This window comes from Macrobrachium rosenbergii, chromosome 59 (genome assembly GCF_040412425.1).
Source record: "Macrobrachium rosenbergii isolate ZJJX-2024 chromosome 59, ASM4041242v1, whole genome shotgun sequence".
In the NCBI taxonomy this organism is placed as follows: domain Eukaryota; kingdom Metazoa; phylum Arthropoda; class Malacostraca; order Decapoda; family Palaemonidae; genus Macrobrachium; species Macrobrachium rosenbergii.
The window spans coordinates 8,149,099-8,221,187 of NC_089799.1; the positions used below are offsets into that span (position 1 = coordinate 8,149,099).

The following is a 72,089-nucleotide window of genomic DNA, read 5'->3' on the forward strand; positions in this document are numbered from 1 at the left end:
TAATGATGAAAAGAAGAAAATTTATATTGATTATATCAGTGACAATTCAGACACTTTACTGAAAATGTTGCTCAGAATTCTGCAGGTAGCCTCCTTTTTGTTTCTTCTAAAGGGGAAAAATCCAAGGCTGCAAATAGCTCTGGGCCATCTGTCTCCAATATGGTTGCTGGTCGTGACAAGAAATTACCCAGTTTCTGGATCCCTTCACTTACACCCGGTAATAAAGAAACTAAGCTAAAGAAACCAGTAAGTTTTTCTTCATTTCATGTTTTTATTAAACTGTATACAAGACATCATCTTTTTATTTTTACTGGTGCCATAATGTTCAAGTATGGCAAACAGACTAAGACTTTATAATAGGAAGAACAGTTATTAGATTGGCAAGAGCTCACCTAGTCTCATCTGTTCAAAGATTTAAACTAAATAACTCAGTTGAGTTTAAAAGCCAGTGTGTAGTCTGGTTTCAGAGCAGATAGTGTGTCTTTCCACCGGTAATTGTTTCATGATTTTGTAGTATGCTGTTGGTCCTATTATATTATTTCTGTTATGAACCAATTTCATCCAAATGTTATGCGTGTATTTTGTGTTATTGTAGAGTTAGAAAGCTTGTAGCATGTGATGGTGTGCTTTAGTGGCATTTATACAAATTTGATATTTTAGGCTCCTGCACAGAATATAAATACTGTAATTGGTAAGGATGAGGTGCTCCTTTTACTTTTTCTATTTTCATGACATTAAAGTTTGTACTGTATTGAAATAGTGATCATTTGCCTTTGTTATTCTGTGCAAAGTTGGGGAGACCTTACTTTTAGTATGTTAGCATAAAGAGATACCCTGAAACAATGAAAGGAGTCTCTCTAGATGTACAGATGCAGAAGATGACTTAATATCATCCACCCCAATCTCTTTTATTTAGTGGTCATATACATTACAAAACTTATTAATGCATTGTCTAGAATTCTCATTTCCTAATTACAGCAATCATTCCAGTAGTAGAGAAACTAAATGCACAGTGTTATAAATGTAGGGTTAACCAGTGGACCAATGGAATGTTTACTTCAAGGGGGAATGCACTTTCAGTAAATCAAGTATGAGCATATGCCTTTCATGCGAACAGATTGTGAAATTAGAAGAGTTAGTAAAAATAATGAGATCTAGAAAGTGAATGATCTTACAGATGAAGAAAATGAAGGTTCCTAGAGACGAACTAGAGGAGAAGCAAATGGAGAAGTAGATCTGGGAAAAAACGGAATAAAAAGCTAGTTGCAGTAGGGATATTAGTAATACATCAGACAATGTTGAAGTTTCAGAAGAGGGTAGTGGTAAAAATAGCACACTGTTCTTCAAGCAATCTTGAAATCTGGAAGAAAAAGTTGAGATAAGAAAGGAGATTGCTACAATGAAAAGAAATCTTAAAACAGTTCCAGGTAGCAAAATGGGAGACAGAAGTTAGGGGGTTTAAAGGGGAAAATGAAAAAGGCATTACACTTAGTAATAGTTTTGTAGTGATATCACAGGAAGTCACCTATTTTGTTGGGGACTCAGTGGTCAGGAACAAACTGAAAGTGTTTCTTGTGGATGAAAGTAGATAACTTGAGCTACAAACTGAGAAAGGTTCTGTCATAGCCAAAGCAGATAGTAATGATTTATTATTATATTTGTCTTTTCAGGTTCAAGTTATTTACTGTCCCTAATACTGTATTATTGTATCTTTCATTTTCTCTGTATTTCAGGACAAGACTGTGTTTTGTCCAATTAGTGGAAAGCCACTGAAAGCCAAGGATCTTATTCCCGTAAAGTTCACACTTGCAGATGCTAGTGGTAGTAGTACTTCTCTAGAAGGCAAGAGGGAGCGCTACAAGTGTCCTGTTACGGGCGATATCCTACGTAACAATATTCCATGTGCAGTCCTAAAACCAACGTAAGTAGACAGTTTAATATTTATATCAGTAATAAATACATAACATGATGGCTTGTGTCTTTTAACCATCAAATAACCAAGTTCTGAACATTGAATAACTGTTTAAATTAGCAATACAGGGGATTTACATTGGTGAGGTGGCCCTTGCATGAAGGAAGTTGGTAACTGGCACAGAGTAAGATCTATGGCAATGTGTTACATAATTTCTCATGTAATTAATGTAAGGTACACACACACATTCACATTCATTTTCTTGGGAATGTCTTCCTTACAGACTTAGATAATTCATCTTTTCCTGTGGTACCTGTCTCTGTGGTACTATGGTAACCTCATTTTATGTTCAATCCTTCTAGTCATTTCTTAATCCATTAAAAACAGCTACCCAGCATATTCTGAGATTTTTGCGGTGAGTAGTCTGCAAAGTCAGTAGTGCTCAGCACACATCATTTAGCTATCCTACCTCCTTGAGTGAGTTGATGTCATCCTGGTTGGAGAGTTGCTTCAACTTTCATCTTTCACCTAAGAGAATCCTTGATTATAGTAGAGCAATAACTTAAACTATGCATAATTGCACAATAATTTTGAAAAACAAATTGTATGATTCATATGAATGGGAGTTGATGATAGATATGGAGGTCACCCCATGTAACAAAGAAATCCCTCTTTTCCTTGAGGAACAAGATCATTATTTTCATTAATGCCAACCAGTCATCCACTTCATGCAATGATAGGCTCTGGCAAGGCAATATTTTAAACAGAATATATTTTTATCAATAAGATTTTGTATTTTTATGTTGTGCTCACTAATTCCTTCATATTTAAGACTCATAACTTGATGTTTTCAGTGGTGATGTTGTGACTATGGAATGCGTCAAATTGATTCAGAAGGATATGATTCACCCATTAACTGGAAACCAGCTTAAGGAAAGTGACATCATAGAACTTCAGAAGGTGAGTTAATATTGTATAATTATCAACTTGTAATTATTTAATAAGATGCTTTGGTAAAAGTCAACCCTCCAGAGATCATTTAGTGTATAATTTTTTCGTCTGTGATAATTTTTCTTTTTGAACTTTTAGGTCAGAACTTATTTGGGGTATTATGGTGACCATCAATGAAACAAAACTTAACCTACTGGTACTATTCAAATAAAAATAAATATAAAAAAATATATTATACGGAAAAATTTAAACTGGTTATCAGTTACTTTGTCTCACTTGGTGATATCTATTTCCTATCTTTTTGTATACAGGGAGGAACTGGATTTGCTTCTGCCAATGATCAACTCACTGGAAAAAAGGCCCGACCTGTTCTTCAGGCTTAATTCTGAAGAAGTTTGTAAAAGTTTTTTAAAAGGTCATACTGGCTTGTATTACATTTTGAAAGACAAGTATTTTGTTATGTCTGCAGATGTTACAGTGAATAATTCCATCTTACATAATTTAGATTGAATGCATTTTTAAAACTGTAGCTGTTGTTGTCTTAGGACTTTCAGTGCATACATATGAAATACTTATAGCATAAACAGTTGCTATACAGATACTTTTATATATTTTGGTTCCTGTATGATCCACAAGGATAAATGCTATGCTTTTTTTAACCTCCAGTTTTTTGGATACCAAGACAAAATTTTCATGTATATGGTCCAAACAAAAGATATTTACTGTCCCGTGAAAAAGTGTATAGACAAGTTATGAATTTGTTTTGGGGGGCGAAGGGGTGGCTTTTCAGATATGGCATCTGATTGACTCAGAAAATTAGTATTATAAGGCACAATTGTGTAACCAGAAATAAATACAAATTTCTGTACTTCTGTAATTAACAAATTTTGCCTTTTATTTCTTATGGTACTCACAACCTTTTATGGGGTTTGTTCCAGATGATCCTCTTGGTGTCAAAGAGGTACAATATTCTTGTATATGCAAGGGGTAAGGAGGAGATTTTAACAGAAACATTTTTCTGAACTTCTTGCTCTGAAAGTAATGACTGCGTGTTCATCTTGAATTCTATATAAATGTTATGTGGTATACACTTGTTAAGGATGAGACTTATGCTGCTTTCACTTGTCTGTGCTAGATTCAGGCTCACTTCCCTCAGACAAGCTGTCATTAGTCTACTAAGAGTCCTCTACCTTTAGCGGCTTCACTTTGCTGAAGGGAACAACAATTCTCATTCCACATAGCAGCAGGAGTCTTTAAATTACTTGAACCATTGAGTGTTATAATATACTTCAGAGGGCTTCCCAGATCTTTAGGGGCAGATTCCAATGATCAGAGAAGTCGCTTCAGTTTGTCTCCATTCCCTTTCTCTTGAAGCAGCCTTCTGAGAAAAGTGCGTCTTCCTGCTTGCAGTCTTGCATATGTGGGAAAGGACTGGCATCATCAGACACAAGTTCTGGTTAAATGTCAATAATCAGCTAGTAGTCTTTTTGTAACTGGTGTTTGGGAATGCAGTGTTCATAAATTCTGTATTTTCTTAAATAAATGGTAACTGTTCCTTGGAAACAAGTACAGGTACTTTATGTAGAAGCTTTAAGCTATACTATGTTCAGCATCCAGGTCTTATACCCTTTATAAGCACATTGTAGTGTAAAAGAGGAATTCCAGTACAAAGCAATTTCTTGACAAAAAATTCATGGTCAAATCCTTCCATACCAACATCAACAGGGATTTAGAGTAGTAAGCAGATAATATTAAAGTTATTATTACAGTAGTTAGCATAATAAAGGGGAAAAGTTGAAAGGCCTAGCGCATCAAATTTAAGATCTCCTTTTCATCATTTATTTATTGTTCTTGACTTGAATATCAATGCCTAAAAGTAAACAGTATATGTGGGTCCTTACCAGTGTTAAGAAACCTCATGAACTCCCTAGATATATCACATGGACATCATATAGAATATCCATTATTCAGAGATAGTGGAACATTAAATGTATAGATACGATCATATCTCAGAAATCAAGAAATAGTTATAAGAAATTCAGTAGGCTACATAGTAACAATGCAGTGATTTATTACAATATATATCATAACAGGTGAAATGAATCTAGTTAAAAATTTATTTTATTTAATAGCCAAACATCTACATGACAACAGATTGGAAAACAAAAAAAATTCTCCAATAACAAAGTGGCAATGCTTAAAGATGGAAAATATTTGGACATTTAAGTAGAGACATAATTTTGCAAACTTTTATATTTCTAAGAATTATAACATTGCATCACAAACTTTTATATGAAATTACATTATACAGTAAATGTTTTCCCTCTGCTAAATTGATATGAGTTTCAATGGCATGAAAAGAAGCAATAAAATATGCATTAGCATGCATATTTCTTATATTCAGCAAAATGTGATATAAATTTTTTAAAGTTATTTATTCATCTTTATAATCAATATTTGTATATATTAAAAACACCAAAAAATGTAATTATTACAATTAACTTTGTAAAACCTGAGGTAGGCTTAAGAAGCTGCATTAAAATGCAAAATACAGTTGACTATATACTGAATTTCATGAGTATCTTATTATCTGGAACATTAGGTAATCCTTTTCACTTCATATTCAAAATACCTATCACATCATTACACAATATTGCGTAACAAACATATTGTACTTTCACCAGGCAAGTTTAAAGTTGTAGGACAGTGTAAGAGAAGTTTAATTAAGGACATTCTTTTCAAGAGCAGTGCAAGATATACAGTTGTAAGTAAATTTGAGCCTGTATAGACATAAAAACTTAAGACCTCAAATATAGCCAACTTCATAAGCCATAAAGCATAAGTTTGTTGATTCTCTTAAGCCTGGTCCATATTCATCAGACAAAGTCCAACTTTTTCAACAGTAATCTACATCAACTGCAGTATTATTCACCATTTTAATCATACCACTGATATAATATTCTTTTGTCCCCATAGAGCTGATCTAGGATTTCTTTATGACAACTCACCATTATAATCAAACAAATCACCTCTGTTCAGATAACTAATTTGCTTCAGAATTCCTATACAAAGGATTTGTGTTAACAATATACCTAGTAAAAATTTAATCAGTGGTAAGACTACTTTAAATATACTGAACTTTTCCAACTGTCAGCTTTATGGTATATGTTAGACATACAATGTCAACACACAGTATCTCATTTCATTATAACTGCAATGATACTGATAGAAATATTATAAGATGTTCCTAAAATGACAAATTACATTGGTTTTAATCTCAATTTAAGTACTTTACCAGGACCTAACTACATACTATTATTATTAATAACATTAGCTGCTGTGCATAATAAGATTATACCATGGTTTATGACAATAAATAATTGTCTGGTGTAATTCTAATCTTTTCATACAAAAAACCAGAGCATTCCAAAACTTGGAACATACTGAGTTGTGTCTGTGGTGCGACACTCAAGTCCTGTTGAAATATTTGAACAAACCAAGCAGCTTAAAAGAATCAGCCATGACACTAATTGCACACAAAATTAATAGAACCTCATGGGAAGACAAAGTGCATTTAGTCAGCAATCATATTTCCTTCACTATGGAAAATATGGAGCTTAGGAAGCAATGTAAAAATAGAAAAAAAAAAAAAAAAAAATTAGTTGCATTTCTCAAGTTACGAATCCAATCGGAAGTTTTAACCTTTACAGTGTATACAGTTATTCAAAACTTTATGGGACAGGAACAATTAGCAATTATTTTAGATGTTGAAAAACAAAAAATTCAGAATAACCATGAACAGGCCACATTAGTTGAAAAAAGCGCACCATAAAAAAAATTGCGCATCATAAAAACATTGCAAATCAAAATTCACAGTAAAAACATTCACGGTGAATTTTGATTTGCAATATTTTTATGATGCGCAATTTTGATTTGCAATAAAATTCACAGTAAAAACATTCAAAATACAACCATTCAATAAAATCCAGAATTTAAAATCTCAACAATAGCCAGAGTGACTTGTAACAAGAGCATAAATCAAAATATTGCTATAACAGCACAATAGCATATTAGTGTAACATCTTTGTTTCAACATTGTTCGCTAGTATGATAGATGACATGTTCTACTGACAACAAAAAAATAGGCATTTAAAAACATGTAAATCAGGAAGCCATTCAGTACAACGAAATTATTTGTCACTAAACACGAAGCATTCACAAAGGTCATTTTATTCCCATCACCTATAGCATACATCATCATAATACAGACCCTATCCTACTTGAATAACAAGCTGCATCAATATATGGAGAACCATAACATCTAATTCCAGACTAGTTGCATATTCTATCTGATCTAAGGTTAATCTTATGAACTATAATTGCATTGAATATTATCACTGACTAATAATACTTATGAGCTAACTACTGAACTGCCTGTCCAGTAACTTGACTACCCTGCAACAAGCTAGAAGCACCTTATAGCACACTATTAAGGAGATTCAGTGCTGAGAAATAGATTTAAAGTGTGTATTTCATAAGTAACTACTTGCAGTCACTGCACTTCAGACATGCATCTAATAAAATGAACCGACAATGGGAAACAAAATTCTAGCCAGAGGATTTAAGGAAAAATAATGTTGACATAACAAAAACCTGTTCAATGTTTCATTTGGGAAAACAAGACCAGTAAAATATTTTCAATAAATGCATCCATGTTGAATCCTTTTTGCATTTTTACATACAGTTAGCTTGGAGTTTCCCAAGGCAATCTTGACAAAATATGCAATGATGCTTTTTGAGAACACTACTTATTATGAAGAGTATACTTTTACTCCAAACTTTTCATACATTAATGGTAAAAAGAATCAGTCCGCAGTAGATCAACTGTGTTTTGTACATAATGATACATTATATAAAGTACCTTCAATAGTATTCCACAATATAATCGCATGATGGTGGGTGTTTACCTGACAGCCTTTTACTCTACATATGAGTAAACAAAAGTGATAATCCAACAATGAATCACTTACAGGAAAACACTAATATCTCCTTAAAGGAATTTTGCAAACGTTATAAAATTTACAATGGGGTGACCCAAACTTTTATCTACAGTTCAGTACCAAATTAAATGTCGAGATGTTCTTAGAAAATACATTTTCACACAGAGGACTTGATACCAATATGTTAATTAGCTTTGTATAACCAAAAAACCATTAATTCTTTATCTCTTACAAGATGAGAAATGGCACTGCATATACACAAGACAATTGAAACATAGTACTGTACAAAGTAAATCAAACTATTAACATGTGAAAGATGCAGTTCAGTGATTTTATATACTGTATATTAAAATATTTCATGAAAGATGGGAGTTTTAAGGCTGTAAATGCAAGATTGTGAAAGATGAAAGTGTAGTTCATTCATCAAATGTGCTACCTGTCACTGATTTTCAAGGCACTAAGAAGCATAATGCAGTACCTTTCCCAAACAGTCCTAATCATAAAACAGAATGCCAATCTTACAATAATTTGTACCTAATGACACTTGAAGCTACAACAATGATAGCTTGTAAGCTCTAGAAACCTGGTTACAATTTCTATAACTAGTGAACTAGGTGACTTGGAACCTGGTTACAATTTCTATAACTAGTGAACTAGGTGACTTGGAAAGCTGACGGTGGGTGGTGAAATGTTCATCAAAGTTTTATCTTCAAATCCGCACTTTCTTGAGCACTGGACTTTTATCATTGGTTCAAGTAGATTTCATTTTTATATTATAAAAGTGCAGGTGTAACAGATGCACTGTATGACTGATTCAAATTCACAAATGTAATTAATCATGCATAACACCCGATTCCATTTCGGTAATGAAGTTTCTATGCTGAGCAAAATGTCTCCTCAGAGTAGTATTAGATGGAAAAATTACTTAAGAATACTATTCTGTTTACCAAAAAATCAGTATTAAAAATGTATGCTCTTTTTCATGGTGTTTATATTATCAAACCTGTTGCACTTTTTTTTTTATTTCTTTGGGAAGTAAATTTTAGAATACAGTATGATAGAAAGCATACAGACTGCTTAAAATACCCCTAAGTTCAAGGCAATTAATAGACAAGGTTTCGGAAATAACAAGGCATTCATGGCAGTCTTTAAAGACAAACACTAAACACATGACACCACTTGCAGAATGAGTAGGAAGGAAATTCTGATACAACTCTGTTGTATTAAAAGTCATTAACATGTGCCATTAATAAATGCAGAAAAATATGTACTACAATGGTCTACAGTTAACATGCCATGAATATATGGTAGTGCTACACTGTATATAGAGGAAAAATCTACAGATCTATAAATCACATGGATATATTTTTCATGACTAACATTCCCTCCCACAAAATTATGACTTCCTTCATGCAAAATACTTATTAAGGAGAAAATCTGGTGAGGTGAAGAATATTATAAGTTTTTGTTGCAAGGAAATATTTTTGAAGGAAAAATGGGAATACAACACAAAGAAGACAGGTTCAAACACAATCTTTACATATAAAATTTACATCAGATATCACACAGAGTCTCAGGAATATACCTTTCACCATAATCAAAATTAGTGTAACAACAAGTAAGTACTGTACAATAAACCCCGTAGGGAGGTAGTGCCGTCAGTGCACCTCACACGAGGCGCTTAAGGTTCATTGCAGCATTCCTTCGGTCCTTAGCTGCAACTCCTTTCATTCCTTTTACTGTACTTCAATTCATATTCTCTTTCTTCCATCTTGCTACCCAACCTCTCTTAACATTTGTTTCATAGTGCAACTGCAAGGTTTTCCTCCTGTTACATCTTTCAAACCTTTCTACTCCTAATTTCCGTTGCAGCACTGAATGACTTCATAGGTCCCCATAGGTCCCAGCGCTTGTCCTTTGGCCTAAATTCTATTGTCCATTCCATTCCATTCCATGTACAGTAAAATGCATTACAACATTACAAAAAAAACTTTGACCTGACAAACAGGTGCCAAAATTATTTACGACTTACTTGCTAAGTGTGGAAGTTTGTTAGATTATCTCATTATCTCTATGATACATGTTACTCTTATAGAGCCATCAATTTGTCTTAATTGTTTATCACTTGTACAGTACATTGACGACAGTGCAAGTACAATAAAAGTCTGAGTACAGTAAACAAAATTAGAGGAAAGTTTGTCAAGGTGATAAACAACTTACTTTTTAGTTGAAAACGGGTGTGTATTACTAAAGATCCTGAAAATATGCAACAAAAGTTGCATTATGAGCTCCATTAAAAATAAAGCAAAATATTTTCAATTCATAGTCACTAACTAGCAATAAACTTTCCCACCAAGCAACCAGTCATTTCTTCATCCAATTATTTTTCATAAAAGTAAAGAATACCATCCTCCTCCGAGCATACTTCTTCCTCAGAAATTAATTGAGTTAGAGAAGGCACCTTAACCAGTGCTGTGGCAATGTTGTAACAAAATACAGCCACAATCTCAAGGTAAATTATGATAAAACTATTGACCACATGCAGGAAGTTTAAATTACAAAATATTTGTTAAGATTTAGTGCTGAACAAATAAAGGACATTTTAAAACAATAGATAGTATTTATGACATGATGTAGGATTATTGAGTATTATTTGTAATATGTAAATCATCCAGGAGTAGTTCTTTTATGACCCAAAGGGATTACACTAAAATGACTTACTTTTTCAGTAAATTAAAATAACAAAGGAAAAATATTACCAGCTTCAATCATGAGAAGGAAGAAATATACTTTTCAATTAATTTTGACTAAGAAGTTATAAATATTACACTACAAGAGAATGCAAAAATATTATTGTGCAAGCAATTTTGATATGAATTCAAGGAAAACAAAACTAAATGATAGCATGGGAGAGATGATACGTTTAAGAACGAAGGTTTCTTTACAACTGATTACAACTAGTTTGCAGCATTAAGCCATAAGAAGTCTCATGATAAGTGCACAAGTAGCATAAAACAACAATAAAGTAAATTGTTGAGACATTATTAGTGAAATTAGCAAAATTCATACACTGTATTACAACCCTTTGTAGCAGATCAAGACTTTCAATAAGGTTTCATAATTTCTGCATATGTAAAGCATAAGCAGTTGCACCATTTCAAAACATACAAAGTGAAACACATAATACAATACAGTAAGAATGGTAAAACCCAATACATTCATTTAAATAAAAACAAAAGCCAGTAGTTACTTGCATGAAAACTAACTATTTTGATGAACCACATCATATATCTTACATGATTTTGTAGTACATGTACTTTAAGTTCATGTAGAACAATACATCTATTATAAAAATACTTTAATGGGTTAAAACTAGTTTAACTAGGTAAAATGCATTGTAAATTACAGGTAAAAAGGTGACCAGATATTTTATATCAGTTACAGGGCCAACAGAATGAGCAAGCTGACTGATATACATTTTCTTCCTCATTAGCAAGAAAATATGTGAAACTTCAGTGTAACAGGGATTGAATCTTATATTGTAAAAAACTACATTCATAGTTTTTTACAATATATGTACTCTGAGGACATAAAATTTTAAGTGTACTATACTGTACACATAAAAAATTCCTTCTATGACAACTAAAATTACAACCTTCAAGATTATCATTAGATATGAATATATTTTTTGCAAGAATCCAAATTCATAGCCAACTCATGTTCATGATTATCATTACACATGAATGCATTCATTTTTATAAAAATTCCTCTTCATAACCAATTAAACTAAGTTCCCAAGAGTACCCAGTTTTTTATGATTAAAAATAAATTGAGATAAGCTGTAGACCATTGCAACATTTTTTTCTTTTGACCAACCTTTACATCAAGACAAGTTTACTATGCTTTCAAAATTCTTCTGACATACATGGAACTGAGTACATGGAATCTATAAGATCTTTATATTTGTCCAAAACATAAAATCTCTTAAGTTTAAGGGTATTGTTGTATTCACCTGAGTAAGTTGAAAAGTCAGCCGGCAAAAGTCTCCAGCTCTGGATTTTTTGAGCATTTGAAATGGCGTGGTTGTTATTGTATCTGAAAGCATACAAATACTAACATAAAAACAGATTTAAATGGGACTTTAAAACTCTTGAATAATATTAAAACAGAATAAGCAAGAAAAAATCTTAAGAAATGTTAATTAGTTTAACCTCACCAGGTTAAAAACTACTGTATATTCTCAGAATATTTGAATTTACAGTCATTTTTCTACCCTGTGATGAGCTGGTATGAATTTTTTTTAACCTAAGATATTTGCATTCACATATATTTCATTCATTATCTACAATCTATTAAAAAAAAAAAAAAGACGGATATGTTAGTTTGTTTTTGGAAAGAAGCTTACCATACTACTGTATCTCTTTTCTATCAGATGCATGGTCAGATGACTATTTTATTTATGAGCAAAGAACATAGAACAATTATGGATATGTGTATTCGCTGACGTTGTCATGGATGGGTATTCATCCTAGTGTATAAACCGTTCTCCATGCAAGGCTGCACTCAAATGAAGTTGAAGAGGGCTGGAAACAACTAAGCAAAACCAACAATGTACAGCTAGTGGAAGAATACTGTATAAAAATGACAGTACACTCTTGCATGTTTATTGTTAATCATCTCAGTCTTTTATTTCTTATTTGATAAATGTTTTGCAGTGCATATATGATATACTATACCCTATTATAATACATAAATATTATACAATATCCGTTTTCTATTTTGCAGTAAAGCTTTTCATTATACTAGTTACTACTCTGATGAGTGTACAAATCATAGATCAATGTTTTAACATTCATTCATCAGTATTTTTAGTGTTCATCATTACTACATTTTTTTATTTCTCTTTTATTATTAATTTTCAATAATCTATATATCTAATACTGTGGCCTACTACAGTATTTTATGTGTTAGTAAGAAGTGTAGGCTGGTTCAGCCCGGTTCTCCTTGTTCCAAGCTGTAGGGAAAGGGGGGCATTGGTGCTGTTCATAGTTTAGTCTTCGCTAAAGTACATTTGGTGAGCATTACCTGCCTTGTATTTACATATCACACACACACATATATAAATAATAACTATTAAAGTTAATTGTAGCATTTGCTATTATATATGTTCAAGCAACTGCTAGCACAATTGCTCAATGGTGCTTTTTTTTTTTATAAAGCTCTGAATGGAGTTGAAGGTTTTTTAAGAGGCTCTAAAGGGTTTTTTGACAAACAAATTTTTATTGATACAGGTTGTCCATCACTAATCCGGCAATCAGTAGTCCGGAACAATCAGCAATCCGGCACAAATTTCGGCTAAAGTAATTTCTAATGTTTCCGCACTAATTTTCAAATTTCCTGGGTCGCTGCGCTAACTCGCTCGCTGGCCGCTTCAATTTGGTGGCGCAGTGTGCTGCATCAACAAACTGGAGGTGTTTGTAAACACAGGCATGCTTTTGCTGTTTCATTTTTTACATTTATTATTGTCTTCTGGCCATATTTTAGCCCCAGCCGTGGCTCCAGTGAATAATGGAAGTGCTTCTCATGGTGCAAAGCGCAAACACCAAACATTATCCATATCAGAAAAGGTTGAATTTTTGAAAAAACTTGACAGTGAAGGAGAAAGTAATGATGAAAGTCAGGATGATGTACAGGTAGCAGAAAGAGTTTCTATTGATTGGTCAATTCAGCTGACAGGTGAACTGCTGAAAGGTTTAGAGCAGCGCAGTTTTATAACTGAGCAAGAAATATTGAATCTTTACATGCTGCAAGATAAACTAATCAAAGAAAGGCCAAAATATATGAAACAGAATTAATTTGTAGTGTACCTCTACCAATTATTTTACTGTACCTGTACCTGTACCTCTTATTTCAATAGAAATTTCACTTGAATTTATTTGATACTTGTCTTTTCTTTATTAACCAACTTGTACCGATTTATGGGATATTTTAATTCTAAGATGAGGTGCTTAGCTACTGGGTTTCGTGTATTCTAGCCTAATAAGTGGCTAATCCAGCAAAATGGCTAATCCGGCACCCTCCAGGTCTCAATGATGCCGGATTAGTGATGGACAACCTGTACTAACTGTTTCATCATTGTTTTTCTTGCTCACTGTAATAGCATTGGAAGGACTAAAGTTCTCAGTACATAATATCTTCAGGTTCCGGAACCTTACCCCTTTGTATGTAGAAGTCACTGTACTCATAAATCTTTGAAAAAGCTTGCTCTTTCTAAATGTAGTAACATACCTTTCTGTACTTTCATCCTTTTTATTAAACTACACTATATATCAGTTTAATCTGAAAAATACAGCTACTTGCAATATATATGGCCCTCCTCACCTGTCTATGCCTTCCTGGATGGCTCTTGTAAGAGCTCCATTTGGGTTCTTTTTAACTTCATCAAGAGCTTCAGCTACTGTTCTTGCTTCACAACCTATTCTTTTCAGTACTCTTTTGCAGTAAGGCGTAAGGTCAGGAAGGGATTCTGCTGTGTTTTCATCCACTTCAGCTTTAAGAGTTAATAATAAAGACAAGAATCTGAAATAGAAATTCAATTAAAATGATTTATCATCTCAGTAATGAGCAAAACAATCGACACTGTATACAGTACCAAAAATAAATATAAGACCCAATTAAAGGTTAGTGTCTATATTAAGCTGTAACAATTCAAAGCAATGAACACATTACACACTTTCAACACTTACAATCAAACATTTTTTGGGGGATATCCAGCTTGCACATTTTTTGGGGATATCCAGTTTGCAGCACACAATGCACAACAAGTATTGGGAACGAATCCCTAAAAGAAATTTTGTCTGACAAACAATTTCAGTTGATCCAATCATTCTGTTTTTATTTTTAAAGAGTTGAAATATATTAAATATTCTAAGATATTTATTACAACAAACCCTTCATGCCAGTCCTGTGTGAGTTGAGAATGTTCATCTATCTATTAACAATAGTAGTAAACATGCAAGGCAGATATGAAGAACTTACTTTTTATTATCTCCAACTACCATTGCATTACTAATGAATGGCAATTCCTTCTTGATATTTTCCTCAATTATTACTGGTGGGATGTTTTCTCCACCAGCAGTAATAACAAGCTCTTTGATACGAGCAGTAATGTATAAAAACCCATCTTCGTCAAAGCGTCCTACATCACCAGAATGCAACCAACCTTCATCATCGATCTGGAGGAATATAATTTCTAGCTTTATAATTGGTTAAGCCTATAACAACAAGCATTATATGATTACTTGCAACTATTTCAAATCATTTCCATCCTAACAACATTTATGACTTAATACATTCAACTTACAGCTTCATGTGTTTTCTCTGGCATCCCCAGATACCCCATACAGACTGGACGACCTTTCATGGTAATTTCTCCTTCCCCAGGTGTCCCCCCAGGGATGCTTTTCAAACAAACTTCTATTTGTGGTGCAACCTGCCAAATACAGAGACAATTCAATTTTTTTTTACTGACAGGCTTCTGAAAAAAGTTAAGCACATTATGCAGCTTTCTTTTGTATCTGATGATTGCATTTCAAGGTACAGTGCTACATAAAAATAAATCTATGGTAACATTCTACAGTAAGCCAAGTACTCTATACTGTGCATGATTGAGATGCATACATCATGACTAATCATGAAAAGAATTGTTGTACACCATACTGTATTTCTTTGTAAAAAATGCAGTAATGTTCCAAGTGATTATATCCCATCCACCCAATTAGCAAAAAAAGGTACATAGTAAAAGAAAACAGGAAAAAAGTAAAAGTATTCGGTACTCACCAAAGAGATTGGGATACTGCAGCATATCATCACTATGATTACTTGATGCTGACTGATGCATACTTGCCTTCACTTATTGCTTATATTATTACTAATGAACAGTTTGACTAAACCACTGGGTCACTAAATGACATGTGCATGTCATGTAAAAAATGTTGTTTGCAGTGATCTGGATATACATTAAAAATGGAAAATGGTGCACAACATTACCTTTCCACAACTTCCTATTTTGAACCTTCCTTGTTCAGCATAACTGAAGGCACAGACAGTTATATTTTCAGACATGCCATACACATTTACAACAGGGATGTCCAAGCTTAAGAAATACTCTAGTAAATAGTCATCAACAGGGGCTGCCACTGAAAGAAAATGAAAATAATTGTGTTAATATTAAATTTTCTTAAATGATACTACAGTAAACCCCGTATTCGCGTTCTCATGATTCGCGGACTCACGTATTCGCGGATTTCTCTGTGGAACGTATCTACCCAATATTCGTGGAAAATTCGCCCATCCCCAGTATTTTTCACAGAGAAATATTCACTAATTACTGTATTTTCATATCATTTTCATGACTAAATGCACTGTTTGTGACAAAACTATTAAAATACTCAAGTATAAGCATTTTTACAGGGTTTTTCTTGATTTAAACTATCAAAACGGGCAGTTCTAGGTGTTTTTAGAGGGGTTTTAAGTATTCACGGATTTTAGCTATTCGTGGGGGGTGCACTACGCATCCCCTGTGAATACGGGGGTTTACTGTACAATCTCAGTGAAGAAAGCAATCTATGTTTACCAAGACTGTTTCTCATAAAACTTAATTTCCCACCCTTACATGTGACCAGACAACCTTCTACCCTGATTTTATTACAATCGTAAGGTTTAAGGAAGTTTGCAACTTTTCAAGCCATAATGGGCACTGGAATGGATCAGATTTTTAGGTGATAGGAAATGTGTTATGATTTGCATCATTCAGCTGACACGTTTATACTTTACCATCATCTTACCATTCTTACACTATTCATAAAGTTTTTGTTTAATACAGAATACTGTGCCTGATCCCAATTTCTATGATACAACCATAAAATTCTTTATCACATTCTATTTCCATCCATAACACACACATTTAACCCTTAAACGCCTACTGAACGTACCATACGTCGACTAAAATTGTCTGTTGGGTATCAAGTGGACGTACGGTACGTCGACTAAAGATGGTTTTTTAAATATTTGCGGAAAAATAATTATAGGCCTAGTTTGCGAAAGGTTTTAAATCACACGCCTTGAGGGATGCTGGGAGTTCACGGATCAAGCTGTTGTTTTGTTTATAAGCGTCACCCAGACGCGCATGCGCCGAATTTCCTCCTTCCCGCACCAGAAAGCATCAGCGCGCGATCGTCGGAGAGTGATTTTTTGATGCATCCGTGTTTTGCAGAACTTTGGCGAGTGTTTGCATATTTGTGAGGCAACAGGATGTTTGCAGAGATGTCCCAACGTCATCAGGACCGTGAGGGCGCATACTGCCTGTCAGTAGTGAGCGTGTGAGACAAGTTTTAGACTGGGATGCTGGAGAGGGACCAAGCACCCAAGATGACCCAGCTTCTCAACGCCATGTTGTGCGGCCACGTGTGACCGAAGGGGACCAAGGACCACATCCCGTGCCTTTTACGACCCCTAGGAAGCATTGGGGTGTCCTGAGGGGCATCCATAAATTTTTGAAAAAAACTTTTTCCTTCGCTGAAAATCCTAGCATTTCTTGAGGCACCTTGTCGTAATTTTTTCGCCGTTTTATATTATTCGTTACATAAAGTGTTATACATCAAAATGTGTGCAATTTCATGTAGAATACAACAAAAAATAAATAATTCTTTTAGCTTTTAACAGTTTTGAAATATTTTCATTTAAATCACGATAACTGACAATTTTAACATTCGGTCAATTTTGACTCAACCGAAATGCTCAAAAAACGCAATCGTAAGCCAAAATTCTTATATTCTAGTAACAACCAATCATTTACCTTTATTCTGCAACAAACGGAAAGTCTCCAGCACAATATTTCGATTTATGGTGAATTTTTTAAAAAAACCTTTTCCTTCGCCTCCGCAAAAATCCTAGCATTTCTTGAGTCACATTGTCGTAATTTTTTTCGCGTTTTATATTATTCGTTACATAAAGTGTTATACATCAAAATGTGCGCAATTTCATTTAGAATACAACAAAAAATAAATCATGCTTTTAACTTTTACCATTTTTGAAATATTTTCATATAAATAACGATAAATAGAAAATAATCAACCTTCGGTCAACTTTAACTCGATCGAAATGCTCGAAAAACGCAATCATAAGCCAAAATTCTCACATTCTAGTAACAATCAATCCTTTACCTTCATTTTGCAACAAACGGAAAGTCTATGGCACAATATTTCGATTTATGGTGAATTTTTGAAATAAACTTTTTCCTTCCATCCGCGCGCGCGAACTCCGCTAAAAATCCTAGCATTTCTTGAGTCACCTTGTCGTAATTTTTACGCCGTTTTATATTATTCGTTACATAAAGTGTTATACATCAAAATGTGCGCAGTTTCATGTAGAATACAACAAAAAATAAATCATGCTTTTAGCTTTTACCATTTTTGAAATATTTTCATATAAATAATGATAAATAGAAAAAATCAACCTTTGGTCAACTTTAACTCGATCGAAATGGTAAAAAAATGCAATTGTAAGCTAAAAGACTTACAGTCTAGTAATATTCAATCAATTTCCTTCATTTTGAAACAATTGGAAAGTCTCTAGCACAATATTTCGATTTATGGTGAATTTTTGAAAAAAAACTTTTTTACGTCCATGCGTTTTAATTCATGCATCATTTTGTGATAATATTTTCTGTGTTGCTTTAATCGTTTTGCAATCTGTTATATACCAAAATCATCGCAATTTAGTGTACAATACAACTAAAAAAATTAACTCATTAGCTTTAACCGTTTTGCTTACAGCACGATTTGTATACAATTATATACGAGTTTTTTTTTCGCTGTCATATATTCCAATATTTATATATGATAATATTTTTTTTTCATTTCTGATGGTTGCATACTAAACTTCAGGCAATGAAAAAAACAAGGAGCCAAAAATGAACTCTTAATCTTAAAAACTAAGTGTGCTGTGATTTTTTGAAAAAAAATTTTTTTCCGCTTCGGCGCTAGCTCCCGAACGCCGCCGGCATACGGGAGACGTTTTTGTAAATAGAGCCTCAGTGTTTAAGGGTTAAATGCCTTTACCTAACCTATTGTGCTACAGCCTACTTTATCCTCAGCTAGATGTGTGGCAGTGGTTCACCTTAACTTAGTATAACCTAAGGTGTTAAATGTACAGGGAAATAAACAATGAATCTATGCCAAAAGGTTAGATAGCCACACTGTACCATAATACGTTTAATCGTTTGCAAAGGTTCAGGTGCAAATAAAAACCTTAGAACTGTTAAAATATACTTGACAAATTGTAATTTAAACTGTATCTAAACATTCGTTTAAAAGTAACCAATACCCAGTTATCATAATTTCATCTCAGTTTTAATTTATATTAATACATAATACAGGGTATTATCCATTCAAGTCCTTTGTATCTCTTACTCTAATTAACTCTAGTCAACTTAAAAGATAATAAACTATGTCAAATCAAGGTATAAACCTACCAGAAACACAATGGTGCAATTTTCCAAAACCAATTGCTTCTTTTATTTTATCTAAAACAAGCTTCTTGGCTAATGAATGGGACACTTGCTCATAAACAGATAATTTCCTGGAACAAACAAGATAAATAAATGTAAAAAGGAACTGTAAGGCATATATGAAACAAAATTACAAAGGCAAATAGTAGTACAAAATTTGGTTCTATACATATGTTTAATTTTTTAAAACTATTCATATATGCAATCCTTTATCTCTATGAGTGACAGTCTTCAGATGCTGTAGAAGCCCAGTTGCCACCGGCATCTCAGTTTGTGTCTGGGTAACTGAGCGACTATAGTGGTGAGAACTGGCCGCCGTTCTCTAGATAGTCTGAACCAGCTGCAGGGGGGGGGGGGGTTAGGGCAAACTTGTCTCAGAGTAATAGGTTTGTGTACAAAAAATTAATTTCAGTTAAAAAAATATAAGTAAAATCAAATCCTTTACTTAATGTCTGCCTGAGTGGCAACTTAGGTGTGATGGACTTGTGGTCAAAAAATTATCAGTGGTAGCTAAACTTCTGTAGTTGCTAGAACAATAATTTCTGTTAATTAAAAATCTCTGATACAACAGGAGTCTACAAGCTAGCAAGGGGTCACAACATGGACTGAGCCAATTTGGAAATCCATGAGTTGTACTCCAAATTGCATGTGAAGGGTACCAGTATCAGGCACAGTAGCAGACAACCTAGATATATATGTCTAGAACCCAAGTGATACCTCATGACAAAGAAAGCAATGATGAGTATGGCTCTACCTCCCCCCTTTTCTTAAGTTAAGGCAAAACTATACCTTCTATCTTTATAGGACCAACTGAATACAAATCCATGCTGTTTTGAGTTATGTCTCTCATGTAACATCAAATGAAAGTACAAAGAGATTTCTATGTAGCAGTGTTCAGAAATGCATTCACATCAGTGAAAAACCAGAAGATGAACCAGAACCAATACAACTGTGCTCAACAACATAAGAGGGTAGATCTGCAGTCTTTTACAGCTGAAACAAACAACCTTCTCACTCTCTTGAGGTGCAGTAAAAATTCTGCTACTGTAGGAACAGTGATGTTGAGAGTATTTGCCCCTTTTCAACTGCACCAATTATATAATAAGTAGGACTTAGTCTAATAGTCTGGAGAGTCATGCCTTCTCAAGAATGGCAATAATTTCTGGAGCTCCTAAAAATCTTTTCTGGTTGAGGCATTTGATAGCCTTCATGCCTTAGGAACTACAGTTTGTGATGGATATCAGGAGTAATACAGGTCTCCTGACTCATCTAGGTCAAAGGTAAGTGCTTTCCCAATCAGGAACCCCAACCAGATCTTACAACAGCAACTAGACCTTCAACCAAATGAATTTTGGTGGTGCTTATTGGGATGTCTATTTAGGGAACAAATTAATTAGACCAATTTTAAGACATGTCTGATACACTTCAAAACTATTCCTTGTAACTAAACAACTTGACAGTTTTATGTTAAATTTAACATATTTACCATGTTATTAACAGTTTTTTTATAGCGTAGTCGCTGTTTCATCCTCAAGGAGTTACCTTCCATGGCCTACCAGAGCTCCATGATGACCAAACTAATATCAAAGAATCTAGTTGATCTTTTGGCCAGGTATTGTGTCATAATGATTAACATTATAACACATGATGGAGCATATAATGGACTCAAAGATAAGAGGGCACTTTCCCTTATCTTCAGCGAAGCTGAACCCAGTTTTTCCAACGTCAAAAGAACCTGCAACAAAGAGAAGTGACTATTGCGCATACGCATCCGCCCTCTTGTTTACAACTGGGCCATTAAAAGACCAAGGAGGCATTACTCTCTGTCTGGTCTAAAGCGAACGGTTCACGTTGTTACCAGCGCTCCGAAAAAATTCTACTTTTTTCTCCGTTTTAGTATCAAGGATTATGGAAACATCAAAAATAGCAAGATAACTGCTCAATATTAACATTGCTCAATATTAACAAACAGTTGAAAGCTTTAGTTTTAAACTTCTGGAATTTATATAATTTGTGTGTTAAATCCAGAACCCGGCTCGTTGATCGCTAGCCTACCTAGTTTCGTAATGCGTTGATTGCTACCTAGTTTCATAAAACGAAAATTGTTTTAAGTTCTAACTAAATGTTTTAACTAAAAGAAATGTTCCACAACTTATTATTCATATGGAAAATCCTTTCAGATTATACAATGTCTGCAATAATCTAGGCAGTAAGTAAGAATAATTCAGACTAGATTAATAGTGGATGTTGTCTGTAGCCTATGTACATCCTTGGATTACGTATCCTAAGTGGCCAAGCTTAGACCAAGGACCCTAGGATCAGATAATAACAATATCTGGGCAAAGTAAATTAATAGCCTAACAATGAGGCTACATATTAGTATAAATTTTTTCCCTTTTATATAAGCCTGTGCACTTTAGCATGAGCTAAATATTCCAGGAGTAGCCTAGGCATTACCTTATATCAAATTAAGTGGTAACTTTTCATGAAACATCCCATTTTTGGGCTAAATTGTTAGCCTAGACCATGTAATTAGGACTAGATGAAATCGTAATCTGTGCTGGAAGAGCTGGTAACCTAGCCTTAAGGCTACATACTAAGGTAGGCTAATTGTGTTTTGTTTATGTAACCCATACACTTAAGTGTGAATAAAATAATCCACATTAGGCAGTAGCCTAGATCAGAGTAAGTTATAACCTGGTTATAAGGTTTCACTAAGGTTACACAATAGTGATTACTGTTTTATATAGTAAACCAAATAGCCTAGGATTGGATATAAACAACAAACTGGGTTACACAAATAGTTGAATAATTATAAGGTTATAATAATCTGGATTAGGCAATACCCTATACTAGGTTAAGAAAGAACAAATAAGCCTAGGATTATACATAAACAGTATCCTAGCCTAAATAAAATAACCTAGTTTGTTATGACTCGGTAACATCTGTAAGGTTACATGCTAGTAGGGTCTTGTGTAGCCTATATAGGTATCCTTAAAGGTGATAAAATCCAGAACAGGCAGTAGCCTAACCATATTAAGTAGGAACCCCCTTATAAGGAATATCTTACTATTAGCCTAAAACAGCGATGGCCGAATATCAGATGAAAAGGTAGTCTCGGCCACATAAAACAGAAAAACCGATAAGAGAATTATTTTCTGTAAAGTTTATATCTTTTAAGTTGTAAATAAGCCTAGAATAGGTTAAGCAAGAACCTTCTAAGAAATCCTCTATTCTTAGCTTAACGTAGCTTAAACTAGAATCATTACCCTAAGCTATACAAAACAGAAGTTTGGGTTAGTCAAACAAATTAGTTCATAGCAGTTAGTCTGAATGGCATGACAATTGGAATTAAAAATTTCACTTGGCCATTGCAAAAGGACTAGCAGTGTATAAGTAATACAGCCATGTACAGGTATCAAAACTAACCTAAACCTTAGAAGGTTAAAATAGATATTTAATTAAATGTATTAAAACTGCACAATTGTAATCAAATTAACCTGTAATATGGAAACTATATGAGGAACTACAGAAGTGTCCTCACTTAAAAACAATTAATACTGACTAGCTTCTGATAACGATTTGCTTTATATCACTACAGGGCTGCCATTAGGCAGGATCCTCAGTTCAAGTATTCCGTAGCAAATTGTTCGGTTCACTTTTTGCCAGTGGGTACGGCCCATACCACCTGCCATGAGCATAGTCCTTGTAAAAAACAAGGAAAATTTGCTTGGTCGCCAGATTTGGGTGAGATCTGTAGTATGCTCCTGGCAGCAAGTTTTAAGGATGAAACAGCTCCTTTTAAGCTATCTCAATAGGGCCTAGGGTTCAGTAGGGGTGAGGAAGGGGGAGATTATCTTTCTGGCAGAACCCCGGCAGCAGATATTTAACCCTTCCTCTGAACAACATCAATGTGTAGGCCAAAACCCATTAACATCAGTCATCAATACCTCCCAGGTTAACCTTGTGGAGGAAGTAGAGGAATCTTTACATGGAGTTCACATTCTTATTAAAAAATATGGAATGAACATTGCCATCGAAATGGCCCTGCTGAACCCAGAAGGCTCAGGGACATAAATTTAAGCTAGCCATGGGAGAAACCTCCCAGAAGGAATTCTATTCCCCATGCAGCTATCACTGCTGAATAGGATCTTTTCCCCAAAAGGGATACTGGGATCCACCTAACTCAGACTGAAATGTCTACTTTTTTTGGAAAGGTATAGTAACTTGCCCAAGACTTCTACCCCTTCATTAACAGGCAGTTACAGTTTAGTTGCTGAAGCTCAGTTAGATTGCACAAGCCCCCCAAAAGGGATACACAGTTTATGGCAAGCTCCCCCAAAAGGGATAGACATTTTGCAGCAAGCTCCCCCAAAAAAGGGATACACAGTTTGCGGCAATTGATCAGTTCTGTAAGAAAATTGAGTTTTTATTGACCTGTACCCCCAAAAGGGGATACACAGTTTGCAGCAAGCTCCCCCAAAAGGGATACACAGTTTGCGACATTTGATCAGTTCTGTGAGGAAATTGAGTTTTTATTGACCTGTACCCCTAAAGGGATACACAGTTTGCAGCAGGCTTCCCCAAAAGGGATACACTGTTTGCAGCAAGTTCCCCTAAAAGGGATACACAGTTTGCGCCATTTGGTCAATTCCGTAAGGAAATTGAGTACCATCAAAGATGCCCTTGCCACAGAACGGCAACATATAAGGGACATGAAGCATGATTCTGAAAAGCAAAGTCAGTCAGTCGTACGCACCAAAGTGTAAAAGTACTACGTCCTGTAACCGAAAAGTGAGTGTAGATACAAATGCCGCCCAAACAAGGTCTGATTTTAGAATTCCGACTAGAAACAACAATGGGTCAGTTTGGAATACAGAACTTCAGATCAAAACATAATAGGGGCTCCAATACTCACCCCTGATGATACTGATAATCCTTGGTGAGACACCTCAATGTGCACTTTCTCTCCCAATGGCAAGTTGGTAATTAATGAGAAAAAAACTATGATCGAAGTTGCAAATGTAGAATTTACAAACGGCAGCATTCCTTAATACAGAATGGCACCTGGTACCATCCTCACCAGACTTGGAGAAACCACTAACAGAAATGGCTTTCTTACCTGTGCCTATAGCCTCAAAAATTAAAGAAATCACCCTTTACCAGGTCAATGAAAAATGGATCTCTACTTCCTTTTTGAATTAGACCCAAGTTGCTCACCCAGTAGCCTCGTCAGAATTTTATGCTAGGCTCCGACTCCTTAGCATCATAACCTCTACCACCTTGCTGGAAGTTGCCATCTTAAGGCTTCCAGAACATCCCAGGATAATTTTTGCTGTTGAGGGCAAATGTCTTATGAGAACCCGATGGAAAGCACTCTTTGACTTCCTAGAATGGCGCATAAAATTGCGAATGGAAGCATTGGAGAGCTCCATCAAATCACTCTCCAGTGTCACTCCATTGTTACATTCTAACCCCTTCTGTAAGGACCTGTTAGAGGAGTCTGTTGTGGCTCAACTCAACGAGCATGCCCACCAACAGAACTGTACAGTGTACACTCTTCTGGGAAAAGAGGAATTTAGGAAACAAAGAACCCAAAATTTCCCTTTACCCCACCCCAAAAAAGGCTCACTTTGATAAAAAATCATATAAGCCTTCAGTCACCCCCAAAAATTTTTCCTCAAAAAACAGTTAGGTGGTCAGAAGGGACAATTCCCTGCAAAGGGACAACAGCAACTTCAAGGCCATCCTTTTTCACACGGTCCAAAAACCATCTCATAGGGGGAAAAAGGAAAAACAACATCTGGAATGTCTATCAAAGGTGAAGGCAGAGGAGGAGGCAGATACCAAGAGGAATTATATTGGTTGGGGGTCAGCTTCGATGACATCACAGACAGTGGAAGTTTTCCCTGTGGGGGAACAGAAACTTGCGTATATTCGCCACCAAGTATGTCTCTTCAGTGTCCTCAAAAGGGACTCATCCAAAAGAAGAGTGATCCTCAACCAATCAACACTGAGCAAGCACATTGTTGGCCGAAAGTTTTGGATGATTACCATTGCCTAAGTACATTGAATCATTTCAAAAAGGGGCTTGGACAGTTCTATGGATCTGAAAGATGCACACTGGCACATCCCTATTGCCATTCCCCTCCACCCCTTCCTAAGGTTCCAAATAGGGAAAGATACGTACAGATTCAAAGTCGTCCTTTGGGCTATACATTGCCTAAAGAATATTTTTCAAAACTAGCAACGGTATTTGTTCAAGAACTCAAACAAAAAGATCTGGGGGTCCAAAAGAACAGTGTGCTTGAAAAACCTAAAAGCAATGGTCAACAGACTACAGTACAGTCAAAAGGTTTTATTATAAATTTGAAAACATCCTGCCTCACGCCCAGCAGACACCTTCAGTGGCTAGGACTGTGTTGGGATACTCTTCACGGCCTGTTGTCTCTCCCCATCATACTCAAAACTGAATAAGGCAAGTCCTCAAAAGGTTCCTTGCATGGCCCAGAGTTTCCAGATGGCAATCAGAACATACGATGGGCCTTAGATTTGGAAGGAATCTCTGGTGAAACAGGTCACCCTGACTCCTCCATCTGTATGAGTGACAAACTCACAGATGCCTCGTTGACAGGTTGGGAGGACATTGGGAGGATTGTCAAGTGGCAGGGAGGTGATCAGCTATTCAGGAATTGTTATATCAAGTTCCTGGAGCTGATGGCTGTCTTTTTGTCTCTCAAAAAACTCAAACCTCCAGAAGAGAGAAAACATAACCACAATATCCTACATCAAGAGGTCTGGATCACATTCACCTCCTCTCAATATGGTAATGTTAGCACAAAATGGCACATGTCTGCAGTTCACCTCACAGGGGGTCTCATTGTAATAGCAGACTCTCTATCAAGGAAAACGACAGCCTCAACAGAGTGGATGTTGGACAACCACTCTTTACAAATAATAGCCAACATGCTTCCACAACCGGAAGTGGACCTGTTCGCCACATACTAGAATCACAAACTCCTAATGTATGTGTCTCCAAACCTGGACAGTCAAGCAGCAGCAAGAGATGCCTTCCTTAAGACTGGAACAAGGGGAGGACGATAATTTTTCCCCCAAAGGTTTTGAGCAAACTTCTAACCTTCATAGGAACAGTGTACTTAATAGCCCCAAATTGGCCAAACAGGCATTGGTTCCTATTACCTCAGCAATGGACAAAAAGATCAATTCCACTGTTGTCCGCTGTTCTGTCCCAGACAGTAGGAGGGAAAGTCTCTCCTTCCTAAGCCAAGACCTTCACGTATAGATTTTTAAAAAATATCTATCGTGATAATTACTCACTCAACATTGCTAGGTACCTAGTGCAAAAATTACGGACTTCTATCCAGCATTACCAGTCCGTATGGAAGATATGGTTAGATTATATCCATACTGAGAGCCCAGTTGAGATTTCTATAGATACTTTATTTTTCTTAGATACCCTTTTGAAGACAAATGCCTTGTGGTTACAACAGTCATGGCATACAAGGCTGCATTTACAGAACCCTTGCTTTATGGATTCGGGATTGACTCCAGTATAGAAGTTGTCACTTCCCTTCTGCAGTCTTTTGCTCTACAAAGGCCCACTCCCGAAAGGCTTCCAATTGCTTGGTCCCTGAACAAGGTGCTTAGACTTCTATCAACCCCTCAATTCAGTGGACCCAATACAACCACAACGCACAGGCTACAAAAGGTGATCTTCTTGACTGCATTAGCATCAGGAGCTCGTACAGTATTAGTGAACTGGGCTCTCTTAGATGGGGACGATGCATCACGCAAATAGCTATCAATTATTACTGTCCCCTGGCCCATCATTCCTGGCCAAGAATATGGATCCTTTAAAAAGGAAATCCATTCTAAGAAAATTCAATTTAGCAGACAAGACATTACGCCCGGTTCAAGCTCTTAAGGTTTACCTAGAAGTCACGGCAAACACCCCCAGAAGGTCCTATTTTCCTACACCCTAACACAAACCAACCACTTTCCCTACAAAGACTGAGAATGACTGTAGTGTTTTCTCATTAAAAAGGGAAATCCACACTCTTTCCATAGGTCACATGATGTTAGGAAAGTAAGTACGTCTTTGGCTTCCTTCAGAAATGTCTCTTTCAAAGAAGTCTCCAAATGTGGTCATCAGTTAAATCATTGCCACATGTTCAAACAAATTCGACTACACTGTGTATCAGTAGGTGGCATAGTTAGTCTTACCCCTAAATGCTGGGGCAGAAAACCAGGGGTCATATTGACGGTGAGTATGCTACCAGCATGCTTAGGTAAGCCACTGTAGAACTACATCCTAAAATGACATTTTTATTCTAAAATAATGTTTAACACATACTTACCTGTTAGTTACATATAGCTTTAGTCTTGACGTCACGGCAAAATTTCAAACGTGCGGCAGCGCCAGTCCGAATATCGGGTGATCGCCTTACCTGCCCTCTGTCGGGTACTAGGAACTATTCCAACATGCTTCAGAATAATTTGCCTACCTGTCCCCGTGGGAGGGGAGGGTGGGTTTTTCGTATATGTAACTAACAGGTAAGTATGTGTTAAACATTATTTTAGAATAAAAATGTCATTTTAACACATACAACTTACCTGTTAGTTACATATAGCTGATTGACACCTTTAGGAGGTGGGGCAATGACAGCTAAAAGAGTTGTTGGAAACATTAAGGTTATTAATGTAGAAAATTTCTTAGTTCCTCACCTGCTAAGGTAGCTGATTCCACAGTTACTGCCTCAGTAACCTGCTATCCTTAGAGCAAACGCTGGGTATAATGACCTGGTTTGCAGATTGCTTAAGCTGGGTATCAGTCACCTAGGACATGGCCGTGACAATACCACAAGTATGCCCCTGCTCAGGCGCAGCACAAACATCATGAATTACAAAGGGTCACCCAACACCAAAGAAAAGGCATAACCATAAAAACCAAAACCAACTGTGGGGTAAAACTATCCAACACTTACCCTCACAGACAACCGTAAAAAACCTTCACACTCCACAAAACAAGTAAGTAAAAGGTAGGTTAATCCTCCTTTACCCCTTTACCCATTACCGTGCCAGATACAACAAAGGGCCCTAACGTGCTGCACTCATCAAACACTGTCTGTACTTATGAGAGATAATGCAAAGCAAATACAGACTTACATCTCCAGTAGGTTGCTTGCACAATATCTTGAAGGGAGAGGTTCCTTTTATAAGCGAGAGAAGTAGAGATAGCCCTCACTTCGTGAGCCTTCACTTTACACATTTTCAAATCATTCTCTGAAATATTGGAGTGAGCTTCAGAAATCAGATCTCTAATAAAAAGGACATGGCATTCTTGGACATCGGTCTAAGAGGGTTCCTGACCGAACACCATAAGGAATCTGAAGGACCCTAATATCTTTAGTCCTTCATAAATAATATTTCAAGGCTCTGACTGGGCAGAGGAACCTCTCCTGCTCCTTACCTACCAATTCCGACAGACTCGGAATCTCAAAAGAGCGAGGCCACGGGGTGCAGAAGGGTCTCGTTCTTGGCCATAAAAACAGTTTGAAAGAACAAATTGCTTTTGAAGCAGAGAATCCTACTCTCTTATCCAAGGCGTGGATCTCACTGATTCTCTTAGCTGTAGCTAACAAAACTAAAAAGAGGTTTTCCTTTGTTAAGATCTCTTAAAGAAGCAGAATCCATAGGTTCAAATTTCTCAGACATAAGCCACTTCAGGACTACATCAAGATTCCACGAAACAACTTTAGCATCTGACCTCTTAGAGGTACCGAAGGATTTAATAAGGTCCGTTATATCTTGGTTATTAGAGATATCCAAACCTCTGTGACGAAAAACAGTAGCCAGCATGCTACGATAACCTTTAATTGTGGATACAGAAAGGTTCTTATTCCTGAGGAACAAAAGAAAATCCGCAATCTGCGTCACGAGGTTCTGGAAGAGGAAATGTCATGATCTTTGCACCATGAACGAAACATATTCCACTTGGACTCATAGACCTTGATCGAAGATGGTCTTCTGGCTCTAGCGATGGATTGAGCCGCTTTCTTCGAAAATCCTTTGCTTCTGAGTAGACGTTCGATAGTCTGAACGCAGTTAGCCGCAGACTTGACAGGTTTTCGTGAAATCTCCTGAAGTGGGGCTGTCTGAGTAAATCTACTCTGTTTGGAAGGCTCCTCGGAAGTCGATCAAGAGATCCATGAGAACTGGGAACCAATCCCTGGAAGGCCAGAAGGGGGCTATCAAAGTCATCCTGGTGTTGGAGTGGTGCTGAAATTTCCTCAACACCGCACCTAACATCTTGAACGGCGGGAAGGCGTAAAGGTCCAGACCCGACCAATTCAGTAGCATTGCGTCCGTCTGGAAGGCTGCTTGGTCCGGGACAGGAGAGCAGAAGATTGGGAGCCTGTTCGATTTGTTCGTCGCGAACAGGTCTACCAGAGGTTGACCCCAAAGTCTCCACAGCGACTTGCACACTTCTTCGTGCAAAATCCACTCTGTGGACAGAACCTGGTGCTTCCTGCTCAAGGAGTCCGCTCTCACGTTGAGGGCTCCTGAATGAATCTTGTTAGGAGCAGAATCTTGTGCTTCTCTGCCCACAAAAGGAGGTCTCTTGCTACCTCGCTGAGGGAGTAAGAATGAGTGCCCCCTGTTTTTTTTTTATGTAAGACAACGCTGTGGTGCTGTCTGAATGAACCAGAACTGTTTGTCCCTGTACGAATGGTAGGAAGTGTAATGAGACTCAGGTGGATTGCTTTCAACTCCTTCTTGTTGATGTGCCATTCTTTTCTGTCGCATTCCACAAACCTGAAATTTCTTTTACACCCAACGTCGCTCCCCATCCTACTTCTGAGTCTGCAAACAGTTCGTGGTTGGGTTCGACGGAAATAGAGAGAGACCTTTCTCTAATTTTCTTTGATCTAACCACCACCTTAGATCTTCCTTGATAAGGTCCGAGATTGGAAAGGAGAAGGAGTCTGGAAGCGTTTTCCTGTTCCATTGCTCCCTGAGGTAGAATTGAAGGGGCCTCATGTGAAGTCTCCCAGGGAGACAAACTTTCTATTGACGCCAGAGTTCCCAGGAGGCTCATCCAAGCCTTTGCGGAACAGGTATCCATATCCAGAAAGTTCTGGACTTTTTTGAGACAGTCCGAGATTCTTTGATCTGACGGAAAAGCCAGAAAAGGAACTGTTTCCAGTCTCATTCCTAAATAGATCCTGGATTGTGAGGGAGATAGGTGAGACTTCTTCCAATTGATTAGAAGTCCTAGCTTCTGTGTCAAGTCGAGAGTTACTTGCAAATCCTCCAAGCACTGAGGCTGAGACTGGGAAACGAAGGAGCCAATCGTCGAGATAGAGAGAGATCTTTATTCCTCTGAGATGAAGAGCTTTGGCAACAGTGGACATAACTCTTGTGAATACTTGAGGGGCTGTGGACAGACCGAAGCACAGAGTCCTGAACTGATAAGTCTTCTCCTGGAAAACGGCCTAAGAAACTTCCTGGACGCGGGATGGATCGAATGTGAAAGTAAGCGTCCTGCAGATCTATTGAGACCATCCAATCCCCCGGACGAAGAGAATTGAGGACGGATTGCGTCGTCTCCATCGAGAAACTGGTTTTCTCCACGAAAAGGTTGAGAGAACTCACGTCCAGGACTGGTCTCCAGCCGCCTGAGGCCTTTGGAACAAGAAAAAGGCGGTTGTAAAAGCCTGGAGAGTTGACTTCTTCCACGATCTCTATCGCTCCTTTTAAAAGCATGGAGTCTACTTCGCACTCAGAACCGAGCATTTTTCTAAGTTGCTGGAATATGCTGTCAAAGCTAAAGGTTCTGTTGCAAGAGGGGCCTCTTGAGGAAGGGATAGAATATCCTTCCTTCAGCACGGACGTGGTCCACTGGTCCGCTCCGATCTCCTCCCAAATTTGCCAGAACTGCTGAAGTCTGGCTCCGACTAGTGCATGGAGGACATGCAGATCACTTTTTACTTGAGGGTTTGATAGTCTTGGAGACAAATCTTGCTTTGCCCGGAAACGAGATACTGTCACGGGTGAGGGGCCTGCCACGAAAGGGCCTATCTTGATTAACTAGAGGACGAGTTTGCGCTGGCAGAGAAGGTTGAGGAGCTTTTGGTTTCCGAGTGGATTGCGCCAAAAGGTCCTGTGTGGACTTCTGAGTAAGGGATTTCGACACTTCGGCCACAAGTTCTTGAGGAAAAGGTACTTCTTATCCAGAGGTGCGAAAAGAAGAGCCGATCTTTGAGTCCTAGAAACTCCACGAGCGACAAAAAGAGCACCAAAGTTGTAAGCTCTTAAGAACTCCTAACGTGAAGATGGAGGCTAACTCAGACGCACCGTCACGAATCCCTTTATCTAAGCAGGACATAACAGAAGAGAAATCATCGAAATGCGCTCGGAAAGACCAAAAGACTTTACCTTCCTACCCAAAGCGCCAATAGTCCAGTCCATAAAACTGATGACTTCCAAAACTCTGAAAACGTTCTTCAAAAGGTGGTCCAACTCTGAAGGAGAGAAGAAAATCCGAGCCGAGTTCATCGCAGAACGATGGAGTAGAGTCAACGAGACTGGAGAAGTCTCCCTGAGAGGAGGCAGAAGCTCCCAGAGAGAAAACTTCCCCAGTGTCGTAGCAAGCCTTCGTCTTAGTAGAAAGCTTGGAAGGAGGGAAGCAGAAAGTGGTTTCCCCTGATCACGTTTGTCTTCCAACCAGGAGTTCATTTTCTTTAATGCCTTTTTGGCTGAAATAGAAAGCACTAACTTCATAAAGGAAGAGGTAGGAGGCTTCGAGTCTCTTGCGTACTGAGAGAGAGGGGAAGCCGGAGCCGCAGGTGTAAAATCCTCAGGAAAATTATCAATAAAGAAGCGAAGAAGCTTCTTATAATCCGAGCGAGAGGAGTCTGGTTCGTCTACAGGAAACTCTTCCACAACTTCTTCCTCAGACGAAATAGGAGAAAAACCTTCCGCTTGCACATACACATCTTGTGAAGGAGGAGTAGGAGCCTGAGCCTGAGTAGGCGCCACAAGAGGAGCCTGAACTGGCGCCACAAGAGGAGCCTGAACTGGCGCCACAAGAGGAGCCTGAACTGGCGCCACAAGAGGAGCTTGAACTGGCGCCACAAAGGAGCCTGGGATGGCGCCTCACCTGGCGCTACCTGAGGCGCTTGAGCCTGAGAGAGCGCTAAATCTTGAGGAGCGCCTGAGCCTGACTAGGCGTACGAGCCTGATCCTGAACCAAAGGAGGATCAAGAGACACAGATCGAGGAGGAGCTTTTACTGGGCGCTCCGAGCTCGAGACGAAGGAGGAGGCATCAAATACACTTCAGAAGGCTTAGCTGGAGAAGAACCAGGCCTTCCGAGCCCGCCAAGAATGCTTCCAATTTTCTTGTGCATAACTCGAAGAAAGTCATGAGTAGACGAGGATCCAACTGGGGAACGATGATCAGTAGAGCCAGGATCGTGATGAGGAAGAGGCGCAGAAGCCACAATAGGCTTACGTGAAACCAAAGGAGAAACACCGGGAACGCTGGGCAACACCGAATGGGAAGTCTTATACCTCTTGCGCACATGAGCCTTGCGCCTGGGAGAAGACTCTTCTGACGATGAAAATCTCTCGGACTCTCCCAAAAACTACAGGAAGGCTGTGATAAGCTTAAATGGCTTCTTCTTCTGAACCGCTGAAGGCGAAAGATTCCTGGACCTCTTCAATGGTCTAGACTCGTTGAAATCTCCAGCCTCTGAGGCGAATCACTGGAGCTTGAAGAAAGACACTTCCTTGAGTCGCCTTTCCAACGGCGCTCTGAAACAGCCTGGGAAACAACAGGACTGTTCGAGGGGCGGCTGCTCGTGAGCAGACCCCACTCGCCTCCCTTGGACTTTCAGCATGTCTTCTCCCAGGAGCAGGGGAGCTTGACAGAGGCTTAGGTCTAGGAGAACGAGTAGGCCGAGCAACCACCTCCTCCTCCACCACACTAACACTTTGCACTGCACTTAAATTATTCACAATATTTTGGAAAGAATCCATACGCTCATGAAGGGATTTCACATTAACGCCAATATCCTCCATGGCGCCCACAATAAGGTTAAATCTGGCGTCCATCTGGACTTGATACTCAGACACGGTAACGGGTTCAGGGATATCAGAGTCAGGAATAGGAATATTAGTAGCCACGGGGATATTAATAGAAGTTTCCTGCATAGCTAATGGAGATTCGGTTTCTGAGAGAGAGAAGAAGAACTTCTAGCTAAAGCTTTCCTGGCTCTATCTTTCTCAAGCTTCTTTACATACTTAGATAGAGCCTTCCAATCTTTTTCAGTCATACTGACACATTCATCACACTTCCTCTCATATGAACATTTCCTGACCTCTACAAGCCACACAAATTGAATGAGGATCAAGACTAGCCTTGACCAACCTCGTCTTACAGCCTTTGCTGCAAACCCTAAAGGTATAAGACCCAGAATCTGACATAATTATCAGAAAACCTGACTAAATAGGTGACAAAAATAACTGGCAAAGCCGCAAACCAACAAAGAGTACTTCACCAAGTGAAAACATTTCGATGTAGGCAGATACAATGAAATTTCGCTCGAGTACCGACAACAATGTCGCCCGCGTGACGGCAAAATTATTCTGGAGCATGTTGGAATAGTTCCTAGTACCCGACAGAGGGCAGGTAGGCGATCACCCGATATTCGGACTGGCGCTGCATGCGTTTTGAAATTTTGCCGTGACGTCAAGACTAAAGCTATATGTAACTAACAGGTAAGTTGTATGTGTTAAAACGTAAGTTCATGTATAGTTTCTTGTTCCTTGGTATCAAACCTGAAAAGTATTTGGAATAAAGAATGGGACTTGAAATCTGTGGCTTGACCTTGGACTGGAAATGTTAATTTCTTTGGGGTGTTGGGATTAAAAAGCAGGAGCTTAAGCCTTTTTTGTCACCTGTCAATTTCTTTTGTAAAGCTCCTTGAGGACGAAACAGCGACTACACTATCAAAAAGCAGGTTTTGACGTAGGAAAAACCTATTTTTGGTAGTCGCTGTTGAGTCCTCAAAAACCCTCCCACTTCCCTGACGAAAAGGCATGGGATTTGGGCAAGGATCAACCTGCATTGACCAACAGAGAGTAATGGCTCTTTGGTCTTTTAACGGCCCGGTTGTAAACAAGAGGGCGGATGTGCACGCGCAATAGTCACTTCTCTTTCTTGCAGGTTCTTTTGACGTTGGAAAAACTGGGTTCAGTTTCACTGAAGATAAGGGAAAGTGCCCTCTTATCTTTGAGTCCATTACATACGCCATCATGTGTTATAATGTTAATCATTACGACACAATACCTGGCCAAAAGACCAACTAGAAGAGAATTCTTTGATATTAGTCTGGTCACCATGGAGCTCTGGTAGACCATGGAAGGTAACTCCTTGAGGACGAAAGAGCGACTACCAAAAATAGGTTTTTCCTACGTCAAACCCTGTTTTATCATGACACAGGCCCAGCAATTATTTTTCAAATGCCATTACCTGTAGTTAACTTTTGACTGATTTGTCAGCATTCTCACTGTAGAGTACTGGGCTTTGCCCTGCTACTTCAATAACTTCTACTTTTCTGACTAACTGCCTATGTCCTCTTCAATACACATCCCAGACCATCTCCACTTTTGAGATCTCATCCTCTTAGCATCATATTTCCAGTAACTTTGTCATTGGAATATATGCATCGTAGTCACATCTATTTTGATTTTCAACTGCCCATGCATCTTCTGTGGAGAGTAGTAAAGGTCTTTCACAGTCGTAAAAATTTTTTTTTTTTTTAATAATGGGGTATTGCAATCTCCTTCCATTTCATCTGCTGTTACTTATCTTTTTCTCACTCTCCTTCCAGATACCTGTACTGCAATCCACTGTGCCTCCTCGTATAAGTAATGTTCTCCCCGCTGTGCCTCCTCGTATAAGTAATGTTCTCCCTCTTCTAAGATTTGCTCCTATACCACATCATGGTAGTTCTCCACCCTCTCTTTTCTGTTTTCTCTTATATACTCTGAGCATCGAAAGTCTCTTACTGCGTTTATATTTGCTACATAAAAGTAAAGCATCTGACCTTTTAATGAAAAATAATAAAAATCACTTAATGACCTCCTCACTGACTTTTAGAAAGGAATAGTGCCTTGGATTAAGAATAAGGAAACAAATGCAGTATAACCAGGCATATTTTCTCACAATGTCTTTACCAAGGTAAAAAGAAGACAACAGAGCTTTACTCAATAAACAGAAAAACAAAGTACCAACCTGTTCTCCAGAACTGCTTGATAATATTTTAATCCTTGTTCCTTAGCCCATTTGGCAAGAATTTTCTTGTACAATGGTGCTTGAGTTCCAGCCCTCATTAAACTCTCATACATCTTTTCCCATACTCTGGGTACTCCCATAAAGCCTGTTGGTTGTGCCTACAAGAAGAAATATCTTTTTGAAGTCAGTTCCAGTAATTATAATGATGAATTTCCCAGTTTTCAGTTAACATTGCATACAGTACTAACAAATAAGCAAATAATTTTGGTGAACAAATAACAGAATGTGAAGTAAAGTTAAAAACATTAAATATCTAAAATAAAGATGAGCACTGTTACAATATAGTTTAAACAACTCTATCAATTATTTACAGAAGCATTTATATTTTGCATAAATTAAAGTGACTTTTCTTCACATCAAGAGTCATTTAATCATATGCAGTTGTAAGAAGCAACAATGAACAACAAAATCTGTCAGATATGTAAAACCAGCTTACTTTGTTTTCCTAAGGTGTTCATCTAAATTAAAATGTGAAGTACAAGGCATCAATCACTCAATGACTGGGTAATAAAGATATATCTCTAACAACCAACTCAAGAGCACTTTTGCAACAATCATTTAGGCAAAAGTTTGTTAAAAATTAATATTGATAGATGTAAAAATAAAATTAAATGAACAGACACAGAAGAATTTTTTATGGATACATTTTAAGGCAAACACTGAGAAGAGCATTGGTTGGATGTGCTGTTCAGTGTGTGGTATAGTAATCACATAACTACACCATTTCTGTGGCACAGATAGTTATTCAACTTTATGATCCAATTTATGTTGCTAAATTTAATATTAAATAACAAATGGTAACAAATATGTATGCGCATACACAAAAATCACATTACACTTGGAGTCTAAGTACATTTTGTCATTATATGTGGTACCTGCTTTCTACTGTATTTACTGGAATGTATTGACCATGGTTAAGGGAGGGAGGGAGGGTCTTACCATATACATATATTTTCAAAATACTGTCATAATTACAGTACATTATTTGTACAGTAAAAATAACAGATATGTATGTATGTATTAGTATCATGACTTTAAACACCTGATCTATTAAACAATAAAACTATTTTTTTTTTCTTATGCAAAACCATTACTTTATGTAAGTCTTTTTGTGTTTCCACATCCTCAAGGCACTCTGCAGAAGAGCACCCACTGACTGCAGATATACTAGAATGGTTGGTTCTGTTGAGCCCAAAGAAATATCAAACAATGGCCCCTTTGGGCTTGTTCCATATGAATAGGTTTCATCTTCTTAATAATAATAATAATAATAATAATAATAATAATAATAATAATAATAATAATAATAATAATAATAATAATAATAATAATAATAATAATAATAATAATAATAATAATAATAATAATAATAATAATATTTGTATAAAATCTGCTTACTGAATAATGAATTGTCCAAATGACAATACTTACCTCAGCTAATGTCTTCACTAAAGTTCCCTTTAGTGCATCTGGTTCAGCAAAATATAATTCTCCAAGAATTGTTATGCAGGTATAAATATCAACAACTTGAGCTGCTATGTGACTCAGGGGAAGGTACGACACCAATCTCTCCTTTCCAAATTCATGGTTATTATTTTTCCTGTATAATTCTCCTACATAGGTCAAGTTATCCTGGGAGCACATTACCCCTTTTGGAGGCCCAGTGGTACCTGTAAGAAGAAATGCAACAAATCTAAATACATCCTTGATTTGTTTTAAAATTTTGCTAACATAGCACCTCCACCATTTTAAGCTAAAATTTTTACTGATCTCTGCTATAAAAATCAAACATTCTTTAAACAAATTTAATGTTTTAAGGGCACAAAGCTGTTTTCAATACTTGTAGTACTGTATCATAGAACCCAAAGAATATGACTCTAACCACCTGTGTCTCATCCCCTGAGGCAGAAAAAGATAACATCAAATTTTTTCATCCTCTTCAGAGTGTGCACATTTAGAGTGTCTTCAAATACCACATTTCCCCTAGACCATAATATTGCATACAGTGATTTCTGTTGAGCTCTACTCCTCCAAGAATTTCCAATGTGGCCAGTTTTGACAAAAAAAAAAAAAATCCTTGGTGGAAGTAAATTGTTAGACCAAGTACTTGTGCCATCCAACATGTACTACCTCAAGGAGTCTCAAAGCATGAAATGTAATAAGAGCTTTGGCTGAGGAACAAAAGATCACTGTTCATTTCTTTCTTCATTCTTTTCACATTCAATATTTCTTCATCACAAAGTTCTCTTTCTAATTCCACTTCAGAGTAAGTCAACTTGGGAAGCACAGATCAAAATCTTGATGTTGGGGTTTGAATATGGGGTACATTCAGCTGATGCCTCTGATAGGTTCAAAAGCTTCTCACTTTCCTCTGGAGAACCAACTTCAACTAAAAGCATTTTATTGTTCTGGTTTTAACCTGGTTGCCTACCAATACATTTCCCTATTGGTCTAAAAAATATAAACTTCTTTGGTGTTCAGACTTTAAGGTAAATGCTTACTATAATAGTTAAGGACAAAGACTCCAAGTATGAAGTGACATTTGCTATTTCTTTATTGTTCAGAAAGCTTTAAAGTAACAATATGTTTGTCTGATTTTCTAGATATAGGTCACTGCAGTAGCACTGGTCATGAAAGCTTGAGTGGCTCTGGTTTTATTTCTGGTAGTGGTTCTGGCCAGTGCTAATAAAAAAAAACGTCAGGTCAATGGTACATCAGGCATGCCAGTATTTAACTTCAGCTCATGGAAAAACATATCATAATAACTATCTAAGGTAACTGAAGAAATTATGGACAAATCATTCCCATGGCCTAAGGAAACTAAAATGGAAAATACAAATAAATCATGGAAATTATGAAGAAACAAGATTGTAAGAATACAATCTGGAAGATAAAATAGCAGATGTTTCCTTCTTGGAATGAATTGAACTACCATTAGAGGTGCCACTGCCCTGGATCTTTACAGCCAAGTGAGATTATTTCAGAGTGCCTAAAATGAGGTGCTGATCTCAGAATCAGCATTATAAATTGATGGGTGGCTTGTCTTCAAAGTTGGATATGCGTAAAACAAGGTTTTAGTTCCACTAACCTGAAGTATATGTTAAGTAGCAGCACTGATTTACTGCTGCCAAAGAAAGACGCTCATTCAACTCATCTTCTGATTCTAATTTCCCAATGTCCATCAAATCACCCCAAGACAATACTCCTCTTGCACCTGGGGATCCTGACCACTGCACAATGGCCTGAAATTAAAATTTAAACATTCAAAACTATCAGGCCATTTAATGACAAATCATTTTCAATATTACACACAATTTAAACATTTTCAGCTTACAAATAAATATACAAAATTATATGACAGAAGTTTTTGTTTCATCAACAGTAAACTTCTCACATTTACTATGTCAATGCACTACTGAAAAAATGGTAAATCCCTTATCAAATATGTGTGAATTTGTAAAGACAATAGGTGAGAGATCCTGTTTCAGGGAAGACCTTTCTCACATGATGAAAACTTTAATTTCTGATAGGTTTATATGAAGCATGCATTATGCTTTAATTCTGTATTTATTCATATGAATTACAAACCTTGTTTTTACTAATACTAAGCAGCTACTTAGGAAAGAGGTGCACGGCTCCTGAGCTCTTCAGTTACTATTTTCATCTCTGCTCATAATTATTTTGATCAAATGTTTCTAAAAAAGAAAAGGGAATGTAAATAATGAGCCTAAGCAAATCCCCAGTAACACCAACATGCACAAAGTTATAACCAAAGCATCAGAGTTCCAGAGCACATTGTAATTTTAATACGAATGATTTTGTTACATAACTGAAATAACAATTACGAAACTAAAGAAGAGCATAGTTGCACATCTCCACGAGACAAGAAATGCAAGTTTTCAGCAGGTGACACAAGGGCCTCCCACTATCAAGGGAGGTCTCGTTCACTTAAAAACGGCCTTACTCATTTCTAATCATATGTTTGTTCACCCTGAATGACATCAATGCATTAGTAAAATGTAAGTGATTTATGCAGTAAATCGTATAAACGATTGGAAATAATCATAAAAGTGAAAATGTACATCTTTTGATAAGTATACCTTACCTCTTAAAAAGGATTAAAGGAACAGCTGTTGCATTAAACTTCCACATGCTGTTAGTGCTGACAGGTGTTTAACTGAACATTACAATGGGTATTACAAAGAAGTAATTGCCATCAATGAAGCTGATGCAGTATCAAAAGAATTCTTGTGCTCACATCCCAAAGCTAAACAAGAAGACACCAGAATTTAAAAAATAAAGAACCTTCAAGCAAGTTTAGCTCAACACTCAAATGACAAAACACTAGCTGTTTCTGAGATGCAAATGGGAAGGACTTTCAATTGTGCCACTCAACCTATTTTCTTGATAAATTTGGCCAGCATTAATGAAAAAAAATCTAACTTTTCAAAAAATCTGATTAACTGATGTGCCACAGTGTATTACAGTCTTTTTAAGCTTTGAAGACCAGCATGGTGTAATGTGAGAACACAAAATCCAAAAAGTGAGCTAGTCTGAATTATCATAGTTGATGTTAATTAGTTATGCATGCACTATATGGGTTTACATGGTTCAAACCTTCACACACGGTAGTGAATCTTTCACAGCAAGAAATCTATCTAGGCACGCTTTATCTTCTAGAACTAGTATCTGAGCTTTACAGTTATCAGCTAGATACCTACAAGCTTCAGGGGTACTGGTAGGGTAAACACCAGCACTTAAACCACCCGCAAATATGGCACCTGCAATATCAATAAATAATGAGATATGATCCTGTACATTCACTCAATTGACAAGTATCTTACAAAATACAAGCATACAAAACTCAACATATACATATACATTAGCACCACTCTCTTGCCCCGTTATCATTGGGAACTGTTTGTGGGATTTTCTGATTCATTAACAATCGGTGAATGGCTTGTATTCTGTAAAATACTGACTTTCCAAATTTAATCTTTTATGGAAGCATTCTACTTGTAAGAAATGTAGAGTAAGTACTAAGACTTACAAAAAAGACAATAGGACACTATAAAGTAATCTGCACAGATCACCAAACAGCCATTGGAACTTACAAAAGCATCAAAAGTAAAACGCATAAAAATGTCAGTACATAAAAAGATTCCTTTCTTACTTTAAAAATTCTCAAAATGTTAATAGAATTCTAATATCCAAGAGTACACTCATAAAATTATGGTAATACAGTATACATATAACTTTGCCAAGCAGATTCAAGGAGAAAATAAAAAACATACTGAATGCCTTGCAGAACAATGCCTACATATATTTTATATCAACTGTGCTTCATTAAGCAGTTGAAATAGAAAACTCACCAAAGTTAGCAATAACCCACTCTGGTGCATTTCCTCCCATTATGCAAACACCTTGAAAACGCTCCAACCCCAGTTTAATGAAAGCTTTTGCAGCTACCCTCGATTCATCATAATAATCCTTGTATGTCCAGTACCTGAAAGCAAACAATTCAGTATGCAAATAAGAGAGGCATTAATTTGTACCAGCAAAAAATTGCAATTTTAAACAAAGCTCATTTTTTTATTACAAAATTGAACTTTATGGTAGTCTAATACTGCGGTAAGCAGCTAACCACACGCACTTTATAAAGAAGCCATTCTGTGCTGTCTGATCATTCCACAAAACTGAAGGGCAAGGAGTTGGCACTTCTTGTCAAGTACAGTATTGTAATGGGTTTGTACTTAAAAAAGAAAAAAGGCAATTTTCTTCAAAAACTGTATTTGTTATAACACACAGCCATTACTGTACTGTAGTTTGAGGTAGCCTAGGTAGCTATTTTAGTATATTCTATGCTGAAGCTATGATGGGCAACAGGGCTCTTGATTCAGTAGAATCTCTTTATTCTCAGTTTAAATGTAAAATGTCTATACATTCTATTATTACTTCAACCTCTTTTATATTTCATAGGGTTTCTCCCATCATTTTGCTGTTCAACTTCTCTATTACTGCAGAGTGAATATCAAGGGTACATAGGAGCACCTAAATATCAGAGCAAAGAGGCACAACAGTGTACATAGGCTTTAAAGTGCAAGATAAACTACAATACTGTACAACAATGCAAATGCAGTCAGCTTACAAATTACACAGCTTTCATAAGTGCAGACATCATCTCTAGAGTTTCTAAAAGTATGTCAGCACCTCTTTTAGCAAAGCACAATGAAGTACTTACTTCCATTTCCCATCCTTCTTAGCTGCTAAAGCAATAGCATTGGGGTTTTTAGTAGCCCTCTTGTGCAACAGTGTATGGACTGAGATAGGTGGGAGTATTTTCATTTCCTCCTCACTAATTTGTAATTTTACAGCACCATCAGCAGTCCAAGCCTTTAATGACGTTGCAGGAAGAATCTGGAAGAAAAAATCACGGATGAATTATAAATCCAGGCAATAAGTCAGAAAATACATACAGTTACAGAAGAGGTACATTCTTTCCTTTACTGTAGTGCAATAGAAAAATTCATAGCATTGCACTGTACCTCAACTGAAGTCATAAGAAATGGAAGGTATAACTGCATTCATAGAAGTGTGAACCATCTAAGTCATTTACACAGGAGACTCAGACAAAGCCAATACAGTTTAACATAAAAGATTCTCACTCTTCATAGCATCTGCTTCTGTTACACCTTATGTTGTAATTGCTAGATATCTAAAACTGGGAGTCTATTTTAGGAATCTATTGTAGCTGGCCCTCCCTCCCTTGAACTGGGAGTCTATTTTAGGAATCTATTGTAGCTGGCCTTCCCTCCCTTGAAGTAACATAATATTTATACAGTAAAAACAACCTTGTTATCACTTTCCAAACTTTCATGGTGTGTACACATTTTTATAGAGCAAATCAGAAATATCTTAATTAACTAGACTAGTGCTCATATAATAGAATTCCAATAATTATGTGAAAAACAGATGCAGTCAGGAGAAGCATAGTAAAGTACAGACAAACAGGTAATGAAAGAAACATGGAATCATAAATAAAAAATCACTAGGAAATATCTGAACATGAAGGCATAATGACAAGACCCTTCAGAGTAGAATTTCAAACTCTCTTAAACTTATGAGCAACAGCATCCAAAATAATGCTGAGAAGACAGTTTCAACATTTTGCAGTAAAAGAAGTGAAGGAACTCTGGTACTGGGCAGTGTGACAATATACAGGTAAAACAATATGTGCACCCCAAGCTTACAAGGGATTGAGTAGAAACAGAACTTTACAATTACCTGATCTGGGCCATTCCTGTACCTATTTGTCTGTGTAGTTGCACTCTGTGAAGAAAAAAAATAAAAATTAGACAAACATTATGATTGCATTCAAAACAAATTTATTTGATATAAATGATACTTTGGTTATCTTTACACTATACAAAGTACAATTATTTCTAATCATAAATTTTGATCTTCAACTTGGGGCACCAAAAGATTTTCTTATCTACCATTTTACAAGCATAAACTACAGTTTCTTATGAGGGTCATTATTACAGTACTTTAGTTCATCAGTGTACAGAATGGACACCACCGCTTTTGGGTAGTGGGTATGTTGCAGAACTTAAAGTTGTTTATGTTACCTATTAACCATCAATTTGCTCATGATACATACTAAAAAAGTAGTGTGTCTTGTGCATTTAATTAAATCAGGCACATTGGTTCTAGTAATAGGATATCTAATTTTTTCTGTAGAGCTATAATGCACGCCTTATAAATATATCTGTTGTCTACTACTTTATCATCACTAAAACAGGTTTTGGCATAGGAAAAACTTATTTTTGGTTGCCGCAGTGACTGGCGGACCATGAGAGTGTAACTCCTTTGGAGATGAACAGCAGCTACGCTATCAAAAAATAATATCAGACTATTGTATTATTCACCTCTAAACACTAAATACTACTTGCAGATAATCCAGCATTATTACAAGGTGGTAAAGAGCAAAACATGCATGCAAGCCTCCATTACTACTTACCATATTTCTGTGAGCCTTGAAAGACATCCGTGCAATCCATAAGAGTGTCTTGTGGCGTGAAAATGCAAGTGAGGGAGCCATATTTGCTGAATGTCATCAGTTTCAAAGAACTCTGAAGTGTAAAAAAGTAAATACAGTATTTTAAGGCCCACATCAAAAATGTCTAAGTGATCAAAAAGTATACTGTAAATGGTTTTGGGTGTCCACCGCAATAAAATTATCTTTTAACTACAATATCATCTAGCATACAAACCATAATTTTCAAAAGATTTTTATCCATATTGGTACGGTAGTTGTTTACCACTGGTTTTTGCAAAACTGCTTCATGTATAAAACAGCATCTGTAAGTAAGAAGGAACGAACACAGCTAATGCAAAATGTATTTGCTCGGGGTAAATGTGTTTGTGACTCTGCATAAATTTATTGCTCCATCACTCTGAAAAGTGGATCAAAAAAGGGTTTCCTACCCAAATCTCTACTTGATTAAAAATGTATGTAATTTTTGCCATTTTGGCTCTCTCTTGTAAGCATCAGTTTGCTTTGTGGTTTGTTTTTGACATTCATGTTTTGAGTAAACCACTCCTTTTTTTGGTGACCATTCCCCATAGTAGGCCTTTCTACCACTGGATATCACCAAACACTGCCAATGAACACATTAAAGGTTCAGAAAATTGGTATGAATTGTCAAAGTTTTTATGAAGTCAGCTTTTGGATGGGAAAATAAATAAATAATAACACAGCTGGTTGCAACTATTGCAAGTTATTAACAATGGTGTCTGTTTACTTACCCAAATGACTAACCCAGAATAAAAAAGAATTAAATACAACAGCAAAATAATTAAGACTGCTTGAATATTGATATTGTTTCATGTAGGTTTTGTGTGTACAGTAGTTCTTTGTAAACCAATCTCATATTTTAGTCTTACAGTAGAAAATAATATACAGTATCTAAAAGTTTTTTAAGTTTATCACAATGATGTAATTTTTACCTGTATTAAAAACTTTCATATTAGATCAATTTTACTTTTCTAAAACTGTTAAACTGTTACATTTCCGGTTTCTTTTGGTGGTTTATTAGTGACCTCTATTGAAATGTGACTGTGTCACAGTACAAGCAATTAATACAGCTGATGGTGCATATTATTTTTATATTTTTTTTTAATCTTCCCAAACAAAAACTGAATTGATATCAAATTTAGACAATTTATACCCTTTTTGTGCATTTTCAAATTTTCAATGGTTTTAATGTAAGGTGTTGTTCAGCGATGAAAATAAAAGACCCAACCTCTTACCCATTCAAGGTAGTTAGACTATAGGGGACCTGTTTTGTGAACCATGGATTTGAGTGGGGGAAAGCAACAAAACTGAATAGCTCCAGCAGCAGTACTAGTTACCCCTCCCCTATCTAAGAGCAGAATGTTCCCATGAAATCTTTTGCGTGCTGAAGTGCTGTAGGGCGATGAAGCGGCTACCATTAATTTATACGGGAAAACTGTTTGAACATTACCACACTGGAAAGTAGCTATGACTAGCTTACCATGATACCAAGTAACACAAACCTAAAATAATCCATACCCTGTAATCCTAGGCTAACTTAGGCCAGCCTAATAGATATTGGTGAAATGTGTGTTAGGCTATGTTGACACATGGTGATTCAGTAGGTGATTCCCTCATTTCCCTAACACGAGTTGGGGGGAGCAGACCTAATTCTTATCATGGGTTTTACAATAATTATTACCTACCGAGCTATATCTCCCACATACGGATGGGATGACATTACCTAAACCCTTCTTAAACTAAGGTGTTCATAAAAGAATGCCACACTCTGGCACAGAGTATGTCTCTCATATATTAGGTGACGATCTGTATACTTTGTTGGAGCAAACTACTATTTTTCTTAAGTTAAATTATGTTTTTCTTAGATGTACAAGCCTTTATCACAAAACAAATGTTCTGTGTCTAACCAATCCAGCTTTTGTCACTGTAGCTGAAGGGAAATGTGAAAGTTTAGTCAGAAATTGTGAAAGTTTAGTCAGAAAAACAGCTAAGCGAGAAATTAAATTCCTCACCTACAGCATTAACCCGGACATAACAAGCCTACGATGCATTTTTTAATTGCAGAAACTTTGGAAATTATTAATAACATCAATATGCACAGGAAGAAGTTTTAAAAGTAATCAATAAAACCACAAACTACTACCATGGTCTGACTCCAGCCAGTTGCCAACCAGAATAATGACCGCCCTTTGGGTAATTCTAAGGAAGAGCTCTGCATGGAGATATTATTCATTAATGAAATTGTTTGGACGGAACACATAGAAAAGGTGGTAAATAACACAGTACAGGTGAGATCATTTGAGAAATTGACCATCTTTTGTTTACATTTTCACTTTCATGCCCGAGGACTAGTACCAAACTCAGCATCCCGCTGAGCTTCTGCTATATTTAGTACAAGCCCCTCAGGGATGAACATAAAAGCATAAACAAAAGATGGCAAATTTCTCATATCTTGTTACATTTATCAGATTATCTCACGTGTACTGCATTATTTACACACTTTTCTATATTGTTCAGTCAAAAAATTTCATTACATGTAATAAACAATATCCCTTAGAATCCTTCCTTAGAATTACCACCTTTTGTTTATGTTTATAATATTAAACGTCTTTTATTTATGCTTTCGTGTTCATCGCCAAGGGACTTGTACGAAAAACGCCGCACATTTTGCACGTGAACTGGTAGTTACCGAACTAAAAGGGCATCATAGTAATCTGCATTTTTACCAAATAATCTTGCTTTGTTTTCTTTTTTTACATGGTACATAGTGTTTAATTATTTCTTTTCTCACAAATTGTGATGTCACTGCACATTTGTACATGTGCTGCATTGCGTAATTTAATCAAGCACATTCTGTTTTCAGTGATGCAAAATACTGTTCATGCGTCATCACCCTAAGGCTGAGGCCTTGTGTACTTGTATAAAGGAGAAGTTATTATTTTTTCATTTCAGGTTTGATATGTACTTATTCTTTACATCTATTCTCAGTAACGTAAACCGGCAACCCATGTGTGAATCCATAGCTTAAGGGTCAAGTGAAATAAGGTTGGAGCCGGCGCCTTTGGGCTTGTTAGCTTAGGTTAGGTAGGGAGGTTAGGGTACCGTACACCGGTGGTTTTCACTCATTTTCCTTTCTTCCCATTATCTTTAATCACATTTCCATTTAAATTAATATCAATTTCGTCAAGCTAACAAGAACACAACATTAGAAAAAAATGAAAATAAACGTCTCAATCGTAGCATACGTTAACAGCCTTAATAATAGCTACGGTATACCTCACCATTAATGACTAAACTATGAGATTTTAAAGTAATAATGACCTACCTCGTGAAGAATGGGTCGTTACCGTCGCATATGATGGCAATGGCTGGTTTGGACCATTAGCGAAATCGCAAATTAGGTCGTAAATAGGTCGTTCACTCGAGGGAGCCTCGCGTCTTTTGGTCGGCTCCCATTTGACACATTGACTTCAGTTTGTCAACAGAATGTCCGTTCACTGTTAATCAATACTTCCAATATACTTTTATCATTATATGCCTTAGACCTTATTTTAATAAGTACATTCACTTGGTAATATTCTAAGAAATCGCTATCTTTCGTTATCTTCGATTTATCCGGCCGCCCGTCTTAAGTAGGTCATAGGGCTGGTTTAAAGCCCCGGCTCTGCCACACGTCGAGACGAGTAAAAAGAAAAAAGAAAGATAAAAATAAAACCAGCGCCGAATTCGAAAACTGGTTTTGACTCCTTTACTCTTGGCAATGACTGGTTGCTGGGTGGTTATGTGAAAAGCAGTGTCAAGAAGCTCGTGCGGAATTAATTTTAGCTGACTAGTACACCTAAGATGAACAGTAGGCTACTTGCATTTGTTGCGTAGATGTGTGTTCTCTCTCTCTCTCTCTCTCTCTCTCTCTCTCTCTCTCTCTCTCTCTCTCTCTCTCTCTCTCTCTCTCTCTTTTAGAGTACGAATTTGACACTAAACAAACTTTGTATGTCTGGCAGTTCCCAGATTGCAATCCATCATTTTTTTTTTTTTACTTTTTTTTTCTGCATCATCCATGTGACTGATACTACAGTCACTGTAACAGAAATATGTACATTACGCTACGCTTGCGTGACTGGGTAGAACCCTTATTTTTGCTCGTAGACACAAAAATATGCGAGCCTGAATTCCCTAAGATATACAGTATATAATGAAAAGATTGCTGGCTTCGTAGCACTCGATTGCGACACTCGCGTCGAGGAAGGCTTAGAAAGATTCTTAAAGGGTACTTGAGTGCATGACTGGCATAGAAAGTCAGAATACGTGATGTAACGATTCTCGTTGTCGCCAGAATTAAGTTCAGTGCAGATAAATGCGTCATTTTCCAATTCTATCCGGCGTATCGATTAAGATAGTGTATAAAGCAAAATATTCAGCAGCTGATTTTATTGGACTTACAAGACACTGCAAAGGAGGGATCTTTTACTGTTTATATGACGTTTGATATTTAGTATGATAGTTATAAAGTTTCTCCATGACTTTCACTCTGAGATCTAACCTAAATATGACCATAACTAATGTGCAATTAAGTCCACTTGCTTACTGTCTGTATGTAGTTCATAGACTCTCTCTCTCTCTCTCTCTCTCTCTCTCTCTCTCTCTCTCTCTCTCTCTCTCTCTCTCTATATATATATATATATATATATATATATATATATATATATATATATATACTGTATATATGTATATATATATATATATATATATATATATATATATATATATATATATATATATATATATATACAGTAGCAGACACTTTGCGACTTGAACCCCGCTTTGCGTAGGTCAAAGTTCACGACCTCTGTTCTTAGCCACTAATCATCAGTCACTTGTGAGAAAGCTGGCCCTTTTTCAGGGACCCACAATTACCCTCAAATCACCATCTGACAGGCAATGAACGCCATATTTTACCGAGCAGTTGCTATGGCGATGATCTTGGTAACTTCTTTTAGGAGCAGTGCGTTTGTTTGTGTGATGAGTTTAGCGTTTCGAAACTGTACCTGTTTATATAATTCCTGTTCACTCTGGGTGTTAACCTACCTGTACACACACCTGCCCTGACGAGAGATTCTCAGATACTAAGCCCAACATAAACTTTTAGCCCTGAAAAACAGATGAAAGTGACTGCGCCTTCTGGACTCAGATTACGACGAGAGAATCCTTGAGTGTTCCACATGGAATGTCACGGCTTATACTTAGCACAGATTCAGATGAGTAACGTGGAGTCTTTTTTAGGGGGAGTCATGAAGTCAGGTGTTCAGCAGCAACGTTTTCTAAAACTAAATTGTTTAGCAGTTTGGTGTACCTTAAGTTTTGGCGTCCCCTTTCGCTAAATCAAACAAACTACAGACAGTGAAAGAGATTCTTTGATATTGGAGATAAATTTATTGTTGATTTAGTTTTCACATGAAATTAAATTTTGAAAACTTGAAAATAATTTTTGAAGTACATTGTGTTGGGACAGAGCAGTCTCCATTACACTATCAAGAATCATTGGGAAAAAATTATGCAATTTTCACCCATCTGAAGACCCCTAACTCGGGGTCAGCAACCAAGAGACCTTGAACATTATTCTTCTCTACACTTTTAGTTTTCTGAAAAGAAAACTATTGTGCCGGCTTTGTCCGCCCATCCGCACTTTTTTTCCGCCCTTAGATCTTAAAAACTACTGAGGCTAGAGGACTGCAAATTTGTATGTTGATCTTCCACCCTCCAATCATCAAACATACCAAATTGCAGCCCTCTAGCCTCAGTAATTTTTATTTTATTTAAGGTTAATTTTACCCATAATCATGCTTCCGGCAACGATATAGGCCAGGCCACCACCGGGCCGTAGTTAAAATTTCATGGGCCAGGGCTCATACACCATTATACTGAGACCACCGAAAGATAGATATATTTTTTTAATAAAAGAAAAAAAATCTGTTTTCGGTGGTCTTGATTTACGCTGGACAGGAAACTCGATTGCGCCGAAGAAACTTCGGCGCAATTTTTACTTGTTAATAATTATTGTGTAGTCTCTCATCAGCCCATCATATTCCGTTCTCTCCTCTTTACAAAAACATTTCAAAACACTATGAGGTATCTTTTCCCGTATACATTAACCTTCTAATCATTTTTTCAATTATCTCCACATATGTCACCCTGCCGGAACTTCTTGCTCAGTATGTGTTATGCAAACAATTTATCTCAATAAATTCAAGTTTTCGTTTTCATTAGCTTTTACGTTTATTAAGGAAGATTGTCTCAACAATCTTAACATGCATCGTTAATTTTTAGCTCCCACAGACACGCTTCTCATCTTCAAAATCTTTTGCTTCTCCTATTTTGTGGTTCACCTCTTATCTCAACTTAGAATTAACAGCTACTGTACTTGCATTTCTGTTTTAGCATTTATAGTTCCGTCTTCTTGCTTTCTATTTACCCTCATGACCATACTCTTGCTCTCATTCACTTTCAAATTTTCCCTCATACAAATACTGTCGTGGTCTGCTTTTTCACTGGTTTCAGTAATTTTTCTTCAAACAGCACCGTATTATCTGCAAAACATCAATCACTTTAGATCTTGTTCATGATACTTTTTCTAATCTCACAATTTTGCACCTCTTGTATGTGGCGACCTTTCTCTGGCTGCTCGAATGATTCCATTAGAGAAGTATTAAGTTGCAAAAGCAACCACTCGTCCATCCGCAGATTCTATATCACGTTTTTCTTTTGTCATAAAATTTGCAGTCGCCCCAGCGAAACACGTTCTATTCCATACTTCGCCAAAACTTCCCACCGTGCATTTTTATCATTTGTGAATCTAAGTTTATTCAAGATAATAATAATAATAATAATAATAATAATAATAATAATAATAATAATAATAATAATAATAATAATAATAATAATAATAATAATGGTTTGTTCAGAACGGTAAGCACAACAAAGCATGTACTTTTACTTACACGAAACAGTCATGCTCTTCAGATTTGACAATGGCTTTGAATCAAGAAGTTATTCATGCTAAGTTTAACCTTCTCTGGACCACTCAAGGTTGAAATCCTAAGAGAGTTCTTTGCTGACTCTTTTTACCGTCCTGCTTTCTCAAAATAAGTTTAAAAATAGAAACAAGAACAATATTTTATTATAACTGAAATTCCGGGTGTGACAGACTAAGCATACTAATCATCTGAAGGCAACAAATTCGTATAAAAATATTTATATGAAGTTCTTACTAGAAGTCTACACTACTGATCTTGCAACTTTATGCAACTAAGCGTATCATCATCCTTACAAGGTCTAACCGCATTATTGCAACTAACTCTTGTTGGATCTGTAGATGCTGACTGCAGAATGAAGAAGTAATATTTAGGTATCAGACAAGACAAAAAAAAAGGGGGGGGGCGGCCTCAAACTCCTTCTTATATCTTTCTGGAATCTACTGTTTTATTTCTGATCTCCCGAAAGACTCAGTTTGTCGAGCTGTGCAAATCATTTGGTACTGAGAAAGTGCTTACAATTTTCCCAGCAAGACACGTACCTGTACACTGTACATACTCGTACTTAGCTTACCAGTAAGTTGAATCTATTAGTCTAACAACGCTTAGTTGCATTTCACTTTCCTCTTCTTCACTTTAAATCAATCTATTGAAAAAAAAATCCTTCGCAATGGACAGAAGAATCAGGGTAAGAGAACTGATATTAAACAGAAAAGTTCGAAAGAAGTAGAAAGAGAGGGAGATATATATTGATGGAATAAACAGAGTAGGAGAGAGAGAGAGAGAGAGAGAGAGAGAGAGAGAGAGAGAGAGAGAGAGAGAGAGAGAGTAATTCAAATGCAAAACGGCGAGAGATGGAATTGAGTCTATAGCCCACGTCACTGGGGACACGTCATTCCCTACACATATCGTACTTTAGGTACATGACACGGCACTCGGCGACAGGCTGACTGACTTAATCTTATACCTCCCCTAAAGATTCCACTTGGATCTGTGACTAAGCATGTCGGAAAAAGCCCATACGGGAGTCCAAACAATTTGTCGTGGATATTCATACTTGCCGATATCCACGTGACGTGAAAAAAAGGAAAAGAAAAATAATTGTTTTGGTTCCTGTATTCAGATTTCTTACGTAACTTCGATTAAGGCTCAGAGATCGAGTGACTGTACTTGAACTAAGATGTATGACAAAAACTGTAAACTAAGAAAGAAAACGAGAAAAACTAATATTGGTTACGTGACGCCGCCTCGTATATTTTGCTCCATGGAGCCTAATTTCAGAGCTTGTATGGGCAGTCATTTCTATGCTTTTCTTAACTTTATCATAGACATGAACTTGCGCGAAAAGTTTCTTTGTAAATCAGCCTTAAAGATAATGTCTTGAAATTCATTAGTTTAAAAAAATGTGTTTGTATCCATTGGGGAGGACGACGGAACGGGCAACGGAATGAGGTTAAGAGAATTATATAACACACACACACACACACACACACACACACACACACACACACACACACATATATATATATATATATATATATATATATATATATATATATATATATATATATATAATATATACTGTATATTTACTAAAAGGACCTCATTCAAACTGGATGATATCTAATGGAGTTTTTATTCAAAAAGTTACAAGCTTTCTTGGACAAACAGTCCACATTATCAAGTATCTGTACAATGAGCAGGCGCGTAGTCCAGCTGTATTTATATCTGTGTGCTGGGTACTTTTAATCCTATAATCGCCTAGCTCCTCCTGTGTGACCCCCACCCCCTCGTGATCTTGGTCTTTCGCTGCTCCCTTCTTCTAGGTGTCCGTTTTCCGTGCGTTCTCTTACGTTTTTCCTTCGTTTCTTTGCTACTATGGAGTATACGATATTTCTAGATATGCTGTCTTCAAACCGTTTCCGGTGTTCCCTGCCATCGTGTTGTTGGCGAAACTGGCAAATCATGTAAAGAGCGAAGCAAACAACATCTGCAGAACATAAGGCATTATAATCAGACGTCGGCGGTTGCCAAACACTGTTGGGAAAATGATCACAGACTAGACTGGGAAAATATGAGTTTTCTGTACAGGAACACCAACAAAACATCTAGACTGGTTGTAGAGAACGCCTTCATAACTTGCGCCAACAACACGATGGCAGGGAACACCGGAAACGGCTTTGAAGACAGCATATCTAGAAAAATCGTATACTCCACAGTAGCAAGGAAACGAAGGAAAAACGCAAGAGAACACACGGAAAACGGACACCTAGAAGAAGGGAGCAGAGAAAGACCAAGATCACGAGGGGGTGGGGTCACACAGGAGGAGCTAGGCGATTATAGGATTAAAAGTACCCAGCACACAGATATAAATACAGCTGGACTACGCGTCTGCTCATTGTACGGATACTTGATAATGTGGACTGTTTGTCCAAGAAAGCTTGTAACTTTTTTAATAAAAACCCATTAGATACCACCCAGTTTGAATGAGGTCCTTTTAGTAATTCTACTAATACACAGAACAATTGTGTATGTGATAAAGTTAATACTGTATATTATATATACATATATATATATATATTGTCATAAACTGGTCGTCTTGGTTGGGGAGAGAATTGAACAAATTTAAAACTCATGAATGCCAAGGAACCAAGTGCGCCCAGATTATGAATAGAGGAAAAGTTATTTAAAACTTACCTTAGATTTTCTCTGGATTTACAATTAAATGAGTAAGGTCGCCATTTGGAATTAGAATTCTTTTACAATTTAAAGGGGTTTATTTACAGAGATTTAGCAATTAAGCAAGGAGACAAACAATGCAAAATGGTAACCAATGGGCAGGCTCATCAATTATATACAGTGAGCAATACTGCAGGGATTGGCAACAAGCAAGCTAATTAATAAGGGGCCAATGTGCAATACAATTATTTCCGTTATAATAATAATAACTTGGTTAGGCCAAAATTACACTAAAAGGTTCTTAGTTAATTGCTGCGAAGGATTGAAGTCCAGGATGGAGAAATTAATGCAGATAAAGTTTGATGGGCCACAACGGACTTCAGTAATCGGACTGCGACCAGGAATATTTCAGGATTTGAATGGCAGTCAGGTTATCAGACACAGAGTGCAATGGAGCAGCGGGTCTCTCCTGTAAGAGAGGTTCTGGATTAGAATGGCAACACACACTGAAGGAAATGGAATCCCCTCTAAAAATGTTACACATTGCACATTTTAAATATTAACCACTACGTAGCCCAGCAGATAATTATAATGAATCACGTAAGCACAAAGAGAAAATTGATTGGGCTTTTAAGGGACACGTGCTCGCAATCACTCAAAGGGAAAATTTAAACACTTGTATCACTTAGCCTAATTTGCCCTTAAGTTGCACTGGGGAAGGGATAACTGGATGATTATCACGGGATCTTTACTGAAATTCAAGGCACATTATGGGCGAGATACGGGAGGCCGAAGCAGGACTCTTAACAAGGGAAATTGCTTTGTGGAGGAAGGAGTTAAAGTTTAAAGGAATGGGAAATTTAAGGGGTTTAAGTAGAAGGGGAAGGGCTGACTTACTGACTATTTGCGATGTACGAACCTTGTGTAATAATTGCGGCGCCAAACAATCAACTCGGCCATTCGTCGAAGATAGTTTCAACCAGCTTAAGCGGAGAAGATGGGCGGGACTTCCGCCCAACACGGAGATGAGTTGCTCTTCCAAATCCAGCGGCGTCTTGAAGCCTCATCTCAGGTCGACATTGCGCAAACGGTTGACAACCAGCAAAAGGGCAGGGAAAAGATTTTAAAGTTAAGTAAAGATTAAAATCCTACTTGGCGGCTTCGTCTCACTATGCCTATTAACCTAGTTCTTCTTTGGAGGGGTGGGTAGAGCTTTCGACAAACGCTGTCAGCATTCGACTCTGCAAAAAGGAATTTATTTCTGGTGAGAAATTCATTTCTCGTCAAATGTGGTTCATTCACAATAAGCTAAGGTCCCGTTGCTAGGTAACCAGTTGGTTCTTAGCCAAGTAAAAATAAATTAAGGTCCTAGGAGAGCTGTTAACCAGCTCCTAAACCTTACTTATGCCTATTAACCCTCCCATCCTAACTACTCCCACATCACGCGATGGGGGTGAGGAAAAGTTAAGTAGGGGTGAGAAGGGGGTTTTAATTGTTCCCCGGATCGAACGATTTTAGGGGGGAGAAAGGAGGCCTAGATATCTACAGGTACTAACGGCTGTTATCTGGTTCAAAATTTTCTCACTGTTGCATCGCCCGCCATATTGGTGCCCACTATAAGCTAACTGAAATGAGAAATTTCCCTAGAAGTTAGCTAGGTAACAGCTAAATAGGAGGGAGGAATGTAAATCCTTGATAATATATATATATATATATATATATATGTGTGTCATATATATAATGTGTGTGTGTGTGTGTGTGTGTTTGTGTGTATTTTCATGATGTTCCCTTGTAATATGTACATCATGCGATATTTTGATATATTTACTTTTATTTATCACGTGTTATTATATAATGATAGTGATTGTTGAAATGTCATATTTAGTTTGGCATCAGATCTCAAAGGAACTAATGATTTAAATGATTAATAAGTAATTTAGATTGAATAATATCTTTCTTGATAAAGCGTATTATAAGGAACACGTACATGTGTCCAGTGAGAACTTGTTTCATTTCAATTGTCATCAGTTGAGATAAGAGAGAACGCTTTGTTTTGGGTTAACGTGATGACAGGTTGGAATAACAAATGCTGATCAGTTCTGGAAATCCCTCGAGTTTTTCGTCTTGTTTATAAAACATGTCAATCAGATTAGTGATTGCGCATTGATTTCTGTAAAAGATTCGTTACTCTGATCAATACGTGATTTCACAGTGAAAGAATACATAGCTCTGATCACGTTCACCAAGTTTTGTAACGTAAGGTTGCGTTCAAAACGTTTTGCTGGGATGACGTCATTTTCCTTCTAGAAATTTCTCTTTTGGTATCTCGCTTTTAAAATTCTTTAATGACGTCATCTCCTGCTTCTAGAGCTTTTCTTTTGGTATTTCGTACTCAAAATGCTTTAATGACGTCATGTAATTGTTTCATGTGATGAGTTCTTCATTGGAGGGTGAATTCTAGAAATCTGTTTCATTCTCCGAGTGGATTTTAGAGGAATTTATTTCCGTGATAGAAATTCATTTCTCGTCATAATGTGGTTCGGATTCCACAATAAGCTGTAGGTCCGTTGCTAGGTAACCTGGTTCTTAGCTCGCGTTCTTAAGAGAGGTTAAACTAAGATATACTTAACTTTTTTAGCTGGAATTCTGAAAACTGTTTCATTCTGATTTGCGAGACCTTGTTTGGTTCCCTCTCTCTCTCTCTCGTTCTTAAAGAGATTACTTTTAACGTAGTATATTGGTGGTCACTGGTTATTAACTTTTGAGATCTGAATTTAATAAAATTATTTAAATTGGAACGGTGCCTGGTAAAAAAGTGTGTTTTGTGGAAAAGCAGCTGCAGCAAGTGATTTTACAAAGATTTTCACAAGTTTGTGTAAGGTAACGTGAATTTTACTTATTAACACCCATGGTATAATAAGTTAGGGATATTTTGCCTTAGTAAAATTATTATTGATAAGTCTTATGTGTATTTTTGTGTTTTTTTTGTGTCTGCAATCTCTTCATATTTTCACAATTTTTTGTTTGTGATGTAACATTTATTTACGTAGCATTTTAGATATTTCTTGGTAATTTAACATTGCATACTTGATTTAATTTTTCACTTATTAAGATTTTCTTTTCGAATCTTGAGTAATTCTGGATAGTTTAAATTTTTCTTGATTAATTTAAATTCCTGATAAATTACAAGTTTTTGTGAATTAATTTTGTTTCATAATTTAATTCAAGAATTAATTAAGTTCTGTGTTATTTTCAAGTAATAGTAAATTTTTCAGATTGTGAATTCTAATTCTAAATTTTGAATTTAAAAATAAATTTTTGTATTTAATATTTTCAGAAAAAACAGTGTTTCATTTATTGACCACCAGTGAATAGGATTAGTTGTGTGTGCATTAGGCAAAGTGATAAACATGTTTTATTCTTTTAGTTTTGCTAAAGTGAATTAAGACCAGGGAAACAGTTAAAGTTATTTTGATGGAGTGATGCCCTTTTACTCTAGAATATTTCTTGTTTAATTGTTGATACCTCACACATATTCTGATAAACTTAGTTTGATTTTTCAAGTGATTAATAAGTTTTTAAGGGATCACTGTTACCTTTAGAGTACTCAGTCGTAATTCTTATTGTTATGAGAGTTCAGGTATCTGGCTGAAGTGAGGTATATTTTTGAATTTTGAGATTAGTTGTGTAATAACCAGGTACTTGGTACGCATCGTGACAGTATATATACATATATATATATATATATATATATATATATATATATATATATATATATATATATATATTTATATCCACTGACCAGTAAAAGAAAAACAGTGTTACCATACAATATTTTTCAGAATTACTTTGTTTCACTTGTGTTCGTAAATACAGCTCATTCTATTTTCCTGAGTAAGTGTTTGCCGACTCGTGTACCAGTCATATCAAAACTGAAGAGAATATTTAAACCATTCTTCGATTTCCTACTGCTTAAAATATTAGGAATACTTTGCATTTTCTTGTTAAAGATTGTGTGACAGTCAAACGTGGAGTTAAATGCCCTTAGATTATCTGTCCCTTGCAAGAAGTAACCCTTGTTAATTTTAAGCGTATCACGAATAATAATAATAATAATAATAATAATAATAATAATAATAATAATAATAATAATAATAATAATAATTATTATTATTATTATTATTATTATTATTATTATTATTATTATTATTATTATTATTATTTTGTCTATCACCTTCATCCTATTCGACTGGGTGGTTTTTATATTATTATTATTATTATTATTATTTATTATTATTATTATTATTATGGAGGTACTTTACCACAACAGCACTCAATCCTTACAGTTCCATTCTTTGTAATTTTACTTATTTTTCATGAGTATTTTGCCTTATTTTTCGCTTTTTCTGTGCAGATGTAGGAAAATAAGGATTAGTAAACAGAATCATGGCTCGCACAGGTTATTGGTATCAGGTATTTTGGGTGGTATATAATTTAGCATTTAGGAAGGAATAAGAATTTCTTTCCTGAGACATGGGTATTATTTTATTTTACGCCACTATTGCAATTTGGACTTGAAAGTGTAATGAGTACTTTTAGAGGCAGTTGACTTCACTCTTATATCCTACAATTCGGGAGACCACATAGGTCATATTCAAATTAAGGTAAGGTTATGGAGTGCTTTCAAACTAATGTCGCGCACTAGAGTAAGGACCTGGTACCATAGGTTAGGTTAGGTGTGGTTGGTCAGGTCATTTGCTAACGAAACGAGCGTCAGTGTAAGAGCCTGACGCCGTCTCTTCCAAACGCGTGTGTGCGCGTGTTCGTCGTCCATCGGAGTGGACAAGACAACAAGAGCATCTCGTTTTCTTTCTCTAAAGGAACGCGACTTCAACCATACAATATTTCCGTCTGTTTCTCCCTAACCATCGTTATCTTAATGTATGTACAATCACCACTACTTGCATTGCCATGCAAGCATTCTAATCATGTACTCATAATGTTCCAACGAATCTTCTGTATCAAACTGTGTGCATGTTTCTGTTTGTGAAGACGCCAAACGTCTCGCCATTTCACATATATTATACAACTGCATTGTATTCATTAATCTGTCTTGAATCTCATGCAATTGGCCATATGTAGAATTTCCTGGCCTTTCCATTGATATATGTTTCATCACTGTATGTTAATCATGTCTCTCAATATCGCCATTTGTTTGTCTGCCGACAAACACAGATGCCCGAGTCTGTACCTCTGTTTTTACCTGTCTGTGTGTAGACGCTACTTTACCGCTCGCACGCATCAATAACATTCTTCGAAGATTCTGTACATTTTAGGAAAAGCAAAGGAAAACATCAGACTTCTATCAAGCATATGGGCAATTGCAAGCCTCCACCAAAACAGGAACAGGGAAATAACATTAAACTGGATTCCGAGCCATGTGGGAATCAAGGAAACGAAGAAGCAGATTCTCTAGCAAAAAAGTGGGTTGCTACACACCAACGTTAGTATCAAAATCAGCCCCTCGCTCACACAACTGAAAAACAAGGCAGCAGCACACTGCCAACTATAAGAAGAAAGCAAAGTCAGAAGAGCTGTTTTCGGTGGTTCAAAAACCGCCAAATGGTACATAGACACTGTAAACCTAAAACCACACAATATAACCAAAGACATGTCACGGCCCTAGCAGTCATAATCCATCGGCTAAGGCTAGGATACCTGTGCACATGGCAAAGAATAAGTAGACAATCCTCAACCATGCAAGTACTGTGAAACAATCCCAGAAGAACCCTGGAACACTACCTTCTTGACTGTACAGAAACAGAACAGCTAAGAACAAGTTATGAAGGTAATGAAAGAACAGCTACCCAAATAACAAAGCACATACTGACAAACATCTATGAATTTGCAGGCTTCCTATGCTCCTACCCACCACCAAGATAACTCAAGAATCTGTAAGGTGTCAAAGAAACGAGCAGGTAAAAGTTACTGCTACTTTATTACATGTTGTTGTAGTTGTATTGTATTAAGCCAACTCTTGTGTTGGCACGGGCCTTTCCCTTGTTTGGCCATCTTTATTACAGATCCAGGCAGCTTATATTGCGGCCGACTGACGCCGGGCCGCGAGAGACAATGGAATTGACTGTGACCTGAGGTCGAAACAATAAACAATAATATGCAGTGAACGAGTACAAATTACAATACAAAACATACAGAGCTACAATATGGGTACAGTCTTGATGCCTGTGAATGAAGAAACATGTGATACACAATGTGTGACATTCGTATAAATACCATAAAGTAAAAATGATTAAAATGCGTGACCTGGCACGTTTTTAGGCGTGACTAATTGAGCTTGAAGAAAATGGGAAGTCACCAAAGAAAACAAGCTCAGCGGAGACTTAATTAATGGCGCCGCCGAAACACTATCCTGGCGCCGATGTGGTGACTTTACAAATCCATACCTTAAACCACCCACCCTCCTTCCCTATTCTTAAATCAGACTCAACAGACTCGACCCAGACAACAAATAAAAATCCATACCATTCATCTCTAAATACTGACTTTTAGAAATCACCCCTCTCCTATCATTCCATCCATCACAATCAACACCCAACAAATACACAAAACACATACAGACACAAAATTAGGACTGGACAAGGAATATGGCTTTGGATCACCACCAACTAGCATACTAGCTACCTGTGCCTACTACTCAATTCTTCTTTTTTCCATCTGTTGGCCTCTCCCACTAGCCAACACTCACTGCTATCGTACTTTTATCCTCATCTGATGGGTACCTTAGGGTTCAAAGAGGTTGCAACCTTGCCTGTTAAACCTTTTCATTTCAAATTTTCACCCCCACCAAAATCACTTTCATGTATCATAATAAAGTTTTCATTAACCTACCCATCTCACAGACTCATCATCAACATATAGTTACGGGCTGCTCTAGAAGCAAGAGCCCGTGCTGGCACAAGGCCAGCTAAATCTAAAACAACAACAACATGTACATTTTGTTACGGGCTGCTTTAGGAGCAAGAGCCCGTGCTGGCACAAGGCCAGCTAAATCTAAAACAACAACATGTACATTTATCTCAGTAAGGAACTACCAATAAACCAGTAAACACCCAGCCAGTATGTCACTCAATCCCCAGTCTTTACATCAGAAATGTTCAAAGCAAACGTTAGAACTGGAACATTACTACATATTTTCAAGCCCAACATAGGAAAATTACCGTATATTTTCATGTCCAACATATGAAAATCACTGTATTTTTTCAAGTCCTACATAGGAATAGTACTGTATATTTTCAAGTCCAACATAGGAAAATTACTGTATATTTTCAAGTCCAACATGGGAAAATTACCGTATATTTTCATGTTCAACATAGGAAAATTACTGTATTTTTTCAAGTCCTACATAGGAATGGTACTGTATATTTTCAAGTCCAACATAGGAAAATTACTATTTTTTCAAGCCCAACATAGGAAAATTACCGTAAATTTTCATGTCCAACATAGGAAAATTACTGTATTTTTTCAAGTCCTACATAGGAATGGTACTGTATATTTTCAAGTCCAACACAGGAAAATTACTGTATATTTTCAAGTCCAACATAGGAAATCACTGTACATTTTCAAGTCCAACATAGGAAAATTACTGTATATTTTCATGTCAACATAGGAAAATTACTGTATATTTTCATGTCAACATAGGAAAATATATTTTCAAGTCCAACATAGGAATATTACTGTGCATTTTCAAGTCCAACATAGGAAAATTACTATACATTTTCAAGTCCAACATGGGAAAAGTACTGTATATTTTCAATTCCAACATAGGAAAATTACTGTATATTTTCATTCACTAAAGTGCAAGATTTCATGCCCCCTAGATCTTAAATTAATCTTGTATTAATAGGAAACAGGCATCAAACATACTAAATTCTTTCATTTATTACTTTATTAATAATTTAAACGACAAAGCAATATTTACTTCTTTGTAATATAACCTAATCGCATTCACACAACGAAATGTAAAAACAACTCTCAATTTCGGTTTTTGCACATTTCAAGATACCTCAACACACTGATGAATTTTATGTGCATTGGAATTATATTTCTAATTTAATCAAGGAATTACCAGTAAACTGAATTGTAAAAGGTATATTGATAAAATTTGCCAACCTAATCTTGGAAAACCTTGTCAGTTAAATTTCTAATATCAATTACAAAACTTTTATTAAATCTTGTACTAATAAATATCCTTTGCAAATAAAAAGTCATTAAAGGCATCTTTCTCCAGAGATCGTTTCTTTGGATGGGAGAATGGCAGTCACTCTATACCCCTTGGGAGAATGGCAGTCAATCTATACCCCTCCATCGAGATATTTTTGTGTATTCTTAAGTTTCTTGGCACCATATATTTTTTTGGTTTTTCTGAAGTATACATTAGGAAACTTCCACTGTTCCTTTACACTCTTGTTCTTCCATATTTCCCGTGGATTATGATTCGTTTTCAACTCTTTCATTTGTCGCAGACGATTCTCAATCAAGGCAAAGGACTGAAAAGAAAATCACATGAAATTTTCTAACAACCCTGCAAAATTCTAACTACTTTATTTTCCAGGTTCAAGATTCCATGTATAAAAAAATAAATCTTGGTTCATGCATTATGGATATATTTTCATCCTTATCGCTATCTCTAAAGGGAAGGGAGGGAAAGAATACAAACTAATATAACTTCAACCAGTTTTCCTTCCAATTTACCTCCTTGTCCCTTTTCAGTTTCCATTTCCTTAAAGCTGGCAGACACATTCCACAGGGATGAAACAATCCCTCCTTGGTACACGAAGCATGTTCAACACACATAGAGTGAGGATCACCAGTCTTTATATTAACATCGCAAGAGGCAAATTGACACTTTTTGCGGGACTTCCTGCCTTTCTTCTGCTGTCCTTTGATCCGCTGAAAAATATCCAATTTTAATTTTTTTTTCTTGCAATATGCAATTCCTTCATAAATATAACCCTAAGAGCTTTTCCTACAATTTCAACATACATAACCTCCAATACCTAAATGAAATGAAAATCATGCATATTTCCCAAGCAATAGTGCCAGGTGCTTTTAAACACACCTTGGAATCACAATGATAGTCCCAACTAATAATACAAACTATAAAGAAATATTATGTACTAGTTTTTAACTATAAAACAAGCAATAATGCCAATTTCTTAATTAAATCTGTAGTACTTTCATACACTTGTCACATCATTCAAGTGCTATTTTTATTATAAAAAATCTCTAATTTAGGCTAACAATTAGTCCTAATGCAAATGAACCTCAATATTTCAAGCATAATCAACTGTAAACCTTTTTACATGATTTTTTTTTTACAGTAAAGAAGGACAAAATCTATATTTTAACCTATGCCTATACAAACACTTTTCAAAGCCTAAAAAAATCTACAACAAATTTTTTTAATTTCAAGGCTGACCAATTTAACTCTTCCTAAATAGGGCAGGAATTAAGCCTAATCTTTAGGACAAGTTTTGCTCTCCACATTATGTACATTGTTTGCACCTCTAACTATCCTACTACTGAACACAAACAACATAATGCCAACTTGCCAATATGGTAACAAAAAGACTGAGGATTTCAACTCCACCTTTGCATGAGGAATTTGGGTCATTTGTATCCCAATTCTTTCCATTAAAACCAACCATGAAAATAAAGAAAACTGGTTGAAAAAATATATAAAAAAAAAAAGGGCCAGCAATATCCTTCAATTTTTGCAAAACTGTAAGGTTTTTGTTCCAAACACATGATACTTTTCCAGTCCTTTGTCTTGTGAGAAATTAAAGAGGTACCATATGAAAAATTTGCCATACGAAAAATTCACCAACTCTTAAGTTTTTTCTTCAAAATTACTGCCTCGGAAAGCTCTGCAGTTTCCCCGATTACTTCCATACTGAAGCAACCAAGTACTTTCTCCCCATAAACTACAAAAAACTGACTGATTATAAATACTCTGTATATACAAAATACTGTAATGACATATGCCGAACTGTAAACACTCAAATAAAAGGTTGGTGGGGTGGTTAAAAGATAGAAGCTGCATGATACTTCATTACTAGAGGTTGTAAGCACATTCTTGTAATAAAATCTGACAAGGGAGCTTGTTTCTTGGGCCTGTAATCTGTGTATTAACCATCCTAGGATAGCCAAGTTACATGGCCTCTTAGGAAGATAAAAGTACCTTCCAAGTAGATAACTGTAACTACATTAGGAGCCATTTCCATCAAAATTACGATTCACTAATTTATGATGAATAATATCTACAGTCAATGGCCTGGGATTCTGAATATCAAATCTCAAGATCTTAGCAAAATAGTTTTTTTTTGTGGAAACTTTTACACTTCTGAAAACATGGTCAGCAAGTCTTATTTCATACAATTTGCCTTTAAAAGGTTGATATCTAAAAAAGGTTCGTATGCAGCATAAGGGATTGGCTAGGTGAAAAACTATTAAATCTGAAAAAATTTAATTTTCTTAAATTTCTGCAGGTTTGTATGACATTCACAAATCTCTATATTAAGTACTTTATCAAAATTTGTCTTAGTTTTAGTTATGGGGTATTTTCTAACCTTAACTCATGGAACCTGAGCCAGTGATGTAAGTTGAGGCAATATATTATTATAATAGTAAGTTGAGGCAATATATTATTATAATAGTAAGTTGAGGCAATATATTATTATAATAATAGAGTACAACTAATTAAGAAACAGACCCCAGTACTTATGATGAATGGAAACAAAAGTTTTGAGAGTAAACATGCCTCGCAGCTTTCATGAGTAAGTTTCAGTGTGCAGCGAATATTAACAAGATCAGTACAGGCTATTATACCTTATGATCATATCTTCGTATTCATCCTGTTTATCAGTTTACAACTATCTTCATATTCACCACGTTTATCAGTTTACAACAAATTCATATCATGCCATGGAGAAGACAGTCAATAAATTTTCTTGAAGCAAGAAAGCAGTAGCTTTACAAAGATGAAGAGGATAGGTTGAGAAAAATGAGTTGGGGCAGCTATGAAACCCTCTCTTTTGAGATGAATACATACTCTGCCACATGAAGAGAAAGGGAGGAACCAGGTGCCTAACAACTGAAAATAATGTTTCTGAGGGAACACCACTTAGGATTAAATATGAAAAATTATTAGGTTTACTTTAATACTAAAAAGGTATAATTTATAAATTACTTCTTTACAGTTACATTAAATGCAAGTCAAAACTTTGAAAGTCTGTATCTCACAGTATAAGGTATTTACCTTTAAAACCCTACTTTTCCCTTATTATTTTACCATTCGAATAAAATTCCATATACTGTACAACATGGCGAGACCTGACAAAATGACACCACACAGACAGATACATCATTATATTTTAAATTACTGTATCTTTAGCTCTTTCCTGTTTTCAAGGGGCAATTTTAGTAGTAAAAGTAAACTCTCATTCCATAAATGAATGCCTATGGTGTCCTGTTGGTATATAAAGACTAACATGATGGGCTCATGGACTCTAAACAACTAGTATAGAAATAGGATTCATGGCTTAAATGGATGTCCATGAAGTCTTAATGAGCAGAAAAAAAATGTTCATAAAAAATAAGATAAGGTAATCTCCCTAAATTAATTTTTGAACTTGTATTCTAGTAAAAAGTGAACAAACATGTACGGCAACACTAAAAGATCTAAAAGATATTGAAAATTTCAAGTATACAGCGCAGAACCTTCTGGAATACTACTTAACTGAGATCTGTGTCTTGGCAAAACTCATTTTAGGCACTTTTACATGATTTTTGCCAACTGCTAGTTGCCTGGAATATATATTAGATTGCTTCCAGTAAGTTATTTACATGCCAAAGCACTGATGTTGTGTTGGCTTTTTTGTAGCTGATTGCTGGTATATTATCACCTAAAATAAAAACAGCAGTTAAGATGATGAGTTAATGTTAGCAGCAGCAGTTGAAATTTCTAGTTGTACAAATACTACTGAAAATTCAGGTAGGAGAATTTTTCTGTAGCATACCTAAAAACAGCTATAATAACTGCATTTCCAAGACAGTTTATAACTGCTTATACCACTTATTACACTATTAATCCTGAGGAAAAGCTGCAAAAAATTATGATTTTCCTTTGACCCCGTAACACACATATGCAGTGCTGTCCGGTACCCAGCTCTGCATACTTTCTGGGAAGATGAATTTTTTAGTTTTCTAATACCATCTAGATATCATGCAAGTACCACACAAAAATGCTTTATAAAAGTTTTCTAAGGATATAATCTGACATCAAAATCTAAATGTTTGGGAGTGTGACTACTTCGTATGCTATCATCTAAATCTGAAAAGGCTAGGGGTGTTTGACAAAACAGGAGAGGAAAATAAACTAGGGTGTCAGATTATATCCTTAAGCTTTTATAAAAAGCATTTTTGTGTTGGTACTTCATGATATCTAGATGGTGATAGAAAACTAAAATTCATCTTCCCAGAAAGTATGCAGGCAGCTGGGTACCGGACAGCACTGCATATGTGTGCAGGTCAAGGAAAATCATAATTTTTGCAGCTTTTTTCCTCCAGGATTAATAGTGTAATGAAATTGGTATAAGCAGTTATAAACTGTCTTGAAATATCTGTGCTCTCTTTATTTTTAAGTATGCTAGAAAAAATTACTCCTATTTATTGTTCTGACAAAGCTCAACTGCTGCTAACGCTGTGCTCATCATCTTAACTATGTCTACCAGTAATCAGCTTCTAAAGCCAACCTGTATCAGTGCTTTAATATGTAACACTGAAACTAATCTATGAGCAACTTGGTAACAAAAAATCATGTAAGTGCTAAAGTAATTTTAAGACTCAGTCAAATGTTCAGGGATATAGCTGTATACTGAATTTCCAATATCTTTAGACTGCATGTTTGTTCACTTTTTACTAGAATACAAGTTCAAAAAGTAATTTAAGGCTTTTTGCTGTGTTCGTGAACATCCATTCAAGCCATGAATCCTGTTTATGCGGGCTAATTTTGAAATCCATGTATCTGGTAACATATGCCAGCAGGGCACCACAGCAGAATGAGTTTACTTTACTACTAGAGCATGTGAGAAAACTAAAGGCACAGTAATTTAAGCTCTGTTCTGTGTGGTGTTTCGTCTCTTTCATGTTCAGCAGGCTTATATGAATTTTATTCGAATGGTAAAATAACAAGGGAAAGTAAGGGTTTTAAAAAACAAATACTATCTGTGAATACCAGACCACGACTTGCATTTAATAACAACAAGAAAGTAATTTATAAGTATACTTTTAATGATAAACCTAATATTTTCATATTTATCTAAGTGTTCTTGTGTGCAGTTGTTGAGCACTGGTTTCCACTTCATCTCAGAAGAAGGGTTTCATAACTGCCCCAACCTCTCAACCTTCCTCTTCATCTTTAATAAAAATACTGCTTTTCTTGCTTCAGAGCAGTCATTGTCTTCTCAGGCCTGGTATGGCAAACGTGGTGTGAATGGTGTAAACGCCAGAACCAATAGAAGACTATGATCATGGGTATAACCAGCCTGTGCTGATAACTATTGGCACATTCGCTGCACTGAAGCACCTCGTAGCTTCTGCGGTACATGTTTACTCTCAAGAGCTTTTGTTTCCATTATCATAAGTACTGAGGTCACTATTTCTTAATTGGTGTACTCTATTATTATAATAATATGTGCCTCAACTTACTATTGTAATGTTACTAATAATATATTACTCAACCATCACTGACTCAGGTCCAGTAATTGGGTAAGCCCTATAACAAACAAGACAAGCACGATAAGAAGATGCCAATATGAGATTTTGTGAGTAATAAACCTGCGAAATTGAAGATGAGGGCACAGTTTTCATGAATCCTTATGTGACTGCTTTGAATATCAGCGAATTGTGAGAATAGACGCTGTTCATCACTTCAGAGAAGTGGTGTCCCCTCCCACAAAACTGTTTCTTAAGATCTGATTTGATATTCAGAATCTTGAACCTTGACTAACCAGGCTATTATTCATCATAAATTAGTGAATCAAATTTTGATGAGCCTTCTAATGCTGGTACGGTGCTCTGCTTAGTACTGTAACTTGACTTTATCTAAATTGGTTAATACGGGTGAGCCCAGAAGAACAACGCGTCGGTACAGAGTGATAACACAACCTCTAGTAATGGTGTCATGCGGCTTTATCTTTGCCGCAACTGCTGATGTTTGGTCGGTATATATTAATTACGGTATTTTTGTATGTACAGAGCTGTTTATAATCGGTCGATTTTTAGCGGTTGCTGGGAGAAAATGCTGGTTGCTTCGTATGGAAGTAATGAGGAAACTGGCGTATTTGAAGAAAAACTTTAAAGTGTGTAACGAAATTTTTCATATGAACACATAACTAATTTCTCACGAACAAAGAACTGAATAACTCATGTGTTGAGCAAAAACACAGTTTTACGCAAAACAGAAGGACTATTGCTGGCCACTGCTGCTGTTTTTTCAACTTAAATTTTCTAACATGGTTGAATGAAAGAATTGAGATACAAGCATGTTAAGTTAAATGCAAATGAGTTATCTCAGTGCTGTTATATTGGTTAACATTATGTTTGTCAGCTCAATAGGGCAGAAAGGTGCAGACAATATTTGCATAATGAGCAAGCTGTCTAGGTAGGCTAATTCCTGCCCTGTTGAAGAAGTTAGAGCCAATTAAAGCCTTGAAAGTAAGAAGCTGTTGGCAGTACAGGCTTTTGAAAAGTGTTTGTATAACTACAGACACTATCTTCTTTTACTGTAAAATAAATGAGTTTACAATTGGTATGCCGAAGTATTGAGGATGCGTAGAGCAATTATAACACTAATTAGAAGGAACACTAATAACGCGAGTGTTGTTATACTACAGGTAGCCAAAGTGGCATTATTACTGTTTATAGTTAAGCAATATAATATTTCTTTATAGTTTGTATTATTATTATCTGATGATGTTCAAGCACCTGGCACTAACGAAATATGCATGTTTCATTAGGTATTGAAGGTATATGTTGGTAACGAAACTCTTAGGAATTATATTTATGAAGGGATCACGCCTGAAAAAGTAGTGGACTGTACTCAGCGGATCAAGACTGTGGCTGCAATTGCCTTCGTCTTGTATCAAGGCAGTGATCCTCACTGTGTGCTTTCGTGTACAGAGAGACCTATTTCATCCTGTGAAATGCCAGCTTTGAAATGAAACTGGCAGGAGGCTAAATGAAGGAAGCGGTTGAGAACACCTTACATGTCCCTTCCTTTGGCGACTGGCGATGGGGTATCTGTATCGCAATGCATGTTTAGATTTGTTACATACATGGAATGTGACCTGAAAACAAATGATTGAAGTGAGACTGAAAGAAGACTCATGTGTTTTCTTTCGATCCTTTAACAGGTGAGAAATAGTCTGCGTTACAAATGAAGTTGGCAGTCATAGCATCACGAAGGCGGCTGGAAATGTAAGGCAGTGGAGAAGTTTCTAATATAATATGAAAACAGCAACTGTAATTGTAAATACACCAAAAATATATGATGGAGAAATTATCTTGACTGCCATCCCAGGCTGCATTCTCCCATCGAAAGCAGTCTGAAGAAAGATATTGCTAATGACTTTTGTTGCAAGAGATATTGTAGTGAATTTAATAAAAGTTTTGTATTGATATTGAAAATTTAGCTGACAGAATTTCCAGGTAGGTGGCAGAGACACCATCAGTAACTACCTTTTACAATTCGGTTTGCTGTGAATCTGTTAGAGTGAAATGCCAATGCACATAAAACGTCGGTGTGTTGGTATCTTGAAAATGTGCAAAACCGAAATTGAAGTTGTTTTACATTTAAGTTGTATTAATATAACGTTAGTATATTACAAAAGAGTAAATATTGCTTTGTCGTTAGAAACGTATTAATAGTAATAAATGAAAAAATTTATTTTATGTTGTGCCTGACCTATTAATACAGATTAATTTAAGATGCAGGGGAGCGTAATCTTGCACTTTAGTAATGATTATTTGTAAAAATTAATTTTCAATATAACATGCTGAATTCAATCTATGATTGTGCGAAAGAAAAATCGCGAATCTAGTAGTGGTATTGAAATTGCATGTTGATGTATTGATTGGCTCTGCTTCGTCTTAGTTGTCAAAGTAGAAAGTACAGCAGTTGATAATGCCTGAGGTTAAAATCAAGATTAAGCAACTATTGCATGTTTCAGTATGTAATTTACCCCTATTTCTTTCTCGGAAAAAAACAATGCTGGGCCAGAGCAACTTTTCGAAAGCCTGTTGGCCTTTAAAAAATAGTGACCATGAGCACTGCCAATTTCCCTTTATGTATTTGACACCAGTATTCCCTCTATTCTTAAGTCTTATCCATTTTTCGTTTAAAACCGTCTGATTTGTCTTCATGTATCTAATTCTGGTGTAATTCTTTTGCTCATGGTCATGCTGGATGACTGCGCCCTGCATGCTGTCTTTCAAAATCTCTTTACCTTGCAACACGGCATCGTCTCGGCAGTGTACAACTGAGAGTGCATGACACAGTATTAACTCCCAGTTTTAAATGGCACTGCAACAATTAAATAGTATTGAAAATTTCTCTAAACACAATTCGTATTTCGGTTAACAAATTGAGCCAGACATATTAAATATGATTTCATGCGACCAGAAGATATGTGCAATGAAGTGTGACATTATCATGCAACTTTGAAAAGTGTTTGTATTTTGCATATAAAAATTCAAGCCGATTCATCACCAATTCTACTGTAAATGCCAAAAAATTTCCGAAGCAAGCATATAACAAGAAGCCAGGCGCTTAGGACATCACGATTATTCGCATTATGATCATTCAATTCTAAGCAATAACTCCCAGTGTTTATTGACATTAATTCTGGCCCTGGAAGAACACCTCGCTTACTGAGCTGCTTTGAAATTGTTGTTGAAACCTTTTTGGAATATATTTATTCTCACAAAACATATTGATTTTATAAATATAACTAATTCCTCTGGCAACAATTATTAGTTTTTTCTTGAATAAATGATGGGATAGACATTTTATAATCTTTCTTCAACAGGTATCTTACATATGGACTGGAAGTATTCTTTCTGCTGGGTTTGTTTTAAGAATCCAACATCTGCTGTGCCTATAATGATTCAACTAACTTCTTTGCTTTGGTTAATATTTCTAAAATAACATAACACTTTTCTCTAAGTCGAATAAAATATTTAGTAATTTTTACCTACGAAGGCTTAAGCATAATTGACACAGACAGTTTTTAATTCTGGGCTAGGCAAATAAAACACATTTATTAGTACATCTTTACAAGTAAAAAACAAGCGCTAATGTGATGCGGCACGATAAGTGGGCACAGGAAGGATAAAGTTTGCTAGCATTAAAACAGATCAATGACTTTTTACTAACACGGAGAAATGAACTGCTGCAATACAGAGACTACGAATACATTATTTTGACAAATAGCACTGATTTGGCTTAATACTACATTATGACACATCTGAAAATGAACTGGTCACGATCTGTGTGAAGTAGTTACCTCACTGCTGATAGCTACCACTTTTTATTTAAAGTAATTTTCTACAAATCAAAACTGATTTGAACTAAGTCTGAAAATACTTAGTGACATAAATTAAACACATATATGTATTTCATTTCCTCTCTTCTGTTCAATAATTTATGATAACTGAATTTGTAAATAATTGGTTATGAAAGTTCTGCACTATTTAGGTGAGTGAACTAACAACTATACTTATATTTGTATTGCCTGGCGTGGTTTTGCTAAACATCGTGAACCTTGCAGTGCTTTGAGTGCAGTTGACAAAAATGACAATTTTTAGAGCAAAATGTGTTGTTAACAGCTTGCTGTTTCTACAGTAACAATATCTGCCATGCCCACTATATATACTATGTACTGTAGTATATGTATATATATATATATATATATATATCTCTCTGAGGACAGTCTACTTTTGTGGTGTTGCTTTGTTTGATTCTGTCCTTTGGTTTTCCTGTACAACAATAAATATTTTGAGCAACTGCTTTATTTATTTCTTTAACAAACTCAGATTCTGCAAATTAATCACCGGACTCAAAACTTTTTGTTGGCGACGATGCCAAAACAAATCGTGTTGTAAATGCCAAAAATGCTCGAACTAGTTACTTTATGCATAAAATATATTGATAAAATAGTACGAATTATGTCTTATTCCAGAAATGAAAAATAAACAACGTAAATCACAATTAAAATTTAGAAATGAACTGAAATACACAGTAACTGTCACCAATTTTCAAACAAATGATCTGTAAATGAAGTGCTACTGTCTGTGCTGTTTGTGCAATGGGTGACATTTCTTCTTTTATGGGATTTCTTCATCGGCTGGGA

The 72,089-nt window shown here is 36.3% G+C and overlaps 2 protein-coding genes and 1 long non-coding RNA gene across 6 annotated transcripts in view; 1 reads left to right on the top strand and 2 right to left on the bottom strand.

Annotated features, from left to right (window-relative positions):
• The window catches only part of LOC136837388 (nitric oxide synthase-interacting protein homolog), a 22,030-nt gene extending 18,282 nt beyond the window's left edge, over positions 1–3,748 (top strand). For all 4 annotated transcript variants that reach the window (XM_067102154.1, XM_067102153.1, XM_067102156.1 and 1 more), the window contains 4 exons: positions 113–246; positions 1,734–1,921; positions 2,767–2,872; positions 3,175–3,748. In XM_067102154.1, coding sequence (XP_066958255.1) covers positions 113–246; positions 1,734–1,921; positions 2,767–2,872; positions 3,175–3,246 — 500 coding nt within the window. In that variant the 3' untranslated portion in view covers positions 3,247–3,748. The remainder of the gene's footprint in view (positions 1–112; positions 247–1,733; positions 1,922–2,766; positions 2,873–3,174) is intronic.
• Positions 3,749–8,903: 5,155 nt separating this feature from the next.
• LOC136837387 (long-chain-fatty-acid--CoA ligase ACSBG2-like) lies at positions 8,904–47,557 on the bottom strand. Its single transcript, XM_067102152.1, has 15 exons — positions 47,217–47,557; positions 43,835–43,946; positions 43,099–43,143; positions 42,056–42,231; positions 41,187–41,320; positions 40,432–40,595; positions 38,903–39,056; positions 37,246–37,484; positions 35,755–35,912; positions 19,397–19,503; positions 15,913–16,061; positions 15,227–15,355; positions 14,902–15,098; positions 14,245–14,442; positions 8,904–11,958 (listed from the first exon to the last, which is right to left on the bottom strand). Exons 2-15 carry the CDS (start codon positions 43,913–43,915, stop codon positions 11,769–11,771), a joined length of 2,121 nt encoding a protein of 706 aa, XP_066958253.1. The 5' UTR covers positions 43,916–43,946; positions 47,217–47,557; the 3' UTR covers positions 8,904–11,768.
• A 13,989-nt stretch (positions 47,558–61,546) lies between these two features.
• On the bottom strand, positions 61,547–63,995 carry LOC136837516 (uncharacterized). Its single transcript, XR_010852709.1, has 2 exons — positions 62,371–63,995; positions 61,547–62,165 (listed from the first exon to the last, which is right to left on the bottom strand). It is a non-coding gene; the product is annotated as an uncharacterized lncRNA (long non-coding RNA).
• Between the last annotated feature and the right edge of the window lie 8,094 nt (positions 63,996–72,089).

Excerpts from the sequence above, each read along its gene's own strand:
- LOC136837387 (XM_067102152.1), bottom strand. The coding sequence starts at position 43,915 with ATGGCTCCCTCACTTGCATTTTCACGCCACAAGACACTCTTATGGATT. Across the intron at positions 43,144-43,834 it reads TCAAGGCTCACAGAAATATG|AGTGCAACTACACAGACAAA; the intron begins GTAAGTAGTAAT and ends TTTTCTTCACAG. Across the intron at positions 16,062-19,396 it reads ATTGCACCATTGTGTTTCTG|TGGCAGCCCCTGTTGATGAC; the intron begins GTAGGTTTATAC and ends ATTTTCTTTCAG.